The sequence below is a fragment of the Lissotriton vulgaris genome, chromosome 10, assembly GCF_964263255.1.
Source record: "Lissotriton vulgaris chromosome 10, aLisVul1.2, whole genome shotgun sequence".
NCBI classification, from domain to species: domain Eukaryota; kingdom Metazoa; phylum Chordata; class Amphibia; order Caudata; family Salamandridae; genus Lissotriton; species Lissotriton vulgaris.
In genome coordinates this window covers 62,050,049-62,122,137 of record NC_141698.1, presented here as the reverse complement: position 1 = coordinate 62,122,137, position 72,089 = coordinate 62,050,049, and the positions used below count along the sequence as shown (strand labels likewise).

Below are 72,089 nucleotides of genomic sequence, written 5' to 3'. Positions count from 1 at the left end.
GTTCTACAGAATTACACATTTCCTCCATGTAACAGGTTGTGTAGATGGGACACATATGCCTAATTGTGCCCCCTCTCTAAGTGGATTTTTGGATAGGAATAGAAAAAAATCAAAACAGCCTTAATTTAGAAGTGGTCTGTAATGCCGAATGTATTATAACAGATATTTTTGCAAGGTACTCCTCAGACATCTTCAGGCACTAAGTACTTAAAATTTGCTTTGCCAGAAGTGACCTTGGAGGTGGTTTCTTATTGGGCAAGTGTTATGTAATTACTAAATCTTATATGATCTTTAACACACAATAATTTGATTAATAACTTATGTTAGAATTTTTTTTTATCAAACAATTTAGAATATTTTTTTAAAGGTGACAGCGGCTATGCCATCCGTACCCGGCTACTTATACTCTATCTTTACACACGCACTCCAAGACAAAGAAGTACAACACTGCACACAAACACACACGCTTAGGTGCAGATCTACGTTTCCTGGCGCATCCCTGCAAATCAGCAGGGATGCGCCAGGAAAGATGCGTCACTCAAGTTTACCCGTGCGCCACCACAGATGCACTGCATTTACAATGCGGTGAATCATGTCGCAAGGATAAACAGATGCCTGCCGCATCTGCCGGCATAAGGTTGGCGCAGTGCTGGAGTTGCGCTGCGGGCGCGAAGCAACTCCAACACTGTTTCAACCCTGCCTATGTCCAACATGGTGAGTCAAGCCTTACGCCTGCTTCAAGCCGGCGTAAGGTTTTGACGCAGCGGGGTTGGAAGAGTGAAATCTTGTAGATTAGCTGGAACGCCCCGCCCCCCCTGCTCCGGAACGCCCACATGAAACCTGACGCAGGTTTCATGTAGCGCAGGGCTTTACAACATGGCGATGCGTCACTTTGTAAATACCCCGCAGCATGGCGCTCGTTTTACGCCGCCGTTGCATCACAGAAGTGACGCACCAGCAGCACAAAAGTGGCATATGGGGCGTGTAAATCTGCCCCTTAGTTTTTGAGATAACTTTTGGAATTCTGAAGGGAAGGTTCAGATGTCTTCACAAAAGTGGCGGAGCACTTCCATGTACACCAGAGACACCATGTAAAATAATAGCCTGCTGTGTAATGTTGCACAATTTAGCAATTAGCAAAAAAACTTACCATCAGTGGTAATGGATGTACTCAGATGATGATGAAAATCCCCTATCATCACCCCAAGTAACTCGAGTCAGGATGCAGTTCGAACTGCAGAGTGTAATGCACGTGACACAGAAATCACAGACCACTATTTTTAAGGTAAGTTTAATGCTGTAGAAGATAGTTACTTTTTAAATAATACATTATTACAACTTTTGTTCCATGTTGTTTCCTCAGGCTTTCATTTTTTTTAGAAGAAAAGTAAAGATTGTTTACAAAAATATAGAAAGACTGGAAAGCGCAAAATAAAATTTTCTTTTCTCAAAGAACTTACTTAATAAAATACAATTTAAAAAATCTAAACTTAATGTCTCTTTTTTCCTTTGCATCCAGTAGCAGGTTCAGTACTAACTGTTCTGAGTCCCTCAACCTCTTAGCTACTGCTACCACTGCCTTACTACTTCTTGGGCAGAGAAGCAATAGATGTCCTGAAGTGCAGGTACTCTCGGGGTGCAGTTTCACTCTCATCTGCATTTCCTTTTCCTAAAACTCCTCTTACGTCCCTGCTGAGGCCACATCTTGTTGTGTTTCTATGTATGAAAAAAAAGAGATTGGCTTCCTCTAAACTTCACTATCATTATTGTTTTAAATATAACAATTATTAGAACATTGGAATGTTGGTAGCTCCATTGAAAACAATCGAGTGCTCCGGGCTTATAATGGCTGGTATAAGCCTCGAGCTCCAACATTCCAATGTGTCTTTGTTCACAGCTCTGGATGTAACAAAGGCTTCAGGGAGCCTGAGGGGATTTCAATCCCCCGCTCCCTGAAGGCTTTGTTTTATTTGTTAGAACATTCTTCCCTCCAGTGGCAAAATGTTCTAATAACCTTACAGCCCTTCGTAGCAGGGCTATACCGGCAATTAAAGTCCTGCTGCTTTGTTCAAATCCCTTGCCGTCGGCTCGGGCCTTTAACGCTGCAGTGGGCCTTTAATAGCCGATATAGCCCGCTACGGCGGACTATAAGGCTATAGTAATTATTTTCTGAGTGGATTTACAGATGCAGAGAGCGACTTGTTGGGAAACCCGCCATCAAGTGGACCGGTCTTGCAAATGTGAATCAGAGGTGTTACAAGCATGGAGTACTGAGTGAGAAAAGTAATTGGTGAGTTTTTGTGTAGGTCGTTTCGTAGAATATTGTTAAAAACAAGGTAAATTAACTTACAATGCTTGCATTAAACATATATTAAGACTATCATTCCAGAAGCTGTGGGTACCATTATAATAGGGAGAAAAAAACACAAAGGAAATCCTTGACATTTTTTTTGTCGCAATGACTTTACAGTAGTATATAATTTTCATGAGTTTTGATACAGCTGAGGAATCTAACTTACCCCAAAGTCCTTCTCATAACCTCACTCATGACATCACGGGTGACGTAATGGATGATATCACTCATGACGTATCATGTGATATCACCGTTTATATCAAGGACTTTAACGGTGGCATAATATTTCACCATACTTTTCAAGCATGGTCCAAACGCTGCCTGTCCCCCGGCACTCCATACCACCCCGTGCGTTTTATGACCTGAAGAGATGTAATGCTGCACGTCTATTTTAGAAGGCCTCCCACAAATCCCAAAATAAACAAGCATTTACAATGTAATAGGTCTCGCACTGACATTATTTTGAGCTAGTGACATTGTGAATGACATTGTTTTTTGGTTTTGTTTTTCTTTTGTAAAACATAAATAAAATGCATTGTAATTTAAAATGATTTAATTTAACAATGCCAATTGCTCAAAGTCTCGATACTCGCCTGCCAACTCACAGCATTTCTTCATCGAAGCATAAAAAAATTTAATTAAAAAAGTCACCTTAAAGATATTGTGAGCCTGTCAACGCGTGCTCACAAGTCACTATCCCAATATTAGTATTTATTGAACAAGCAATTGTGAAAGCAGTGGGAACTATTAAATAAAACCCACACGGCCATTATATTTCGCACCCTTGAGCCAATTGTTTTTCGCTGTAGTCTGTACCATAAGATTTGGCATGTCAGAAGTTAACCTGAGAAAAACTGACATTTTAAAATGGATTTTCTTTCTGTGTTTCTTCATAAATATTATCGGTCTAATCTATTTTAGTATGGCCGTCGCTTAATAGTACAGAGAAAGATCCTGTAAAGAAGCTTCACCTACTTGAAAATAAAATGTTAACTGAAACTCAGAGACAAAAAACGATAGACATATAAAACAGGTACAAAAATTGTTCTGTCAAAACCATAGCACCTGAAAGCTAACCTCCGATGCTAAAGGCATGAAGAAAACATCTGACGCCAAAGCCCATTCCTATCAAGCCTATTTGTCATAACAACGAAAGCAATTAATTACTGCTTTGAAGGAAGACTCCCTTTAGCTACTGACAGCCTTCGAAACTCTGACTTAACCATTAGTGCTTTTAGCACAAAGGAAATGATAAGATCTCCTTATCATTCATGAGTACATATTTGATTCCATTCACATATTTTAATGATTTCGAGGCAGACTGCAAGGTAGAACGTTCCCTAGTCCTCTCTGTATTACTACTTCTGAAAACAAAACAAGAGAACTAAAGGGGATTTTAAATGTATAAATATAATCACATCCATGGCTATCAGAAAGTTCACATTTATTGCAGATTTCAGTGGAGTGTAATTAGACCAGACCTACCATGTTGATTTTAAAATTTAACCAGCTTGAACGATAGGTATAGAATAAAAGTGGGGTCCTGTTGATCCCTTCTAAATACATAAACGAAAGGACAACATAGCTAAAATGTCTGAAAAGGGATCTCAAAAAAAATTGTAAATATAAATAGGGAAAACGTATTTGATTATAGTGATTTGTTTTGGCAACCAGAGTTTAAATATAGGATGGTATATCAACTGTTGGTTCATCAATCTACAGTATGTGTTATATAGGAGAGCAAGGGTTACAAGGTATAGGAGCCACATGTCCTTCACAGCTCACTGTGCTATATTAAAAGGATTGCAATTTATAAAGTTGCAAATGGCGAAGTTAACCACTTCCTTTAGGCGTCGCTTAAGATTTAATAGTCCTAGAGCATACCTCCAAGTCAGTGCTCATATACCACATCTAATGGGCGAGAACAAATATCAGAAGCTATGCAGCAAAGTCTGGGAGATGGGGTCGCCAAAGGGCTGCAAGGCGAACGTGCCAACCACGATCTGGATTTAGCACACCTTGGGCAGGATGACTGGTTGGAATCAGTTACACTCTTTGGTTATCCCGCTCTATCATCGGGGCAAAGGTGGCCTTCGTATCTCAGAGGCCAGGCTGCCCTCCACCCCGCTGCTAGTGTGGCACCCCACCCTCCCCAATCACCCCTCCCTGGATAAATGCCCCCATCTCATTCACAAGAGAAGAAACACTCCCGGCCGAGGTCATGCGCTGTTGGAACCACGGAAAGGAGAACACAATAGCGCTAGACCCTCTGACAAAAAACACACACACTTGAACATTCAGGGATACACAACAAAACCAAATCTTAGTCATCTGGAGGATCCTCTACAGAAGGAGGCAGCAGATGTTCTTTTAGTCCTAAAAGAATTGCAACTTGATCTGTTAAGTGTAGCTGCCACACATGAGCGGGGTCATTGTCTGGACCCTCTGGTCGCCAGCTGGGATATGATAAAGACACTCACCCCCCTTCAGCTCCCATGGACTGACCATTTCTTGGTCCCTTTCCATTTCTCTTACCAGCTACATAAGTCCACAAGGACTAGGCCCAGCAATGTTATGAGACGTAAATGGAGACAATATTCTCAAGAGGATTTTGTTCGACCCATTCAGAAAGCGAAACCACCGCTAGCCACTGATAGTGACCAGGCCAATAAGGAATTAAATCAGCTTGTAGCTGCCACCTTGGACGAGCTCGCACCCTTGAGTAAGGGCAAAGCCAAGGAGGGTAGACAACGCACCGCCCCTTGGTTCACACAGGAACTCCAGCAAACTAAGTCTAACTGCAAAAAGCTTGAAAGGAGCTGGAGAAGGAACCCTAGCGAACAGGGCAAAAGCAGCTATAGCTTGGCACATAGAAGCTATCAGTATGCAGTACGCAGATCGAAAGCTAAATATTTCCAGGCACGCATTGAGGCAGCCGAGAGCTCCTCACGCGAATTGTTTAAAATCTACAAGGAAATATCTCTGGTTTCCAGCTCAAATGCTCCTGTAAGTGTCTCCACGGAGGAATGCAATAGAGTCGCTAACTTTTTTTCAAACAAAGTTAAAGCAATTTATACCTCCTTCTCTCAACAGCCGGGAAGGGGCATAGACTTCAGAGCTGTTGGATCGCCTATGGCTCCCGACTCTTCTTTGCAAATCTTCGAGATCCCGTCGGCTGATAGCCTAATAAAGATTTGCCGTAGTGTTAAGTCTGGATCCCCCAATGACCCGGCCCTTCCTTGGGTCATTGCGGAGGGTCTAGCTGGACTGGAACCACACATAAGACATGTCTTACAGACCTCTTTCTCCACTCAGCGGGTTCCAGAGGAGTGGAAGAAGGCTATAGTACTCCCAATAAAGAAAAAATCAAATGTAAGCATTGATGTGCTGGAAAACCTCCGACCCATTTCATTACTGCCTTACGTGGCGAAAGTGGCTGAGAAGGTGGTCAATGCTCAACTCACTGAGCACCTGGAGAGAGGGAATCTACTTCGTCCCTCCCAATCAGGATTTAGAGCTGGCTTCTCGACGGAGACAGCTCTCTTACGTGCCACTGAGACTTTAAGAGCAGGAGCGGATGCAGGACACACAATGGCCCTGATCATGCTCGACCTCAGCGCAGCATTCGACACTGTAGCTCATTCCATCTTGCTACAGTGTCTTAGCGAGGCTGGGGTCGCTGGTCCCGCGCTGTACTGGCTGCAGTCGTTCCTCACAGGAAGATGCTTCCAGGTACAACAAGGGGCATGTCGATCGGTAGAGATGCCACTAGACCAGGGAGTGCCTCAGGGCTCAGCTTTGAGCCCCACTCTTTTTAATCTGTACATGGCCTCCCTGGCGAAGGTGGTACAGGCATACGGGGTGGAATTGGTATCTTATGCCGACGACACCCAGCTGCTGATCTCTCTATCGCAGAACACCGTCAATGCCTCCACCAACTTTAAGGCCTGTATGCAGGCGTTAGCTGAGTGGATGGACTCCCACTGCCTAAAGCTCAACGGCTCTAAGACAGAGGTTCTGGAAGTGGGGGGAAAGAGTGACAGCTGGTCGGCTGAGTGGTGGCCTCCATGCCTTGGTCCTACTCCCACACCTTGTGAGGAGGCTAAGAACCTGGGAGTATGGGTTAACCCCACTCTCTCCTGTGAGGGCCATATAAGGCGTCTTGTGGGCAAGTGTTTCGGGGTACTGAAGACCCTAAACAAAACTTTAGACCTGCTACCCCTAGAGGCCAGAAGGACGTTGACGCAGGCGCTGGTGACCTCTCGGTTGGACTATGGAAACATTCTGTTCCTTGGGTCCACCGAGGGTAGCCTTGGTCGCCTGCAAGTCATCCAGAATGCCGCCGCCAGACTGGTGCTAAGGAGACCTAGGAGAGCAAATTCTCAGCAGGCACTGGATGCGCTTCACTGGTTGCCAGTGAAGAAACACGTGCTGTTCAAAAGCCTCCTCTTCTGTCACCGTATTGTCTGGGGCAGGTCGCCCGCCTATCTTAGAGACTTAGTCAGCCGCTACGAACCACCAAGGGCCCTCCGCTCGGAGGGCATTGGGCTGTTGACAGTCCCAAGGGTAAGGAAGGCCAGAATGGGCGGACGATCTTTTTCGCTCCAAGCTGCTCAGCACTGGAACAAACTCCCTCCTGCCCTGAGACTGGAGAGCAGTGAGACGGTGTTTCGGGCTAGGCTCAAAACTCTACTCTATACCTTGTAGGGCTAGGGGTTCTGTAGTGGGTGGTTGTGAGTAGCTCCATTCAGCGCGGGGGCACGCCGTGATGGCGTTACTGTGCGCTTTATAAGCTCTTTATTAATATTATTATTATTATCTATCACATGCACACAAGCCAAGCATTGACTAACACTCAAATATTAGACGCCCCAGAAACACATGATCCACGGCCACGCCGCAAACACCTAAACACCAACATCTCCACACGCAAACGAAGAAAACACACCATCACGTCCCAGAGGCATAAATAATTAAATAGGCGTTGCACCAATCGGCAAGAGCATGCATTGCGTAGGTGCACTTGATTACTGATTATACACCCAATATTAATAAGTAACAAAACAAGAAGTGCAGAATCCCACATAGAACATCTTTCAGCGCGCTGTTCTCATCACACACTGAGGAAAGGGAGAGGAGGGACGAGGAAGGGTTGGGAGCAAAGGCATCACTGTAGCGCTCATGCTTGGAGCAGATTATAGATAAGCATGAAGGGAATGAGAGCATCAGCATTCAAGCGAGAAATGGTGCGGGACCACAAAATGCAAAGAAAAACAAGCAGTCGAGATTTTGCGATGTAAGGCAGAAATGTGGTTATGAGAGACAGTTACTTGGGAACCAGTTGTGCAAACGACTATTGCATCTTTTGAAAGTTAACAATGAATAGAGGGAAGTTTTAACAGATGGTTAATCCGAGCAGTACTGACCTTGCACGGTTTGGAGTAGGTTTACCGCCTCAAGCGGTGGGCTTCTCCTGCATGGCAAATGTAATTTTCAACAGTTGCACTACGCCTAAGGGCAGGATGTGTGAAATCTGTGGGGGCGAAAAAGCCTGAAGTGGAACAAACTAAGCGGGCTCATCAGCTATCGGTGCATAAAATATTTAGGATTTTAATCTGTTGCATCAAATGTACAGATCAAAGACGAAACCACGTTTTTTGTCCTTTGAGAGGTCGGGGGCATTGCGCTCCTCCACGCTAATTAGAAACAGATGGCCTCCTAAACATAAGAGATCAAAGACGAAACCAAGATTGTTTTCCTTTGAGAGGTCGGGGCAGTGCGCTCCTCCACACTAATTAGAAACAGATGGCCCCATAAAGATAAGAATTTGCTTCACGACAGCCGTGAAGCTGATGACCCAGTCCGGATGGGCCGTCCAAAAGGGAGAAAGGGCAGTGGCCAAAAAGCATCCTTTTTAATGGGAACCCAGCGTTTAGCATAAACGCTGACGCAACCCAGTGAAAAGTATGGGCGGGGCTTCCCCTTCTGAAATCTCCTCTCTCACTATATGTCTCGCCGAGCGAGCAGCGCATGCGCTGCAACGCTGGGCAAGACCTAAAAGGAGGTTGGGGGAACTAACATAGATACTGTAGAAGAACCTGGGATGCAAAATCCTAAGAGCTTTACTGCAACAATATAGGAATTGGAAGCCTATATGGAAAGTTGCAGTAAAAATATCAATGTATTATTTTTCAATCCTGGAGGAAAATTAATTAACTTAAAAATTTGCAATTGTGTTATGCTAGATTTCTTTTAAAAAGCACTTATATGCTGGTGTTTTTGGTGCTATCCGTAAAGACCATAATGAAAGAATTAGTGGAACCCCCAAGACGGTCTACAGCTTTATGTAATTTTTCTAAAACAACTTATTTTTACTGATCTTTTTCATATTTATTGAAAAAGACCCAGCTCATTTACTGCACCTTTATTATCCATAGTTTTATGAATGTCGATTGCATGCACAAGCCATTTTTTTAAATAATACATTAACAATTACAGGTAAAATACCAGCTATCAAAAGTAGATTCAGTCATTACATGCACTCGTATCTGCCTGAAAATCAGTAAGATAATTACTTTTAGTTGTTTTCAACAAGTTTCGGCCTACCATTTCTCAGCCTTCATAAGGATTATTAATGTTATCACTCAATGTCCTTCCCAGTGCATCTTTCTTGACAAATATCCTTGAGACCTGCATTGACAGCGTAGCCATTGTGGAAGAAACTATATTGAGTGGCATGGTTATAATCATGAACGACTCACACAGGCTGATGCGTGATGAAGAGCTTTTAGCGACCCAAGTCAGCATTTGATAAATCATCACTTCTTTACTTTCTTAGATAGATCTGGATGTTATTCATGCTTGTTCTACTGGGCAAAGGTCATTCAAAGGTATGCAGGTTTCCAATTTGTATGAAAAGCGTAGCTGAAAATGTGCTTTTGATCAGGGACGGACTGGGAACAACAACCGGCCCTGGCAAAGTGCTCGGCCGGACCCCCCCTCCCCACTCGGGGGGTTAGAGGTGCCGCCGAGCTCTTTGCCGGGGCCGGTTTTCGGCCGTTTTTGTTACAGGGCCGATTTTGCAGCTGTGCTGCAAAAACGACCTTGAAACGAAAACGGCCCCCACCCTTGTGGCGCACCGGGGGATTGCCCGGTGCCCGCTTTGGCCAGTCCTGCCCTGCTTTTGATGTGAAGACCAAGGTTTGGGTGTGATATTGTTTTCTCTTAATACGCCTGACCAAATGTCGGGGAAAGGACCTATGTTTTGGGCGTTTCGGTAATGTTTTGACACAACCTCAAATTAATGCATTTAGAGCCTGCCTGGAACATCCATCATATATCAACAGAACTATTGACCTCAGTATGCCTCTCAACTCTGTGCAACTGCAACAAATGATGGACGGAATGCTGAATGATTCAAACATTCTCCTCCAGTCAAGAGATCTGGGTTGAATCCATCATCGTTCTTTTGCCCACTGTGCCACACCAGTTTGGACCCAGCCATATGCAAATCAGTCGTGACCCTGTGCCTCATGGGAACAGTCCAGACCGACTGCCAAGCCAGGTCCTCCCTGGACCGGAAACAAGCATCCCGGGACCATGTTTTGGGGTAGGTCAGCCTTCATCAGCCAGGCTAGCTGGAATGCAGTGGCACAGTGAGCAAGGGATCCACTGCTGGGCATACCGGTCCCACTTAGGGCGAAAAGTGTAACTGCAACAAATGATGGACGGAATGTTGAATGATTCAAACATTCTCCCCCATTCGAGAGATCTGGGTTAAATCCATCATTCTTTTAACCACTGCGGGACAACACAGCCGTACACCCCAGTTACATATAAAAAAATGCAACCTCTCAACAAATATATGTGGCTTTGCACTACTGGACCACTCACAAGTTTTAGGAGGTCACTTCAATCAATATATAGAAACATTCACAAGTGTAGCATATAGGTGATCTGGGATGCACAGGATGTTCATTTTGGCGGCCAAGCTCTTCGCCAGGGCCAGTTTTGTTTCCCAGTCCGGCCCTGCTGACATAGTATAAATTGTAACACTTGTAGGAGTGTGATGGTTAGTAGCTGTGTTTATACTGTCACTGGCAGCTGGCAGGGGCAATGTGTCGTGCAAGCTGTAGTGACCTTCTGACGAGAGCCTCAGCACTTATTCTTGTACAAATTAAGCACTGAAAGGGTGGAGTCTGTAGAGATTTCCAGGTTGACTAGCTGAGAGCAGTGTTGCCGGAAGAGAATCTGGACTCTGCGATCACCGTCCACACTGGTCTTTAGGGTACTGAGGAGAATCCTGTGTACAGCTGGGAGAAGCTCCTGCCAAGGTGCTGAGTTGAACCACGAATGTGCTTCTTTCCCCGGTCTAGGTGATGTGAAGAGTAGTGCTTTAAATGGGCCAGTAAAGTCCGGTACGGAGTACTGGCACTTTTTTATTTTGGGAGTAAGAGTACTGGCACTTCTCAAGAGAAATGCTATTCTTTTAATTGGAGAGTACCAGCACTTCTCAGAAACAAGCAGGTACTCTGCTACAGAGTACCTGCACTTCTATTTTTCCATTTCAAGCACTGGTGAAGAGCATGGCCGCCATTCTGAAATCTGACATTTCCAGGCTGAACCTTGGAGCATGCTCAAGTTAAGCTCACTTCTTAGTCAATTGAAAGTTCACAGCTTGATTGATTAGTGACATTTATAACAAGCTCAGTGTCATGAGGTCTCTTGACGCTGCTGTTGTTCACCCTTTTAATTCTTTGCTTCCCCAGTATTTGCACATTTCGCCATCTCACTTTCTTAAACAAGCCGAAGAACAACTTTGCAAGTCCCTCACCTACCATTCATCAAAACAGGGTACCAGAGCATCTGTCTGAAAATTGTCAGATATAAGGGGTTTTCCATTCAGGGCATTGCATGTGCCTAGTCAATTAATTATCCGTTGTGTTTATCTGCCTATCTCTAATCAAAATGACTCCAATCTTCGATGGTGTATAATGTAGTCTACCAAGTGTATGACTGAGCATAAAATAATAAAAAGATGTTTAAAAAAAATATGTCTGATATAAATATTGTGTCCTAAATATCACTTTAAAAAATACTGCCCTTTCAGAGTTAATGAAAGAAAATCTACATCCAACTGGACAATATTTTTGTAAGCGATGTTTAGGACACAATATACATGTCACATTATGTTTCTCTATACATCATACAACCCAGCTAGTATACTACTGGAATACAGAGTTTAAAATATTGTACAGCAAAAATGTCATAGACATGTTTTTGACAACCTGTACATCAGGATCCTAAGAAGATACAGGAAAGAAAAAGATTGACTATTTTTAACTCCACATCTAAACACCTTGACAATAGGTGTATTGGCCACATACATAGATAGGTTACGTAGAAGTGGAGTTAGGAATAGTTTACCTATACTTCCCTCTATACGTGCCCTAATGATTGTTTGGTTGTCGCTATTTTTGCTATGTTAATGTAGCACAATATGTATGTCGTTGATAGTCTGGCGTTTAACCATCCAGGCACACCTACAGTAAGAGCACGGGAGCTTTAAACACACACCTACCTTAAGAGGAAGGCAGGCTCATGCACACATTTAAGAAAAGGATGTAGGGTTCAGCAGGTCAGAGACTACCATACAGAGTGACAATGGGAGGTTCAGACACGCCCACAAGAAGATAACAGAAGCTCCATACACAACCACCATAAAAGAATATGAGGTTCAGACACACACAGGAAGAGGATGGAAGGTCCATACACAACCATCATAAGTTAAAAAGAGGTTCGGACATCCACAGGAAGAGGATGGAAGGTCCATACACAACCATCATATGCGAATGGGAAATTTGGACACATCCACAGAAAGAGGGTGGAAGGTCCATATACAACCATCATAAAGGATTGGGAGGTTCTGACACACACAGGAAGAGGATGGAAGGTCCATACACAACCATCATAAGCGAATGGGAGGTTCAGACACATCCACAGAAAGAGGGCGGAAGGTTCGTACACAACCATCATAAGCGGATGGGAGGTTCAGACACCCACAGGAAGAGGATGGAAGGTCCATAAACAACCATCATAAACAAATGGGAGGTTCAGACGCACAGGAAGAGGGTGGAAGGTCTATACACAACCATCGTATGCGAATGGGAAGTTTGGACACCCACAGGAAGAGGATGGAAGGTTCAGACACACCCACAAGAAGAGGATCGGAGGTTCAGACACATCCACAGAAAGAGGACGGAAGGTCCATACACAACCATCATAAACAAATGGGAGGTTCAGACACACACAGGAAGAGGATGGAAGGTCCACACACAACCATCACAAGCGAATAGGAGGTTCGGACACCCACAGGAAGAGGATGGAAGGTTCAGCCACAGTCACAGGAAGTGGGTGGGAGGTTCAGAATAAGATGGGTGAATCAGACACATCCACAGAAAGAGGGTGGGAGGTTCAGACCCATCTATAGGAAGAGGGAATTATGTTCACATAGACTCAGCTTACCAGAATGGGGGGGTTCAGATACACCCACAGGAAGAGGATGGGAGGTGTAGGCACGCCCACAGGGAGAGGGTGGGAGGTTTAGGCACGCCCACAGGGAGAGGATGGAAGGTGTAGGCACGCCCACAGGGAGAGGATGGAAGGTTCATACACACCTCAAAGGAAAGGATGGGGGGGTTCAGGCACGCCTAGAATAGAGGACAGGAGAGTCACACTGACCTACTGAAAGGTGATGGAAAGGTCAGACACCAATAGAGTAAGAGAACACAAACTTCAGACATGCCTGTAGTAAGAGGATAAAGCAGGCATGGCTACATTAAGCGTCAGAAGGGCCTGAAACAACTCCCGGACTAGGATGATGGAAGGTCCAATAAGTCTGTAAAAAGACGATGAAAAGTTCTCAGTTAACAAACCAAAGCACAGCATAACATAGAATCCCATCACAACTGATTGCAGAATGGCATAGCTCTGCATAATGTAACATACCAGGGCATTGGATATCACAGCATAGCATAGAGTTGCATAACATAAAGGGTCATGCTTCCAATAGGAGTTTTATAGGTTCTGCCAGAGCTGTAGTCATTGGCTTATGCAAAGCTTATTTTCCAAAGTAAAGTTTTGCATTGTTCCCTAATATGTGCCTTAGAAAACTCTTCAATGTTTCCTGCCTTACCTTTAGCCGTGCTTGATTTACCTGCGCATTGCTAGATAACTTTCAGTGCATAGTGAGATAATTTTCGCTCTAATCAAACCCAGTCAAGGTGGATAATATGTGCAGACTATTTATCTGGAAGTTTTCCTTTTGTGGACGTTTTCTTTGCACAGTGGTATTGGCAGGAGAAGTTGTCTCTGGCCCTGATTACAATGTACCATTTAATTTCAATGTGGCCTCTAAGGGCAGTTACACGCCCCATTGGAATTCCAAGGTCTTCACTCAGTCAGTGAGATTCGGGGGGTTGTGAATCTGAAATTTGCCCACTAGAAAAGCAGTGGGCCACTGGAGGAATGTGTGAGGTGACCAAGGCTCGGGATGGACAGTTCCCATGAGGACCAGAATCAGTACTGATTTGCATTAGGTGGGCCTTTGGCGCAGATTTAGAGTTTTGTCGGACAGGTACTCTTTTGCAACGGTGATGGAGTACCATGTTCCACAAACGCATGGTCTGTCTGCCCAAATAAGTAACATTTACTGTGTCATTGTCATTGTAAAACTTCCTTTGACAGCCCGACGGAGTAGGAGGCTTCGGAAGTAAGCCATCCGGCTGTCCACCCTATATAGAGTGGATGGTCAAATGCCTTTTTTTTATGGTCCATCACCACCAAGTATATACCATGGGAGAAAACTGGTGTAGGGATCATTAGTCTTTTTTTTATTTTTAATAAACAATCTCTGCTTTGGGAGTTTGTTATTGGCAAAAAAAACTTTGCAAAAGTTTGATGGCCATCCATCATGTTTGACCGAGCCATCTGTTAAACTTTTTCTGCAGAGATAGGAACCACCATGATGAGGGGTTCTGCCATTTTTTAGAGATGTCCTCAGGGCTGGCAGACATCTCTTAATTTGGCGGGTGGAGTAAAGGCAGAAAAGCCCTCCACCAGCCACGGCCGGTAGTAGTCGTACCGGCGGGGCGGTGATGTGGGGAGGGGGAGGGGCAGGGTGGGGGGTAGTAATGTATGGATTACGGACTTTAACAGGTAAGTAAACATAAAAATAAATAAAACTAATTTCGTTGTGCGCACTGCATCACCAAATGCGATGCAGCGTGTGCAACGAAATTCGTTTTATTTATTCTAATGTTTACTTACCTGTTAAAGTCCGTAATCCATGCATTACTACCCCCCACCCTGCCCCTCCCCCTCCCCACGTCACCACCCCGCCGGTACTCCCACCACCGGCCGTGGCTGCCCTCCACCCCGTTTGCTGCCTTTACTCTGTTTGCTAAATCCTAAATGAGGCCCTCCGTCGAGAGTGGTATAGTGGGCAATAGTATAATGGTTTGCAAAACTACCTCGAGGAATTTTAATGGTTAGACTATTTGAAAACATTCGTCCCATCACCATTTGGGGGTTTGATTGAATGAAATGAAATGAAATGAAAAGTAGATTTATAGAGCGCGGTTGCTGCCCGGGGGCGTCCAAGCCGGTTTTTGTCATTGCCGGTAGTATGCAAAGAAACCTGAGCTTGGCCTAGCTTTCCAGGCCTACTACTGCCAATGCTTGTGAACTCTAAAAAGTAGTACATTTGCATCCATTCAATGAGTGCTTTATGCAGTGCTTGAAATGGGAAAATAGAAGTGCAGGTACTCTCCAATTGAAAGTGTAGCATTTCTCTTGAGAAGTGCCGGTACTCCTTCACTCAAAATAAAAAAGTGCCGGTACTCAGTACCGGACAGTACCGGCCCATTTAAAGCACTGCTTTTATGGCAATGGGTGCAGATGTGCTACGTTTTGGTAAACTCGTCACTAAGGGGCACATTTACAAAGAAGGGGTGCAACACAGTGCAGCAAGCAAAGGTGCTGCAATGTGTTGCTTCACCTGAAGGGAGCAGAGCTGAAACATCTCTGCAAAGAAATGGCGCAGTTCTGCTCTCTCCATGCGATGGGGCACTTTGGGCCTGCCTAGCGCCATTCTGCAAGGGTGTATGCATTATGGTCAGAATCGTTTTTGTACAGGAAGGAGCGCCTTCCTGAACAAAAAACTATCCTTTTAGGCGTATTCCTCTTTGTACGCATGCTGCATGCAGCAGACATGCAAAGAGGATGTAGGGAGGAGAAATAAAGATTGTTCGTTTCATTACGCAGCCTCGGGCAGTTGCACAATTTTGGCGCAAACCCATGTTTACAGAGCTTTGTAAATATAGGTTTGCATCAAAATCTATGGGTGGATTTATGGGAATGCCGATGTAGCACCCATGGGACGCCCACTTGACGCAAAACGACGCACCAGCTCAATGCGCTGCATTACTTTTTCTTACAAGGCTACGTAAGGCGCTATTTGCGTGGCTTGGTAAATACTAAAAACGATTTTGCATTAGGCTATATCATAACAGTTACAGAACCCTGATGAAAATCCTTAGTAAATCTGTGTCTGAATATATTTAAGTTCCTGATCCAAAATTGAACACGTTAATACCTCTTAGTGAAAACAGGATGAGAGGAAAAACTGGCATAAACATAACAGACCCGAATCAGAGCCCCAGACTCAACTACCAAGCTAAGAACGTATTTATTTGGGGTTTCGAGCCCAAATATCCCCTCCCCCTGAAGCTATGACCCTGGTCTGAGGATCTGGTAAATTTCACCTTATAATCTCTGGGTAAAACTCCAGAGGACAGTAAGAAATTACTGAGGGAATCATACCGGAATTTGCGATTTCCCGGGTAATTCTTCATTTCTCAGGGGATTTTCAAGGTTCCACCGGTAATCCCTGTTAACTCCGCCTTTCGGGAATTACTGGATTTCTGGGTACCTGAACCATACTCGGGGGGAGGGGGGTTGGAGATTAATGACTCAAAATACATGGACCTCCTAATGAGGTCCTGTTTACTATGAAGAGCATCTTGTGTAGATCGATCTGGTTAGCGTTAAATAAAGACATATGCAGCATTCATTGTTCAAAAAGTAATAATTTTCATGTAAAAGTGGAAAAACGAGACACTTTGCATCCTTGACAACTTTGCACACACATCTGTAGTTAGAGTTTGTAAGATTCTGGAATACCTATATCAAAAGGGAACAAAATCACAGGTTATCCAAAATTCAGAGCATGGTCTAACTTTAAAGCAATTTCGAAGAGGTGTAAACTCTCGCCCAGTCACGTGATGTCTGGGCTCCCGAAGCCTTTCCTGGTTCCTCACACCTGGAACTCTTTGTCAACCATTCTGAAAGGTTTCAACCTTCTGTTCTCTGATGAGGCTAAACTCTGCCCTGTAATATGCTCTTTCTCTGAACATCTGATTTTGACAATAGGTTTATTGTCGATTTTAGAATGCATATATATATATATATATATATATGTGTATGTTAATCTTGCTAGCAGGCTTGCATATCCCTGGCAGCACAATCTTGTGCATGCATCTTTTACTAATTAAAAAAATCTATAAAAGAATAAATAAAGAGTCATGCTGGTGAAAAATCTACAAAGAATTTGGGGAGGAATGCTGCAATAGATGCCAGCAGTGCCGGTGCCAGAACAATCCCAGCCCTGAGAGAGGCAGCAGTGAGATGTGACCTCTAACTCACTGCAGGAATGCCATCCCTGCCCCCTCCTCTTGGCTCGAATCAGGCGAAATCGCTCAACCCTCGGACTCCCTGATAAGGTTCTTCCACTCGCCTCTGATTGGAGGGTTCCCGCCGCCTGTCACAGTTGATGATGAGTTTTTTTTTGGACTTGTTCCAGTCATAACACCTGAAAAGCGCCCTGTGCTCACTGCCCTGCTTCACTTTGCTCCTGGCAGGTGGAGTGGTTGAGTATTCGGACACGCAGTCCAGAGGTAAGGTAGAGAGCCCACCTCAGGTGCGTTGAGCGTTGGCCATCGTCAACTTCAGTTGGGGCAAGGACCGCTCTGGGATCCTAGAAACAACCACTTCTGCAGCGACCCCTTCAGCAGCGACCACTCCTGCGGCAACCACTCCAGGGGCGACCACTCCTGCTGCGACCACTCCAGCAGTAACTTCTGCGACAACACCCACTGCCAAACCAGCCCTCCCAGCAGTGCCACCGGTACAGCACCCACCTTGCAGCAACTGCTCCAGCGATATCCACCAAAGCAGCAAGCACACCTGGCAGCGACCATCCCACGGTGACCACCCAGACACTGACTACCTGGCCAGCCGAAAGAGAGTGAAGAGGGTGAGTCTCATTAAAATAAGGATCACTCACAAGATATTTTTAGGGGGGTGATCCATTCTTTATGGCCCTGAAGTCAATGGAAACTTAGTGGGATAAATGTGTTAGTGTGGCTCACTTGTACTTGTGTATCACCTATCTTCATGGAAGTCACCCTGGTCCCATACAAATTTAGCCTTAATATGGTGTCTTTGTACACTCTCTCTCAAAACATGACTTACTTGGCTGCCCTGAAGCTACACCCTCATGAGTAGTACAGATTGTCTTATTCCCTTGCAGCTAAATCACTAGATGAGAAAATAGTTGCACTTACATGTCTTCTGAATACAACAGCTGTAGATGTGCAGAGTTTCTGTGCCAGTGGTTGTATGTTCGTGGCTCTGAGTGCATGTGACTGTTGTCCTTTGTCTATGTTTAATCAATGTTTTTTATAACGCTTGCCCTAGGGTTGACACCATTGACTCCCATTGGGTGACCACATAGGTTTAAAAGGCGTCCTTCTTTTGTTTAATTTGTTCCCACCGCTCTCGTTCTGTCTGCCTTTAGAGGCTTTCAGGGTGTACAATCGAATCTTAAACTCAGAGCATGCAGCACCGGAAGCAGAGCATACAGCGCTCTCCATCCTGAGGTTTCCCAGGGCGACAAAATACCAAACGAGCAACTAACTCTCCCCCTGTGTAACTTCCAGAAGCTACGTAATAAACAGGGGTTCTGCCCAGATTACCCTCCCATACCTGGGCAAGGAGCATCATAGAGATGAAAAAGTAGAAAAAATGGTACTGAGGAATCAATAAAGCATGGGCTACTTCAAAACAAGATACAATTTATTATCCTGTTTTTTACAGTTATTTCTGTCGTCATTAAATGATATAATTTAAGGAGGACAATGTTATGAGTCATAAGACAAGGTGGCCAAAATATATACAATATACAAAAAGACAAAAGACCTATAATTGCAATATATACTTTATATATACAACAGTGTGTACCCTAAACAAAAAGAAAAAAAGAAGAACACAATCAATTTTCTGTAAATACCCACTCCTCAATTTGAGTGGAGTATCATTCCAGAAGCAGTAACTCCGTGCAACATTGCTTTGGCTCTCTTAGCGCTGTATTTTATTTATTTCACCAAATTCGCCCACACCAAAAAAGAATGCACAAAAATTGTAAAAAGCAGAAGAAAAATGCATCAAAACAAGGGATCAGCCAGACAATTAAAATAGCCCCCACTTGAACCACACTTCTAATCACACTGAGCATTATAAAGTGAGCTAACACCGACCCTCCTAGATAGAGTTCCTTTCACGCTTTCATCATCCTTCCATCCTTTCACCCTTCTATTTACTCTTGCATTTACCTCTCTATCTCCATCCATATATACCTACATCCATTCACTCATCCACCTACCAATACAATCATGTAGCCATCTATCCATCCATCCATCCATCCATTCACCCATCCATCCTTTCACTCTCCCCATCTATTCATTTGTAATGCTTCCATGCCTTCACCCTTTCATCTATCAATCCTTTCACTCTTCCATCCATCCTGTCATCTTCCATGCATTCAATCTTTGGTACTCCTTTCACACTTTCGTCCCATCTTCCTCTCTTTCTTTCTTATTTCTTTTCACACTTCCTTCCTTCCACCCTTCTTTTTTCCTCTTCCCTGTCCTTATTCTATCTACACATCTTTTGTCTTTCATCCATACTTTATTCGTTTTTTTATCTTTCTCCTGTTAACTTTTTCTATTTGCCTCGTCTTTTTGTTCTCACATTGTCATAATTTCTCTTTCCCCTCTTCCTTTGCTGGGTAGGTTACAGTGCTTGATTTGTAAAAATAATATATGCAGAGCCCTCATCAGTAGACCACTGCAGCTTGAACCACACATTGTCCCTCCCATGCTGCCAATGATAGTAAAAACACAAACACTGACCATCACACTCCTACAAGTGTGACAATTCTGACTATTCCAGGCCCCCAAAGATATAAGAATGGGTTGAGCATCAGGAAAGTGTCATTTTCAATGTATATTGCATTGATGAACAAACGTTGTTATCCTCATCTCTAAATTAGTCAGGTAGCACCACGATGTGGTAACCTGCCAAAAGCGCAAGAGTTGACAGTTAAGTGCCGGTGTTGGGCACCAGAACCACCGCCTCAAATAAAGCACTGGTAGGTTAGCTCACCTCCCATGCCCCAGTCCTGGTACTCGCAGCAGTTTTATGTACGAGCATTTGACTGCAGACAGAATAGCCATATCAGTAGCCAAATGAAGTTTTAGTACGACCCAGCTCACCACCCCATGGGGCCTATGAGAAGCCCCCGCTTAAGATGCTTAAATTGGCAGTTCTCTATGCCATTGCATCACAATAGGGAGAGGAAAAAAATACAAAGCTAAGCTTTTTCTGGGGGAATTCGGCCAGAAAAAGAAGTTTCTGCAGCAGCGATTTCCCATAAAACCTCATAGGGGGTCATTAGGATGGCGGGCGGACCTAGTCCGCCCGCCATCCTATCTGTGATTGGGATCGCCCGCCATAAGGGCGGGGGTCCTGTGGGGGGCATTAGGATGCGCCCGCCACTGTGGCGGGCGCATCCTGAATTTTTAGCATTGTGGCGGGCGTTGCTCTCAGCACTGCCCGCCACAATGCTAAATAATGCACGTATACATTTGCATACACAAAGCGGCAGGCACCGCGCGGTGCCTGCCACTTTGTTTATGCAAATGCAGGGGGGTACCACAGGTACCCCCGTGTGCAACCCCCACCTCTCCTTCACTCTGGGGGCCCACAAGGGGCCCCCAAAGTGAAGACTGCATGCCTCGATGCCTCCACGGAAAGGCATCTAAAGAAGCCCATGTTAATATGGATGGCGGTGTCTGATAGACACCGCCACCATATTAAACCTTTTCCGCCCCGGTCGCAAGGCAACTGGGCGGAAAAGCGGCAGACGGTCTTTCCGTCCGCCGCGGTCCCCCCGCCATCCTAATATGGCAAGGGGTCATTTAGGTGAGGATGGCGGGCGGATTGCCCCCTGCCAGTGGCTACCGCCAGCCTGGCGGGGGCAATCCATGCGCCATCCTAATGACCCCCTTAGTGTTACTATTTGCCATTCGGCAAAGACTTGCAAAGTTCACAACTTCAGAAAGTTCTGAACTTCGAACAACGTGGTGGACAGAATTTTAATTTCACACAACTTCCCCCATGATAGCATAAGGCTTCTCCCACGAAACCCTCCTTGCCTTGTAAGAGAGATCCTTATGAAGAGAAAGAAACCAAGTCCTACAAAAAACCCTATCTAACAGCAGGACCAGGAGAAGATTACCATGGGGTTCACCTTATATGTTCCACTCTCCTTTCAATGATGGGGATACCCCCAACATCTTTCTCTTTCTTTTTATCCGCCACATTGCTCAGTATGTCTTTTTTTTTGCCACCCTCACTATCTTTGTGGTTATGAATTGCTGGTATTTTTTTACAATAGTTGGTTTATTGGCCATGGGGTATGGATTCTGACATAATACCTTCCAACCCCAGCTGGAGACATTCCTGTTCAAGAAGCAGTGTCGTCCCTCAGACCCTGTGCTTCTCCTTCACCCCAAAATCATATCTGCGATGTAGCCCATCTGTTGTTAGTTTCCTATTTGTTCTTTTATGCCCTATACCTATTTCTCTATGTTGTTGCACGCTTTCTAAAACCCTCCCTCCAAGTATCCTTATAACACTTAGAAAAGATAATTCTGAAGAAATTCACTTGTACTGCATTAAAAAAGAACTTAAGTGAGGTGCAGCGTGTCCTGAAATATGAGGCAAACCTTGCTGCAGCATCACAATGCCAAGCCCTCGACATGTTTCGGCCACTTTGCACTTCTGCAGGAGGAGCAAATATTGTAAAACACAAACTTTCTGAAAAAATATCAATATGTCTTCTACAATAACAAGGCTAGCGCTACTTGTACTAGTACCAATAGCACTAGTGGTTGTGCTACTCCAAAAATGACCACCACTACTTTAGCTACGGTATTGCTACACATAGTAGCATTACTGGTTAGAAAGGTTATGCCTACCTTCCTATAATATCTGTGTAAATTGTTTTTTATGATTGTGTTTCTGACCCTACAGTACTCCAAAAAGGCATAAAAAATCACCAATGTTTTGAATTTGGTGCCACCCTGCACCTAGAGTGTGCTAAGTAGGAAGACTGGACAGTGCTAGAAATCAAAAATAGGGTAGAATAGAACATTGTGAAAAGTGGGCAAGCCTGGGTAATCTAAGACAGGGTTGGGTGAAGGTGTGGGGTAGGTTATGTGTTTGGCGTGTGTGTTGGGGGGGGGCGTTATAAGAAAAATAATGCAAATGAAGATGAAAGCATTTCGCCACAGCTGTCACCAACCATAAACCCTGTTTTACATTTTTCCTGGCTGTGATGAGCAAACACAACTGTTTCGCACTAAAATGTCGGGAAGAATAAAGCATCAACAAACCTCGAGTTTCATAAAGTTGCAAGGAAACCAGTATTAAAGTTACCGTGAGATGAAGCGTCACAACCATGTTCACTGCCACGCTGTATCTGGGGTGAAATATTGCCAGGGAATAAACATTGAAAATGCAGCAAGCTCTGAGGGCCACAGTAGCCACCATTAGGATCTACGCGAAACTTCCTTCGCGTAATAGAAACTTCGCACCGGTAGAATGTGGGAGGTGTGAGCGTGGAAGGCAGCGTTGTTCAAAGTCAGTCCTGGAGGGCCGTATCCATGCCATATTTTTAACATATCTCCATTCAGATAAGTGTAGTTTCCTTAAAATCTGGCATGGATCCGGCCCCCCAGGAATTACTTTGGAGAACCCTGGTCCAAGGCATGGCTGTCCCGGGTGGTCTCACCAAGCCACTGTGGGTGACCACAGATGGAGGACAGGGGGGTGGGTGTCTGTATGATGGATAGTCAGGTGGACAACAACTGGGTGGATGAGTGAATCGTTGTTTAGAGTAATGGAAGGATGTACGGACAAATGAATGGATGTAGAGATGAATGAAGGGTCCGGTATGCATGGCTGAATGGATTGGTGAATAGAGTGAAGAATTTACTGGCGTAGCTCCTCTCGGCGGCTGATGCGCCTTGAGGCTCTTTCTGGCTTTGCGGAGTGGACTCGGAGACTTTAAACTCAGCTTTGGTGTCTTCCATAGGATCGAAGCGTGGTCGGCTCCGTCTCAGCTGCAGGCACCGGGATATTTCATTATGCATGGCCCTTCCCTAGGCAATGGGACATGTTAGGAAAAAAAAAAATATTCCGAGGTGCTACATTTAGACTCAGTTCTCGCCCGGAAGAAGGATGGTTTGGGCATAGCACCCACCTTGTCTGCACCGTCTCCTGGGTACATGGCTGAGCTTTAGTGCCCACTGCCCACGTCAATAACTTCTCCATGTATGGCCTGGGGTGAATGTGAGGTCACGGGCTCGCAGCCCTGAAGAAGAAATGGCGCAATCCTGCGGTTTAGTATTTACATGATTGATTATATGACTCGGAAATCCGTATTATAATCTGGTTTCCTCGCTCTGCCAGGCTGTGTGACCCTGGGAAGTCCCGTCATCGCCCCGCGCTTCGGTTCTCTCCCTTTCAACAAATTGAGAGGTAGTTCTTCCTAGCGGCGGGACCCCAGAAGCTGCTAACAGCCTGGACGCTACGGGTGCCACGGGTTGGAACGTGGAACGAACAGACCTGTTTTTGAGCTCAACCCCGCCTCAGAAGAGCGTGAGCCCTGTGATGTTCGGCACACGATCACACGTGTGACCGCCCGCCTCTGCTTCTCTGCCGTGTATCAATGTCCCGATGACTCCTCCCCGGGTGCTGAATACTTACTGTAAATGGCTGCAGAGAGGTCCGGAGTGCCACAGCCAGCCCCCCCCCCCCCCCCCCCCCTACCCCTTCCTCCAAAGCGCCGTACCTGGTCCCCGTGCCTGCTGACAGCTGCTCGGTTCCCGGCTCGATACCCCGGGGCACCTCGCCAAGTGTGGCACGGGTGAGCCCAGCTCGGCTTGTGCAATGATGCCCGGCGGGGTCGAAATCCGACCCGACTTCAAAGGGAGCGACCGTGACCGCGGCGGGCTGTACAAGATACGGTATCACTGGGGGCGGGGGCGGGGGCTGGGTGCGAGATTGAGAGGATACTATACGGAGAGAGAGCGGGGAGGCGGGGGCGCGAGCTCGACGATCCGCGCGGACGCCCTAGCCAAGATTAGACACTCACAGAACGCGCAGGTGCCCAAGATCACACGGCCGTCTCCTGGGCAGTTTTAAAAGTTGGTTAAAACGTGTAGATTCTGCGGGCTGCCAGTATAACTGGTCTCTGCCCCCTGGGAGTCTCAGTTTGAATAACTCATATTTTGATTTCAGTGACTTTCTGGCGCTCTGGGCCACTGTTGCAGGGTTAATCTATTCGAACAAGAATTCCATCAATTACACACCCCAGCGGGATTTAAAGAGCAGTGTTAGCTTGCATTATCAGATTATGCCAATGAGTTAATGTGGTTCCCGTGGGCAGCTGGGCCAGGCTCGCGCGGCTGTGGCGAGACCGCTCTGTGAACTGATAACCTTGAACGCGAGGTAGACCGGTGGTTGAGCGCCTGCTGCAGAGATCTGAGTGCAATCTGCACATTAAGGGTATGGTCCCCCCAAAAACCCATCGCTGCCTGTCATCCTTCCGAAGTTTAAATGGGCACTAGTCCTTTCTTACGCAAGTGCGACCAGATAAGCGCTATGTAGTATTTCAGGTCTGGGAATGAAGGGCTACATTTATCAACATCTCGAAACAGGCGAAAAGTCACCAAAAGTGAAGCACATTAGTGCAAAATGTGACTTTGAGCACCAGGGACAGCTCAGGGGTCGACCCCCCCCCCCCCCCCTCCCCCAGCGCCTTGAGACCCTTGCGGGTGAGTAGTCACGCTTAACATACGCCTGGTTGATTGATTGAAGATCTGCTCTGTCTCTGTAAGACCCGTAGGGAACCTGTAGAATCCATGCGATCTGAGAAGTGAGCAAATCTTAGCACTGCTGTCTAAGACAAGAGCCTGTAGAATCTGTGAGCTCCGAGGGAGAGCTTTGATGCCTCAGGCCAGACCTGTAACATCTGTGTGCCCTGAGGGACAGCTCTGCTGTCTAAGACAAGAGCCTGTAAGATGTGTGTTCCTTGAGGTGGGCTTCCTGTCTGAACCTATAACACCAACGTTCCCTTCGACACATAACCCGCCTGTTCTAAGCCTCGAAACTCTCTGTGTCCCTAGCGTTTACAAGGAGCGAATTTTTTAGCCACGTCATCTCGTTGCCCCATGAGCACCGTCCGCCCTTTTAATTTAATAAACGGGCCTCTCTTGTGTAACAGGCCTGGCACCATCTCCCGGATTCCTGGCGCTGCGGCAGTGTGAAATACAGATCATTTCCAGTTCATTGTGGACTTGCATGTGGAATACTTAAGACATAAAATAGCCTTTTACAGACAGACACATTGCACAACTTGGGCCAGAGAATGAAATCACTTCTGCGGCTTCGTTGCAGGTCTGAAGCTACCAGGGATATATACTAGGCTACAGCATAAGCTAAATTACTGTTCTTTCTGTACATGTAATTAGTCATACTATTTCTAACATATCTCATCCGAGTGGCTGTGTGGCTGTCTTTATCAGTGTGTGAGTGGATGTCTGAATGACTGTGTGAGTGAGAGTGGGTGTGTGAGTAGCTATATGGGTGAGTTAGGGGCTGTGTGAGTGGCTGTACTGGAGAGTGAGTGGCTGCATAGGTGTGTGAGTGGCTATGGTGACTGAGTGGCTGTATGGGTGAGGGAGTGGAGCATAATGAGGGCATATAAATCCTGCATCGGCGGCAAAAGGTAGCAGTCACACCCTGAACTGTCTTTTCTTGCCGTAGCGTCCAGGTGCTTTATTCCAAATTAGATAATGCTCCAGATGTAACCGGGCGGCCGCATTTCCTCACACCATAAAAGTAATATGAAGGCTTAGGTACTGCAGCACAACTCTCTGCCAAAACCGGCCTATCGGACATAGCAGGCACTGGCAAAACCAACAGGTCTCGCTATTGGAGAAGTGTGGCTCACTGGTTAGAGCGGCAGACCCTGAAGCAGAGATCAGGCCCGGGACCAGGGTTCAATTCTCAACGGGGCAGGGTCTTGGGCTTAATGTCCGCAGACTCGATTATTCTCTCGCCTCGGGCCTACTCTAATCATGGGTCCCACGCTGCAACTCTGGGCAATAGCTTGCTTAATCTCCACAACGGCCCCATCAACGCTGGGTTGCCTGGCTTCACCTTGGGGGTGCCCAGGAGGGGCATCTCACAGGGAGAATCAGGAAGGGTTCCACAGCGTTATACAGCGCGGGAACGCCCCGTTGCTGGGGAAGCTGTGCGCTTTACAAGTATACTACATTTACATTTACATTGGCTCTTATTGACTTTGCCAATTATTTTTAGCCATGCTGCACAGCATCGAAGATAAACTTAAAACGAGAGGTGCTATGATGCTGCGGTCTCACCATTTATAGGTGCGCCTGACGCATTAGAGCCCCTACAAAATAATATGAACTTCTTTTTGTATTCAAGGGCTATTGGGGGGGAAGGAACATGGAGGGCAGAGGTGGGCAAGAGACTCAATGGGCATGAGAGAGCAATATGGTTGCCGGGGGGGGGCAAATGGCAGGTAGAGAAGCATGGAGCGGGCAGGAAAGAAGCACAAGGGCAAGAAAGCAAGGTGGCGTTTGGAAGAAGCTTATGATGGCAAGGCATCATGGAGGGGGTGGCAATAAACACAAGGTGAGAGAGTGAAGCAGGGCGCTCTGGGGAGGGGGGTCAGGAGGAGTACATGAGGAAGCGAGCTGGAAAGTACGTGCATTCAGGGCTAGACTGGCCGTATCGGGCACCAGACATTTTCCCAGTGGTGGATTGGAGGGGTAGGAGCTGGTCTTGTGGCTGGGTGGCCGGTTTTGTCACTGGGGGCCGGTTTTGCAGCAGTGCTTCGATATCGCCCCCTATAACAAAAGCGGGAGCAGTGCATCTTACTAGAATCCCCACCCCCCCATCCCCTTCCAGGGCCGGTCGAGCAGCAATCTGACAGGGTGGTTGCTGTTCCCAGTCCGGCCCTGCATGCGGTTAAGACAAAAGAAAAAAGTTGGTCCCTAAAAGTCAGCAGCAGAAGGACACAAGTAAGGGGCAGACACCTTATGGACAAGGATAGACATCCAATAAGATGCAAGCTTACGAGAGTGACCGGAAAGCCAATCAGTGGTAAGCAATAGGTAGGCTGCAAGCCCATGTATGTTCTTGGTAAGGCCACACTATGTCTTGCAACAGAAGGCCCATGTGCTGCCTATTAGGCTGAACCTAAAAATGGCCCATGGGACAAAATAAATGACCCCCACAGTGGACTCGTGGTGCTAGATTGCCTGGCAGGCCTGTCAAAGCCCCAATTTATGACAGGCCAACATAAAAGTTTAAGTGCACTGAACGGTGCTTGGAAATCCATGAGAGAAGGGAGCAGAACTAAGGAAATGATAGAATTAAGTATGAAGGGAACACAATAGGACAAGGACAAGAGATAAGGGCTTTGGTATAATATGGAGATTTCAAATTAAAAGGAAGCAGAGTAGAGAAGAACAAAACTTCAAATGTATTTTCCAACTTTCTTCTGTAAACGCATTTTATTTTATTTATTTATTTTTGCAATTTATACAGCGCGAACAAATGCCCGTAGGCGTCTCGGCGCTAGATACTGTACGTGAAGTTCCCAGAGATTAAGTCGGCTGCTATTCTTGACCAAACAGCCAGGTCTTTATTTTTCTACGAAATTGCATCAAGGATGGGCTTTCTCTGATGGCTACTGGCAGAGAAATCCACAGTCTGGGAGCAGCCACCAAGAAGCGTCTATCGCCCCAAGTGACTGTTTTGGTTCGTGGTATCACCAAAAGATTTTGGTTGTTGGATCGGAGCGATCTTGTGGATGAGTGGAACCTAAGGTGGGATTTAAGAAAATGCGGGCCATAGTTGTGCAGTGCTTTGTATACTATGCAGAGTGTTTTGAATTTTATCCTATTCCGGATCTTGAGCCAGTGGAGGTTCCTTATAGTCTCAGAAATTGGCATAAACTTCGGTGTTCCAGATAGGAGAGGGGCTGCAGTGTTCTGGATCGTCTGCATTTTATTAGTCACTCTGGCTTGGGTATTAATAAATAGGCCATTGCAGTAGACAAGGGAGGACAACACTAGGGAGCTTACCAGTGTCTTACCTGCTGCAATTGGTAGGAACGGCATGATTTTCTTAATCAGCCTGAGTTTATGGTGGGCAGTGGCTGCTATTTTGTTTGCGTGGGCCATAAAGTTCAGGTTCTCGTCAAAAGTCACACCAAGATTTCTGACAGTAGTGACTGGTTTAGGGGGGGCTCCATACGTGGCGGGCCACCAGGTAGTCGACCAGCTAGGTGAAAGACTTCCGAAAATGACCACCTCAGTTTTTTCGGAGTTTAGTTTTAGGCAGTTGGAGGCCATCCACTCTCCAATCGCCCGCATGCCTTGAAAATTTTCTGCTACCTTTTCTCCATCCCCATTAATGGCCAGCACAAACTGTGTGTCATCAGCGTATGAGGTAAGGCTCATCCCATGGGCCTTGATGACAGAGGCCAGGTCCGACACATAGATATTAAATAGTGTCCTTCTTTCTTCCTGTTCAGAGTGTTTTCTTACTCGGTAAAGACAGAGAAGTAGAAAAATAATAGCAGCATTTAGTAAAGCAGGTGGAATGGTTTGTCTTGTTCCTCATACAGTGGTATTTACTTTGGATTGAGGTGGTTCTTGTTTTTTTCCTCATTATTTTCATCTATATCCTTCTTGCTTCTCCAGGGGACGCCTGATGTCGGACGCAGAGTTTGGCCGCATGTCCATCAAAGATGGCGACTCGGACCACAAGCCGATCTCCAGATGGTCGCACTGGTTCGAGGCGTATGTGCAGCCATGCATTGCCGAGGTCATCGGCACCACCATGTTCCTCTTCATCGGCATCATGGCGGTGGCGAGCAACACCGACGGCACTGGCAGGCTCCAGCCCGCCCTGGCACACGGCCTGGCCTTGGGGCTAAGCATCGCAGTCCTTGGGGGCATCAGGTAGGCAGCAGTTCTGTTACAGTAATTCCAGAGGGGGTGTTTGGGGTATTACACCCCACTAAAAAATGCATTCTGCAGCAAGTAGTATGGTAAAAGTGCTTTCAGTTGGGTAATGTGCAGTGTCTGTCAGATTTTTTACATGCCCAGGCTGACAAACAGGGCCGGACTTGCTACCGGGCGTTTTGGCATGCTGCCGAACTGGGGGCAGATTTCGTTGATGGGGACCTGCATGTGCTGAAAGAAATTCGTTTTGCTTTGTTTATTTCAAAGCACACACAGGTCTCCATCAACGAAATTAGCCCCACTGCAATTACATCAGCCCCTAGCTCGGCAGCATGCCAAAACGCCCGCTAGCCAGTCCGGTTCTGCTGACAAAAACACACACACTCTCTCGTCTATGTTTAAAAAGCCTTAAAAAATGTTGATTTGTTTGAAAAGTATTATGTTTTAACCCGTTTACTGCGGCCCCGATTTTCCCGCAGTGCTGCACTTCTGCAAAACGGGCGGGGCCGCTTCGGCCATTGGCCGACGGCAGCACTGGGGAGGTAGTGCTGCCGTCGGCCAATGGCCGACGGCAGCAGTGAAGGGGTTAAGTACCCCTAACAATCAGCACTCTTTCTTTCCATTACCCCTTGAGCCCCCTCATGTCCCTCTTCTCACATAATGTTTTAACAAGATATCCCAGCATGACTGTTAGGAAATACTCTTGTCCTTCTCCAATGATCACAGTGCACATGCTGATGCGACAAACATAAATCTAGTCGACTTTCTATGTTTGTAGTGCAAAGTCGCATAATTATTCTTGTGCTGTCATTTCTTTTTTTTTTAGGTCTGTCCTTTGAGACAGATTTAAATGCCTATTGTTTTTTTTTTAAAATCAAACATACTATACATGTACAGAGTGGCCTTTGGTCAGCAGGCTTCACCTACTGCAAACCACATTTTGCTCCTGCCCACTGCATCATACAGAGTTTGGTATTAAGTCAGCTAACATTACCCATTGGCTTCCTTCAGTTTGAAAGACTGCACAAAGCCTTTGCACTTAGTTCATATCCGCCTAAATAGTTCCTTTCTCTTTAGTGATAAAACTAGTTCAAAAAGCACAATTCATTTTTTTTTAAATAACTGCTATTCATTTCAACTGCAGTTTGGGTGCCTAGATTAATGGTGGTTTATTGTCCCTTCCTTTTTAAAGTTGATGTTATAAAGTGTCTAAATGACTTTGTAACATGTAGCTGATTATTAATAAGATTAAAACATTCAAAAACATTATTAGTGAAAATTAAGTTTTTTTTAAATGTCAAATTCTTGTAAGCATATGTCAGCCACATTTAGGTGAAAGGATGTTTTTTCTTTTTGTGGCGTTTTCTTGCAATATATATATAAGTGTTACAGGCACATTGTAGTTGGTAAATAGATTTTTTTTAAACCTTAGAAATTCACTGAAAAAAGCAAAGGTTACAGGGACATTATAGTTAGGCTCAGATTTCACTCATACAAAACCAGTGAAATACAGCAGTTAGTTACGTGAGCTAAATATAACTTAAGTCCACGCAATGCGCTGATTAAGACCTCACATATTATATCACTCATGACATGGTCATTGACATCACTTATCATTACTGATGACATCTCAAATGGCATCACTAATGACATCATTGATGACATCTCAAGTGACATCACTGATGACATCATCCCATGAGTGTAAGTGTTTCATAATCGTTTCTGAGACTTTACGATATATACTAAGCTACAGCATGAGCTAAATTACTATTCTTTCTGTGCATGGAATTTTCTATACTATTTCTAACATATCTCATCTGAGTGGCTGTGTGACTGTCTTTATCAGTGTGTGAGTGGATGTCTGAATGGCTGTATGAGTGAGAGTGGGTGTGTGAGTAGCTATATGGTTGTGGTGCTAGTGGGTATATGAGTAGGTGTATGGTGAGTGAGTGGCTGTGTGAGTGGCTGTATTGGAGAGTGAGTGGCTGCATAGGTGTGTGAGTGGCTATGGTTGACTGAGTGGCTGTATGGTGAGGGAGAGGGTGTGTGAGTGGCTGTAAGGGTGAGTGGGGAGCTGTTTGAGTATGTTTATATGTAATTGAGTGGGTGAGAGTGGCTTTATTTGAGAGTGAATGCCTGTGTGAGTGGTTGTAAGGCTGAGTGAGTGGTTGTATGGATGTGTGATTGGGGATGTAAGTGATTATGTGGGCATGTGAGTGATTGTATGGGTGAGCCAGTGGCTGTGTCAGTGGCTGTATGGGTGAGTGGATGTGTGAATGACTGGATTGGTGAGTGAGCGGCAGTGTGAGTGACTTTAGGAGTGAGTGTGTGGGTGTTTGAGTACCTGTATGGGTAAGTGGATGTGTGAGTGGCTATAAGGATATATGAGTGGGTGTGTAAGTGTCTATGTGACTGGATGTGTGAGTGGCTGTATTGGTGAGTGAGTGGGGCATGAGTGGGTATATGGGTGTGTGAGTGGTTGTATGGATGTGTGAATGGGTATGTAAGTGATTCTGTGGGTGGTTGTATGGGTGACTGAGTGGCTGTGCCAGTGGCTGTATTGAAAGTGAGTGGGCATGTGAGCACCTGTATGGGCAAGTGAGCGGCTATACAGATGTATGAGTGGATGTGTAAATGACTGTATGACTGGATGTGTGAGTGGCTTTATGGGTGAGTTAGTGGGTGTGTGAGAGGCTGTATGAATGAGTGGATGTATGAGTGGCCCTATGGTTAGTGGTTGTGTGAGTACTGGTATGGGACTGTGAGGGTCTGTGTGAGTAGTTCTGTTGATGATGTCATCAGTGATGTCATTTGAGATGTCATCATTGATGTCACTGATCATCCCATGAGTGATATAATGTGATATGTGAAGTCAAAGCAGTGGATTGCGAGGGCATAAGTTATAGTTAGCTCAGATAACTATAACTGCTGAATTTCAATAATCTTGTAGAAGTGAAGTCTGAGCCTAACTATAACGTCCATATAACCTTTGTTTTTTTGACTGAATATATGTGTATATATGTTCGTTGCAAATTGAACTAAATTGAAAATATTCTATTTTATGTGCAATATAAATTATGCTGCTAAAAGTTTAAAGCCATGCTGGCAAAGTTACCAATTTTTCTGTGCACATGTAAAACACCCTACACTTTAAAAAGTCCGTTTTCTATGTTTGCCTATTAGAACACGTGGTGTTATCATAGAAGAAAAAAATGAGTGTGTGCTCTATTTAAAGTGACACTAACTGCATTTCCGTTATGTGATCAAGGGCAGTCCCTGCCCGAAACGCGTCATGCCTACCTGAACTGCTGAAAAAATGGATAATAAAAGTTCGCTGTGACACTCTGTAAGCCGTGTGGTGGTCCGTTACTTCTGTGGTTTCAACTGGGAACAGAAATTGATCCATATCCAATGCGAAAGTTTCTGGTTGCTTTCGCCTTTACGGACCCCGCCTCGACCGTTGGAAGCCGCCTTCAACCCGAAAACCTCTGCTGCTCCGGAAGGAAACCTACAGGCTGGCCGAACCCCTTGTGAGCTACGATAGAGTGAAAGTCGGTACTCGAGGACGCCGACGCTTGAGTCGGAGGACCCGCGAAGGCTCGACCTCGCCACCGGTGAGTAATCTGAGAAAAGCATACACAAGACGGGGCTACGACTTAACGTAATTCAGCGAGTTTTTCCATTTTTATATAAAACGCCGAGTTGCACATACACGTGCAGGCTATTATTACTGCAGTCAACAATAATTTAAGGACACTGGCATTATGTTGAGTAACGCAGTACGGGAGAGAGAGCAGGAAGCCGATGCGCTCTTCGACAATGTGGCTAGAAATAAAAGTAAAAATGCGCAGAAGAACACGCAGAAAAACAATACCGAAGACACGAATAAAGATGCCAATTTGTTGTTGAAAAATTTGGAGAAAAAAATGCGAGCAGAGCTAACTAAATGGTGGGAGAGCAAATCCCTGACCAAGTACGTGGAAGTCAACCGGGTCCCTCGGGGTCTGCGCATACTGTTAGCTCCCAGTTTCGAGCACCCTAATCCAGCAATGCTACTCGAGTGGGGGGAAAGTAACTTACAGCAATCAATGAATCTTATAAGGATTTTAATTAAGTATGCTGACATAGATCGGTTAGCCCTCGCTAAAGAAATTGAGGAAATGGAACATGATTTAAGTAAAATGGAAAACCAGGACTGGATTTCTAAAAAAATGAATGAAATTAAAGAACGCTTGAAAAAGTATGAATAAAAAATAAAAAATAGAAAAGTACATAAATTTGCCAGAGACCTGGAGGACTATGAAAGAGGCCAGATCTACACTTTTGCAAAAAAGTACGAAAATATCCACAAAATGAAAGGAAAAGTGTCTATTAAACCAAATATCTTGGAAGCCAAACAGACTGCAGCAACTGGGGACTTACCAGAATTAGACACAATATCCCTCACAAGTGAATCTAGTTTAAGCTCAGTGGGTTCAAGCAGCATGGAACCCATAGATACCATTCCGGGCTTAGGCGAAGAGGTGGATTTTTTAGTGCAGGACCGTTTGAAAACCCTGAGACCGAGAAAGGAAAGGATGCAAGCCGACGAAGGCGGAACACCATCAGAAAAACCGCCCCGGAGAAAACGCAAAAGGCAAGCCAAAAAAGAGGCAAAACTACTGGCGGAAAAAGAAGCAATGAATGACAACACCGTAGTTAACCACTATAACCCTGACAAAAGCTGAGGAACAATTGCTTTCTTTGGGTTTAAACTTCTGTCCTAACACTAACTTTGACTATGCTTCTACGCGTGTAGATTTATTTCTTTTCATCAGGAAATTAAAACTCAAAAAATTTCATGCCCTTAAAAATCTAGGAGAAAATAAGCAAAACAAGCAGGAAGCCTCTAACTCCTCTGGCTTGTTAGTCGGAGAAATACCAGCGTTATGGGCATTACATGGCTTGAACAATGAAGATGAGTTGAATTCCCAAGCACCAACACAAGCAAAAGTAAGAGAACTGAATTTACTACAAAAGGGTGCAGGGGAAAGCCCTTTCAAACCTAAGTCCACCTTCATTCCATTAATGCCAAAGGACGCAATCGACGTCTTTCATGACCGCGTCGTGGAGGAAATAAAAGAACTAAACTGTTCCATTAATCACAATAAAAATGTTACCCTCAATCAACGACAAGTTGCTCTAAACAAATTAACAGATAAGCTAGCCAAGGATGCTTCTGTCATCATCAAAAAATCTGATAAAGGGGGCAATGTGGTCCTGTGGCCTAAACAACGATATGATTTAGAAGCCAAGAGACAATTGAATAACAATGAGTGTTATGAATTAACAATGTGGAGTAAATACAATAAAGCGAAGGACAATTTAAAGAAAGAACTATCCAAATGGAAATCTGAGGGGCTGTTATCGAATGATGAGCATAAGTTTCTATTCAACACCCACCCAAGGTTACCCTTCCTGTATTTACTACCAAAAATTCATAAGAACACTACTCCGGTTCCTGGACGCCCTATAATCTCGGCGATAGGAAGTATGACGGAAAATGTGGGCTCATACATTGACTTCTATTTACAGGACCTGGTAAGAACTATGCCCTCTTATCTAAAGGACACTGGTGATTTTTTACGGCACCTCAGTAACATAACTTGGTCAAAGGAATGGATTTTATTAACTCTAGATATAGAGTCTCTCTATACTAGTATACGTCACGAATGTGGTTTACGTGGTGTTGAACACTTCCTAAATACACGTCCTGCTGAATATGCTATGCACAACAAAATGTTAATTTCCCTCATCTCATGGTGCTTAAATAACAATTACTTTTCGTTTGAAAAGGAACTGTATAGACAGAAGCAAGGGGTGGCCATGGGGGCCTGCTTTTCTCCAAGCTACGCATGCTTGCATGTGGGGTTTTGGGAAAAGCAGGTCCTCATGAAGGAACACAAGACTATGTTTGAAAACAATGTTATTTCATGGCTTCGTTATATAGACGATGTTTTTGTTATTTGGAAGGGCAGTATGCAAAGTGCACTGGAGTTTGTTGAACTTTTAAATACTAATGAGTTTAATCTACACTTTACTTCAAACATAAGTGACACTATGCTAGAGTTTTTGGATGTCCAAATACAGATAACAGATGAGACACTGACTACCACAGCATATAGAAAACCATCTGCTGGAAATGCAATATTACACACATCTAGTGCTCATCCGCGCCACTTAATAGCCAGCATACCCTACAGTGAACTGTTGCGTCTTAAACGCATTTGCAGCACGCCGGAACAATTTAATATCTGCAGTCAGTTAAGTTCGGAACGCATGCGAGCTGAGGGTATAGCGAGGACATTCTTGACAAAGCCATGAATAAAACTAATGAGAAACCAAGATCCACCCTGTTACCAAGCACCATTGAGTTAGATGCTGGCACAGCAGAGGAAAACAGTTCCCCAAGATTGATCACCACTTACAGTAGACAGGAACGCAAAATACGTAACATCATGAATAAGAATTGGCCCATAGTCCTTACAGACCCTATTCTGAAAACCACGTTATTAGAACATCCTAGCGTGACATTCAGAAAATCAAAAAACATGGGGAATCTCTTATCCAAAGAGATCTCCACTGGGTCTACTAGTATAAAAACTTGGATGCCCTCCAGTAACGGATTTCGTAAATGTGCTACCTGTAGGGCATGTAACTTTGGAGCCAACACTGCCACCTATAACACCCCGTTCAAAACTAAAGCACAATCTATCAGGGGTAAATATGACTGCCGCACTGAGTACGCTATATACGTTCTCACGTGCACTTGCGGCTTACGTTATGTTGGCAGCACAAAAAATCCTGTATATATACGTATCCTGCAACACATTCGGGCTATCATCCATAGTGACCCGGCTTACCCGGTAGCCAGACATTTTAAAGTAAGCCACAATAAAGACGTGAATTGTCTTACTTACTTTGTAATTGATCAGGCACCGGCACCCAAGCGAGGTGGGGACAGGGACAAGGCTCTAAGGCAGTTAGAGACAAGATACATTCTTAACCTTGATTCTAAGCATCCTAACGGCCTTAACGATAGGGAGGACATGCATACCTTCCTGTAATTTGAACTACTGTATCCTGTCCAATACCCCATCCACTGATTCGGTTAGACATGTCACGTGGGTCCATTCTATCGCCAGCAATCCGTATGACTACAGCAGATGACTTAATGACTATCTGACTAATGTCCCTGAGCGACCTTTATTGAACCTGTGATTTTATATCTCTCTCCAGTATCACTAGTTTTTAAACCTCTCACATTGCTTTGGTTGCACCTATTTCACTCAGCACTTTATAATTGGAATTTTGCTTTTAATACATCTGGTCGTCCATTTCTTCTAGAAAGAACCAGTGGCTTAAGGGTAGTGGCACTATCCTTCTTGTATTAGTTCAGCATTAGCACTTTATAAACAGTATGTTTTTATGTAGCAACGTAACATTAAAGTGTGACATTTCTATGAGACAGTGTGAAAAATTAACTCACAAATCAGCTACATTACTAGTATAGCCATTTGTTTGGTGAATCGCCATTTGCACAATCATTTTAAACATAATATTTATTTATGTAAATCTCAATTGACCTTTTATTTATTTAAGGTCTTTTTTACTATTTTAACATATTTATATGTTATTTATTGGTTGCAATTGTACTATAAATTGAATTACTATGTATAGATATATCTTTTGTAGTTGTATTGTGTGGTTTTTAAGTATTATGCTGCTAGTCTAAGTTTGCACAAGTCAAAACGCATTCAAGCGGTCATATGTTCGTTGCAAATTGAACTAAATTGAAAATATTCTATTTTATGTGCAATATAAATTATGCTGCTAAAAGTTTAAAGCCATGCTGGCAAAGTTACCAATTTTTCTGTGCACATGTAAAACACCCTACACTTTAAAAAGTCCGTTTTCTATGTTTGACTATTAGAACACGTGGTGTTATCATAGAAGAAAAAAATGAGTGTGTGCTCTATTTAAAGTGACACTAACTGCATTTCCGTTATGTGATCAAGGGCAGTCCCTGCCCGAAACGCGTCATGCCTACCTGAACTGCTGAAAAAATGGATAATAAAAGTTCGCTGTGACACTCTGCAAGCCGTGTGGTGGACCGTTACTTCTGTGGTTTCAACTGGGAACAGAAATTGATCCATATGTGTATGTATATATATATCTCAACTCCACGCTACCCAAGTGCCTCGTCGCACAAACAGGAACAGGGACTCCAAAGACGCTGGTGTCAGATTTTATTTTATTTTATAATATAAGAGTGGAACGGTGCATGCCTCAGATGCGTTTCGGACATGGGGCTGTGTATTACAAAACAAAGATAATGAACGGAATGCGGAACAGTTTATATTATTCACTCCAGTACAGTTTGGGACTAAATCCATCGATTTTCTGGTTGCCACACCATTCCAGCCATTTGCAAATCAGCCTTGACCCTGCTCCTCATGAGAACAGTCCTTCCCAAACTGCCAGGCCAGGTCGGGAAACAAGCATCCTGGGACCAGTTTCGGGACCACCCCTCAGCAGAAAAGCTAGCTTGAATAAAGTGGCGTAGTGAGCACAGGACCCACGTCTGGCCATACCCTTGCCACTCAGGGAGAAAATTACAAAATAAAGATGATGAATGGAATGCTGAATAGTGTTAAACATTTACCCTCAGTCCATTCTAGGTCTCAATATATCGTTTTTTCATTTGCCACGCCATTCCAGTTTGGACCTAGCCTTATGCAAATCATTCTTGATGCACATCCTCTTTGTTTTGCTATGTATTTTGTTTGTTGCTGGTTTGTTTGCCTTCATTGTTTCACATTAAGTCTCATGTTTTTCAGTGGCGGCCATTTTAACCCGGCAGTGTCACTGGGAGCCACAATCATGGGCGGACTGAATATTTTCATGCTGATACCCTACTGGATCTCGCAGCTGTGTGGAGGGTTGATAGCAGCAGGATTGGCCAAGGTGAGTCACAAATATTTTCCATAATTGCCAGATTACTCAGATTGTGGAAGGCAAATTTTAAAAACCTTATTGGGTTGAATTATCTTGAATAAATGAACAAACTATATGCTGCCTGCTCAGCTCTGAGTTCTGTGCTTCTAGTCCCAAACCCACCGTGGTTCACCTCACTTTCTTCTGCTTCTGTGTTACACTACTAGGGTTCCCTTGGAGCCCACTTACTTGCCCTTGAGGTTCCTTATATTTTGCAAGTAAGGGTTTTTACAAAGAGTCAAGGGAATGGGACCCAGCATGTCAAAGACGCGAAGGTTACTTGAAAGACAGCTTGGTTCAGAAAGTTGGATCATTACCCAATATTTTATTTTATTTGGAGGGTTGTAATCCCGATCTGCATGTAAGAGTGACTATCATTACCATCTGGTATCACTAGATAAGCTGCTTCTTGGTCTGTGCTGGCCTGGTTTTTAACCAAGTTGTCTCTGCTGCAGGCCATGACCCCAGAAGACCAGTTCAACAATGTCAGCGGAGCTGCCTTCACCACCATCCAATTCGATGAGCAGATAGGCCCTGCTATTGGTGCTGAAATCATCATGACGTTCTATTTGGTGCTCGCGGTCTGCATGGGAGCCATCAATGAGAAGACCAAGACCCCCCTGGCTCCGTTCGCCATCGGCTTCACCGTTACTGTCGGTGTCTTAGCTGGGTAAGACGACTAGAACGACTTTCAGGGTTTTATAACGATTTACCTTGTTTATTTAAGCCGTCAACAGAAAATGCTCTTTTTAAGGACTAGGGGTTTCCTGGCCTGGTGTGGAAAGACAATTCAATGCACACCCTGTACGCAAAGCCAAGTCCTGGAGACCTCTTACACTGGAAAACAAGCACACTTAGACAAAATGTTAAATGTTAAATGTTGTATACTTGTAAAGCGCACAGCTGCCCCAGCAAAGGGGCGTCCCGGCGCTGTATACCGCTGGGGAACCCATCCTGGCTTTCCCTGTGAGATGGTCCCTCCTGGGCTGCTCCAAGGTGAAGACAAGCATCCCCGTCGCTGATGGGGCCATTAGTAGAGATTAAGCAAGCTATTGCCCAGAGTTGCTGAGTGGGACCCATGGTTGGAGTAGGCACCGAGGCGAGAATTATCGAGTCCGCTGACCATGGGCCAAGACCCTGCCGCGTCGGGAATCGAACCCTGGTCCCGGGCCGACCTCTGCTTCCGGGTCTGCCGCCTCTAACCAGTGAGCCACACCACTCTACAAGGCAGTCAAAACATCTGGTTATACCTTTCTTAGACTAGATCCAGATATTGCTGTGGGCCCAAACTATGTCCAGGTTAGTTGAAATGTGTTTACAGCTTTCTCTACAGCAGGTGACTATTCTGGATATCTTAGGTGGTATCCCTCTAAAGATATACTGTGAGGCTCTTGAGAAGCAGGCCTCCTCAGCCATGATAGATCAGTAAGGCCTTTGTGCTCACAACCTTCTATTATATTAATGGTCCATATTAAAGCCTTCTCATCACTTTGACTTGCGTGCTCCAAGCAGAGCTGAACATGTACTACTCCCACTGGGGCAGAAGGGCGCTGATGTGTCGGTCTTGGTCATTTCTCTCTTTTTAGTTCATGAAGGTGGGAGTTTAGATTCAGAAAAGTTGTCTTAAAGTTCATACACAGATGAAATCTCGTATTTGAATGATAATCAGGGCTCCCAGTAAGACTAAAGACAGGGACCTCAGAAAGAATTTTACCAAATATTTGCTTGCTCAAAAGGTACTGAAGGCTCATATCAGGGCATTCTTTCCTCTTTGTTACTCATTGATGGTCCTGCAGTACTGCTTAGGACAGCTCCCCATATTGACCCAAGGAGATTTTTTTGATCACTTTTTCTTAAAACAGCCCTTTGATTGTGTGATGGGTTCTCACCATCCTCATGAGCTGTTGGTTGTGTTTCTCTTGTTGGCTTGTTCTCGAGCGGCCACTGACCCTGTGCCTCTCCTTCCCTTGCAGCGGAGACGTCTCAGGGGCCTGTATGAATCCTGCACGCGCCTTCGGGCCCGCCGTGGTGGCCGACTACTGGGACTACCACTGGGTGTACTGGGTGGGCCCCATGGTGGCTGGAGTCCTGGTCGGGACCATAATACGGTAAGGCCCTTGGGGCATAACATGCAGATGCTGAGAACCTGGCCGTCTGTGTTGCAGTATAACCCAGGGTAACGCTGAACATAAGGGCACAGCACAGTCCAGTAATTTCAAGGTGTGATTGTGCATTCAGAACATTAAAGTGTGGCATGGTAGTGTTACTACTGTGAGTCTTTCAAACTGCAGTGCTCTCCCAATATTAATGCAATGATCTGACATTTCTCAATACTGTTGTTCCATAGTAATGCCGTGAGTCTGGCACCTAATGGTGCAGTGCTTCTGGAGTTATGTTTTGGATCTAGCACTGCATAGTGCAGTATTCCAACAGTAATGCTGAAGGTGTCCTGCTCTATAGTGCAGTACACATGAAGTAATGCTGGGGATCTAGTACCTTGCATTGCAGTATTCCCAAAGTAATGTTGGCAGCCTAGCATTGTATAGTGAAGTATTCCCACAGTAACACTGGAGATCTTCCAATCTATAGTGCAACATTCCCAAAGTAATGCTGGGGATCTACTACTCTGAAGAGCAGTATTCCCAAAGTAATGTTGAGAGCCTAGCAGTGCACAGTGCAGTATTCACATAGTAATGCAATATCTCTACACACTCAATAGTGCAGTATTCCCAAAGTAATGTTGTCAGCCTAGCCCTGTATAGTGCAGTATTCCACTCTGTAGTAGTGTAGTGGAGTATTCCCTAAGTAATGTTGTGATCCTAGCATTGTATAGTGAAGTATTCCCACAATAACATTGGAGATCTTCCACTCTATAGTGCAATATTACCAAAGTAATGCTGGGGATCTACTACTCTGTAGTGCAGTATTCCCAAAGTAATGTTGTGAGCCTAGCATTGCACAGTGCAGTATTCACATAGTAACCCAATATCTCTACACACTCAATAGTGCAGTATTCCTGAAGTAATGGTGAAGATCTACCAACCTGCAGTGCAGTATTCCCCAAGTAATGCTGGTAATCTAGCACTGTATAGTGCAGTATTCCCGAAGTAATGCTAGCGATCTATCACTCTGTAGTGCAGTATTCCCAAAGTAATGCTGTATATCTACTAATCTATAGTGCAGTATTCCCAAAGTAATGTTGTGAGCCTAGCATTTTATGGTGCAGATGTTGGAGGGAAAAGTCCCCTCCTCGGTAATGTACGTGCAGCCCTGCCCTGAGTGCCAGCTGTATTGATGTCTGGATCCGTAATGCTGATTTTTGTTGTCATAGGTAAACATGAATCATGTTTATGCACCATGACATAGGCCCGTCTCACGGATTGTGTTCTATTGGACCTGGAGGGGAGCCTAAAGCAATACCCTCATAGTGGTGGGAAGGGTTTTGCCTTCACCGGGAGTTAAGCAGCATGGGCGTGGTGGTGACAGCATACCATGTAGTGATCAGGTCCTTCTTACCCTGTGCCACTGGAATGAGGCCTTCGGGCTGCTGTAGGCTTAACTCTCCCCTTGGCCTTCATTGGTTTGGAGTGAAATGCTGCGTTGGGTGTGTGTGTGCTTGTGAATTGTACAATATACTGGATAATGCAGTACTGTGCAGTGTGTACACGTTAAATGCATGTGCTGGGTGTATGTGCACCTGTGAGTGGTATAAAACATGAAGGATGTAGTGCTGTGCATGTTAAATGCATGTACTGGGTGTTATTGTGCATACGAGTGGTGCAGTACACAACGGATACAGTGCTGTGCAGTGCATGTATATTAAATACATGTGCTTGGGTGTATGTGTGCTTGTGAGTGGTACAGTACATGAAGGATACAGTGCTGTGCAGTGCGGTGTAGGTATATGAAATGCATGTGCTGCGTGTATGTGTGTCTGTGGATGGTACAGTACATAGCAGACTATGGGTTCCATTGGGAGACCCAGGTCTGTCTGGTGAAACATGGAGTGGAGGCAAAGAGATTCCCCTGGAGAGATTTGTGTATTGCATCATCCCTGTAAGCTGGGTGAGACACCCACTGGGGAGGGGAGGATCGGGCATGCACTGTACACTTTAAAGGGTGCTTTTTGATTCCGAGAGAGTCTAAAAGCAAGGGGCCTAGAGTAGACACATCTCAGGAAGGTGATGGGGCTGATAAGAAAATCTTAAAGGCTGGGAGCCTGGGCTAACCTTTTGGCACACACATCACTGTCACTGACATTCAGGCGTGAACTCTAGTCACTTCCATGGCCTATCATGTGGGTATCAGCTTTGGAGTTGCTCCTGCTGTGACAGACTGCTTTCAAGAGGAAGAGATGGAAGAGGAGTGGGTACTTCAAAAGGAAGAACCGCCCCCCCCCCCCCTAATGTAAACTTCACAGACTCAGACTCTAAATCACATTTGATTTCTGGAACGGGACTATAAGAAGGGGAGCTTCAGGCCCCAAAACGGTCATCTGCCAAGCAGCCAGACGGGTTGTGTGCGGAGGAGGAGCTCTGGCGAGTTTCCCCTCTATACCGCAGTATTGCTAATGTAATGCTGGGGATCTGCTGAACCGTAGTGCAGCATTTCTACAGCAACGATGGGGATATGGCTCTCCTTAGTGCAGCATTCAGTAAAATAATGCTGTGGACCAAGTGCATTACAGTGCGCTATCCCTGCACTCATGTTTTGGGTGCAGCACCCCCTTGTTCAGTATTCCATAAATAATGCTATGCTCTAGCATGCTTTATGGCTGTATTCCTACAAGAAAGCTGTGGCGCTAAGTCAGTATTCTTGTGTGAAAGCTGTGGGTAGGGCACATTTTGGTGCACTAACCCCCTTTGAATGGTGTGCAGCCGATGCACTATACTGACAAATTGCAGTGAGGGTGGGGTGGGGAGAAAGATGGAGTGGAAGAGAGAGACCAGATGAGAGAGAAAGATGGATGGACTGAGAGGGAGAGAGAAAAGAGAGAGCTGGATGGAGAGAGTGAGAGCAGGGCTACATTTTTCTTGCGCTTCACGTTTCGTGTCAGGCCTTGAAGCACTGTGTTCATGAGGTTTGATGTGTAGGGTGCTATGGGTGAGTGGTGATATGTTACGGAAGTGTAAAATATGTCAATCTAGGTTGCCTTTGCTGATCATTTGGGTGATTTCTCCAATGTATTACCCTGCATCCATTCCTTAGCTTTCGAACTAAAATTCGGATTTGCTTTACCACTTATTTATTCATTCGTAAAATTTGTGGTTTCGTTTTTGTTAGCTCAATTTGGATATACATGTATTAAATTTGCACACTATTTAGTATAATATAATGAATGTCATAAATGCTAATAAAAAAATAGTTAAAAAAATAAATCTATAAATAGTTTGGCTATAAACTCCCCCAAATGTAGGGAAGATTATCACCTAAAAATACATTATTGACGGCTAATCCTGAACTCTTGTCCTATGCAGGCTCCTCATTGGCGACCAAAAAACGCGCCTGTTCTTGAAGGGAACATAAATGGCACCCGAAGAGGAGTCCACGCGCCCCAAATAATGGACTTTGCATAGCAGCGTGGCTGCTGCGGACAAGACCCGTCCATAAGTATGGAGACTCGAGCCAGCAGGAAACTCCTCCAAGCCCCCTGGAGGGCTGTGATATCCCATAATCCACTGCCATTCGGCGGGCACCTGACGTCATCACTACAGGACTCTGGGAAGGAACACCACCCCCTCGTGGCGAGGTTAGAACATCCACAAGGCTGCAAAGTGAACCTACCGGCAAAATGGCGCCCAAACACAACAAACAGCATTTTCTCGCCCCGTCCTCTCACGAGAGGCCCTTTGGTCATGTTCCTTTTAACTAGTTTTCAGGTCAGGTCAAACACAATGACCTTTGACTAGAATGGGGGAAGTAGGTGTTATCATACAGGTGCAAATATAGGCGAGGATGAAGAGGAGAGCAGACGTAGAATGGCGGGAGGAATGGTTGTGGAAGAAAGAAAGGAAGGAAAAGTAGGGAGGGGGAGGAAAGAAGAAAGGCTTGAATCAGCGTTGGATTGGTAACGGGGGCATCCGGGCAACGCCCGAAGGGCCGGGATCCAAGTTCCATCTGAGGGCTGCTTGTGAGCTGCCTGGGGGCCGATTTGGGCGGTGTTTTCGTTGTTCGACTATACCGCCAGCGGCCCAGTGGGTGTCTGAGTGGCCTTTCAGGAGGGAGATGGGCACTCATTACCTCCCGTATAGCAGCAACAGGTAGAGGTGTCACCCCTTTTCTTTCGCTGGGCCTCCCATTAATGTAGGCTTACTGAGTGGGGCAGGGAGCCTGAGCAGAAGTGGCCTCACTTGTTTTCAGGTGTGTTTCACTAGTGTAAACTGATGGGTGCATTCTTTTACCCCCCTTTTTATGTAAAATTACGCTGAAAGCAGTGATTTGAGGGAAGGCATTATGCAAATGTGGGCCGATTTTTTTATACGTGCCCAGGCCGATTTTTAATCCCAATCCAACCCTGGCTTGAATGAATCAATCTTTTAAGAAGAGAAATCAGGGAGGGAAGGGGAAGAAAGGTGAATGGAAGAATTGACCGAATAAGGAAGGGAGGAACGCAAGGGACAGGGAAAAGGGAGGGAGTGATGGAAGGAGGGGGAAGCAAGTGACAATGAAAGGGGGTTGGTGACTGAATAAAAGGAGGGAATGGAAGAAGGAAGGAAAGTGGGATGGAGGGAAGAGGTATGGATTGAGGGAAGCAGAAAGTAAAAGGAAAGAGGCGGTGAAGATAGGTATTTACGAGAAGACTTTCTTCACAGAGGAGGATAAAATGTTGAAATAATGCATTAAGAGATCAGAGGAAGTAATGGGGAGGGAAGAGATAGGGAGAGGGAAGACATGGAACAAAGGTACAGCAGCCCGTTCAATCTAAAAACAAACCTGTCAGCCTTTAAAGAACACCTGTTGGCTCGAGCCCGTGGCCAGAATTGCTTAATTTCACATAACCTCCCCTTCTGTGGCTAAATATAGGTATTACTGGATACAACAAATGACAAACACCTGCACCAGCCAAAAAAGAATTGATGTAAAATATATAAATAATTGTAAATATATAAATACAAAATTTTTACAGAAATAAATATTGTTACAAAAATAACCATTGTTTATTATTTTGGGTGGGTGAATGCCCACTCAGTTTAGGCCGGGGTGGATGGATGAGTGAAGAGTGGTGACTCGGTCGCTTTGTATAATCACAAGTGTTATTTAACCTCTCTGGCCGAATCCACATCAGCCCTGCCGACCCAATGGAGTAAATTGAGTATGAACGTATTTGCAGGGAACCATGTTGAAATCAGCAGTCGCCCTATCATGGGCTTTGCCACTTAAAACAGCTAAAAACAACGATATTGGCCAAAAAGACTCAGCACATGTGTACTGATAAGAGGTTTGATGAGAGTGAACGTTTTTGGACATCTTAAACACGAAAATAATTGGCAAAGCCAATAGGTCTCGCCTACAAAAGAGCTATTGGCTTCGGCAACTTTTTTTGTTCATGTACACCAGCATGGCTGCGATTCAGCATGGCTGGTGGCATAAATGAGAGTGATGTGGAGTGTTGTAAAGTGGAGTGTCGTAGATTAGAGCGGAATGTTATGGAGTGGCGTAGACAGTTGTGGAGTGGAGGCGAGTAGAGTTGCATAGAGTAGAGTTGTGTGGCATGGAATGGCGTAGAGTGTGGTGGAGTGTCGTTTAAGGTGTAGAGGGTTGTAGAGTTGAGTGGCATAGAGTGGAGTAGCATAGAGTCTGTTAGAGTGTCATAAATTGGAAGAGAGTGTTGTAGGAGAAGTGTGGCTCACTGGTTAGAGCAGGCAGACCCTGAAGCAGAGGTCAGACCCGGGACCAGGGTTCAATTCCCGACGCGGCAGGGTCTTGAGCTCAAATGTCCATGGACTCGATAATTCTCGCTTCGGTGCCTGACCTAATCATGGGTTCACACTCTGCAACTCTGGGCATTAAGCTTGCTTAATCTCCACAACGGCCCCCTGCGGCGGGATGCCTGGCTTTCACCTTGGGGATGCCCTGTAGGGGCTATCTCACAGGGAAAAGCCAGGACGGGTTCCCAAGGCAAGCGCGGAGATACCCCTTCGGGGGTCGATTCAGGCGCTATATAAGAAATATAAATAAATAAATAAATATGTAGAGTGGCATAGAGTCTTGTAGAGTGGCATAGAGAGTCGTGGAGTGGCATAGAGCAGAGTCGAGCAGAGAGTATTGCATAGAGTGGAGTCGAGTGTTTTAGAGTGGAGTGGCGTAGAGCGAAGTAGATTACTGTTGAGTGGAGTGGCATAGGGTGGAGTGGTGTAGTAGAGTGGAGTGGCATACAATGGAGTAGAGTGGTGTTATAGGGTTGCGTATAATTTAATGGAGTAGAGTGTCATAGAGTATAGTGTAGTGTTGAGAGTGTGGTGTCTTAGAGTGTAGTAGAGTAGCCTAAAATGAAGTGGCATAAAGTACAGCGGTGCAGAGTAGACTGGGATTGTGCATTGGTTTTGAGTAAAGTGGAGTAGAGTGCAGTGACGTAGAGTGGTGTAAAGTACAGTGGTGCAGAGTGGAATAGAGTGGCATAGAGTGCAGTGACGTAAAATGCAATGGTGTAGAGTGATGTAGCGTGTAGTGATGTAGAGTGCCGTTGCGTAGAGTGCAGTGGTGCAGAGTAGTTTGTGTAGAGTGCAGTGGCAAAGAGTGCATTGGTTTTATGTAAAGTTGCATAGAATGCACTGGTGTAGAGCTCAGTGGTTAAGAGTAGAGTGGCGTAGAGCGCAGTGGAGTAAAGTAGAGTGGCATAGAGTGGCACAGCATAGATTGCTGTGGCATAGAGTGGAGTGGCACAGAGTGGAGTAAAGTGCAGTGGAATAGAGTATGGTGGCGTAGAGTAGATTGTTTCAGAGTAGATTGAAGTGGTGTAGAGTGGAGTGGCGCAGGGAAAAGTGGAGTGGTTCAGGGTAGAGTACAGTGGCATAGAGTAGGGGCGTAGACTGCACTCCCATAGAGCAGAGTGACACAGAGTAGAGTGCATTGACTTAGAGTGCAGTGTTATGGAGTGCAGTGTTGCAGATTAGAGTGGCATAGAGTGAAGTTGGGCAGACCAGAGTGGAGTGGCGTAGACTGGAGTGGTGTAGAGTGCCGTGGCGAAAAGTGCAGTGATGCATAGTAGAGTAAGGTAGAGTGCACTGACAAACAGAAGAGTGGTTTAGAGTAGAGAGGCATAGAGTGAAGGGGCATAGACTGTCGTGCAAGAGTGCAGTGCTCCACAATAGATTATAGTGACGTAGAGTGGACCGGCGTAGAGTACAGTGGTGTAGAGTGGTTTGGCATAGAGTGCAGTGGGATAGAATACACCAGTGCACTCTGCACAACTACAGAGTGTATCCAAGTAGAGTGTAGTAGAGTGGTGCAGAGTAGAGTGCAGTGGCTAACAGTAGAGTGGTGTGGAGTATAATGGCACAGAGTAGAGTGGCATAGAGTTCAGTGGCAGAGAGTGCAGAGTTGCAGAGTAGAGTGTTGTAGAGTAGAGTGGTGTAAAGAGAATTGGTGCATAATTACAGTAGCGTACAGTAGAGTAGTGCAGAGTAAAGTGGCGTAAAGAGCTGTGGCATAGAATATAGTGGTGCAGAGTAGTATAGAGTGGCGTAGAGTTCAGTAATGTAGCGTGACGTAGCATACAGTGGCATAGAATGCACCGGTATAGAGTAGAGTGTTGCAGAGTTGGGTATAGTGGCCTACAGTGCAGTGGTGCCATAGAATAGAGTGGCGTCGAGTTCAGTAATGTAGAGTGCAATGGTGTAGCATACAGTGGCGTAGAATGCACTGGTATAGAGTAGACTGTTGCAGAGTTGAGTATAGTGGCCTACAGTGCAGTGGTGCCATAGAATAGAGTGTCATAGAGTTCAGTGGTGTAGAGTAGAGTGGTGCAGAGTAGAGTGGAGGGGCGAAGAGTAGATTGCATTGGAGTAGAGTGGAGTAGTGTAGAGTGGACTAGCACAGAGGGCAATAGAGTGGTCTAGAGTGCCGTGGTGTAAAATATATAGTTTCAGAGTAGAGTGAAATGGCATACAATGCAGTGACAGAGTAGAGTGTCATAGAGTTCAATTTAGAGTGCAGTGGTGAGGAGTAGATTAGAGTGGATTGGCATAGAGTGCTGTCACGTAGCGTGGAGCGATGCAGAGTAGAGTGTCATAGAGTGTAGTGGTGTACAATGCATTGGCATGGAGTGTAGTAGAGTTACGTAGAGCATAGCACAGTGGAATCGATTGCAGTGGTGCAGAGTAGAGTTATGTAGAGTTCAGTGGTGGAGAGTGCATTTATGCAGTGTTGTGTTGAGTGATGTAGAGTGAAGTGGTGTAGAGTGAAGTGGTGCAGAATAGAGTGCAGTGGTACAGGGTAGAGTGCAGTAGCGTAGACTGGGGTGATGCAGAGTAGAGTACCGTAGAGTGTAGTATCGTAGAGTGATTGGCATAGACTGGTATAGAGTTGAGTGGTGCAGTTGCCTCGAGAGGCATAGAGTGCAGTGATTTTGAGTGAAGTGGTGTAGAGTGCATTTGCATACAGTGCAGTGATTAGACTAGAATGCAGTGGCATAGCATAGAGTGGTGCAGAGTAGAACAGTGTGGTGCAGAGTGAAGGGATGCAGTGTAGATTACAGTGGCGTAGAGTGCAGCGGTGTAGAGTACAGTGGAGTGGCACAGAGTGGATTGGCGCTAAGTGCAGTGGTGTAGAGTAGATTGTTTCAGAGTAGAGTGAAGTGGCACAGAGTGGAGTGGTGAACAGTATAGTGGCATTGTGCAGGGTAGAGTGCAGCAGCATAGAGTGCAGTGGGGTAGAGTAATGTGGCGTAGAATGCAGTGGTGCAGAAAGGATTAGAGTGGCATAGAGTGGGTCGGCATGTACTGCACTGGCGAAGAGTGGAGTGGTACAGAGTCAAGTGTACTGGTGTAGAGTGCTGTCACATAGAGTGCAGTGGTAAAGCAGAGAGGCATAGAGTGAAGTGGCATAGAGTGGAGGGATACAGCGTAAATTGCAGTGGTGTGGAGTGGTGTAGAATAGTGTCAAGTGGGGTAAAGTGGAGTATTCATGGTGTGGTAACCCACTGCTGTTCCACACAACACATCTTCAATTAAAAAGACCATTACATTTGCACAGACATACAGTTTTACTGCTAAAAGCATACAGCGCACAAACGATGAGTGGCAGTGTCATAACCTAATGTATTGATTCGTTTTGATCATATTAAAATATTTGTTTCCAACACATTTAAGAATTACCAAAAACTTGCTTAGTTTGTGCTTTTCAACTTTGTTTTTAAAATACATTTTATTGAGTTTTGGTATAACAGAAGTTCTTATGCTGTCATCACCTTAGGTTACAAGGCATACATTGCATAGATATCGGTTGTTAAATTACATTCAGCATTTCCTAATAACCCAGTTAAAGTCTTGATATCATCACATTTGATATGCTCATTCAAAATCCCCCCAACATCCCCAAACTCCCTCCCCTCTCCCACACTGCAGGCCATCGCAAGCCTTGAATTCAAGTGTTTGTAATTTTTCCCTACTAAACATTAGTGGCCAGTTTAGTTTTCATGTTTAAACCTCCTTGTCATGTTTTGTCCAGTTCGCTGTGCTTATTCTATGGGTCATTCCCCCCGGGTCCCAGCTCTGGGTCAAGGCCGGGGCCCTGTCTCTGGGGGCTGCCCTGTCTAGATCCCGCCACTGGGGTTGTATTGCGGTATTCTTGACCATTGCGTTTCATCTTCTCCACCAGTGTCTCCCATGCTTGGGCCCTCTCTATTCTGCCTATGCCTCATCTCACATTCCTCACCAGGACCCTGCTCTCGCAGCCCACCCATTTCTCCAGCTCTCGCTTCCACCTAATGATGCTAGAGCCATCTGGTGCCTTCCACCTACTGGTGATTTCCCGCTTGGATAATATGAAAGCCAGGTCCTGAAACCTGACGATGACTTTGGTCTTGGCCATGTGCGGGAAAATGTTGAGCAAGCCGTGTGTGGGAGTACATGGTACTATTCTATCAGTGATTCGGGCCGCCTCCTGCCAGTAATGAGCCAAAGCTCGGAAGTTCCACATCTTGTGGATGAAATTCACTCCAACGTCCTTGCATCTAGGCATTCCGCATCTTCCCTGTGAAAGTATTGATTTATTCGTTCCAGGGTAATGTATGCTTGATGTAATGTGTAAAAACTTATGAGCCTGAATCGTGTGCTTCTAGACAACTTTGATGCCCTTTGCAATATGTTTTCCCTTCTCCAATCGCCCTGTACAAGCAAATGACTGCCTTTATAACCCCTCCGGCTATCCCAATATATTCACATATGGCATGTTGTGGTGGTTTGATTGTATCCATCTACCAGTGCCATCTCATCCCCTGCGGGATGTCCAAATCAGTACTGAATTCCTCGAATTGGAGAAGTTCTCCATCTCTGTAGAGATCCCCTATCCTTGTCGCCCCTGCCTGTACCCAGTCGTCTATGCCTCCCCATTGTCCCCCGTTTGGCAGCGCCCTGGTCACCATCAGCAGCAGTTCCGGTGAGTATGGGTGTTTCATCTGGGTCTTCTGGAGGCACTTGTTCCAGCACCTCTGTATCACTCTATGCTCATTGGTGTGTATGTGTTGTGGCTTTGCGGTCCTCATTAGTGTTCGGAGCAGTTCATCCCTCCCCGGGGTAAAGGGGGGCATCCCCCCTCTCTGGTGTGAACCTCCCCACTACCCATTGAGTGAGTCTCTGCAGTTGCCCTGCCAAGTAGTATGCTTCAAATTCTGGGATCACCAGCCCTAGCTTCCTTTGAAGGCCGCTGTAATGTGGCTAGGGCCACTCGTCGCCTCCTAGTTCCCCAATAGTTTGTGCTTTTCTAAATCTGATATATTGCATTGAGACCCTGTTTTTTTTAATGCACAGCAAATGTGACAAGACAAGAACAGGATTTAAAGGCCTGTTTATAGAATTGAACATTGTTGTAAGGATACAGTAAATAAGACTAGGCTCATGGAAGAGACAAACTGAAGCTGGACAGCCTATAACAAATAAAGTCAGCAAATAGAAAGCAAGCAAATGTGATTTGCAAACCGCACAGCCAATGGTAAACAATGGGCGCAATGCATTCCCATGGAAGCTTTCTGAATGTCTCCAAATGTGGTTAGCAAACCAGACAACTGTGCTGTCTGATAGGCATCAACCTAAAAAGGAGTGTAATAAGAAACTCTGGATTATGTTATAGAGGTTGAATTAGTGATACTAATTTACTAATTAAGGACATCGGGCCCGATTCACAGAACTAACTTAAGACAAAACCCTAAACTTACTACTTTTGGTATTCACAGAAGTTAGGATTTTGTCTTAAGTTTGTCTTAAGACAGATTTAAGACAGACTTAAGTTAGGATTTTGTCTTAAGTCTGTCTTAAGACCAAATCCTAACTTCTGTGAATATCAAAATGGTAGTTAGTTTAGGATTTTGTCTTAAGTTGGTTCTGTGAATCGGGCCCATCATTTTTATCAAGAATTCATTTGACTAAATAAGTAATTACTGAGTCAATTATGCTGATGTGATGCTCAAGTGTTATAAAGTGCCTAGTGACGGTGGCTCCTAAACTATGTTGTGTGTGTATAGATCAGAATATTAATGGTTAACTCGCAATAAATAGAGCAACCATTTTTTGTTTACAGAAAAAAAAAACAATCTAAGCCCTAAGCCGCCTGGTATTTCAGAGTATGAAAATGTCATTTGTAGCAGGCACAAATGTTTAGATTACATGGGGTAATCCCCAGTATGCCTAGTCATTGCTCCATTACTTTCAAAGTTATTCTGTCGCCTACCTACAGAAATGTAGAGCCCAGGCTTCCCCTAAGGAAGTCCTTCTGCTATGTTCACCTCTTCCTGTTTAATTAAGGCTCCTGGTTTTCCGTTTTTAGGGATTTTTACAGATAAATACAGACAGAAAACAATGTGTTTTCTGTCTGCATTTATTTTTAAAAGTGAATAAATACAGAAATTGTGCTTTTTTGAAGTGACTCTCTGTGCTGTCATTCATGAATTATTGGCTAGCAGCTGAGCAGATGGACAGCATGGGAAATTGAAAAACAGGATGAAATTTCTTTAAATAATGGCATATGTCAGCATACATTTATGGTATAATGCTAGTATTTACCAGTGGATTTATTTTTGTGTAATATTTGGCAGCTTAAATAGCTAAAACACGACAGACATCAAAGTAAGAGTGCACATCTATCAGTTAAATAGATATGGAAATGTACAACTTCATTTATATGCAAAACATAAAATAAATATGGATAAATACAAATAAAATGGCCCCAAAAACAAAATGGATAAATACAGACGGAAATGGCCAAAAAATAAATACCATAAAACCGGGCGCCCTATGTTCAATTAAAGTTGCTACAACCTCGCATGATTTAACCAACACTAAAGGAATCTACAGAGTGATGCAGTTCCGAGAGATAGGTAGGATGTGGTGCCAGGTGAACAAATATTTTAAAATGCCTATTTCTGTAAGCAAGATGGAATGATCAACCTATTTCTAAATCGAACCTTCACGATAAACGTGATCTACCAACCCCTAGGTCAAACTAAGACCTTCGTTGAAAAATGCATGGAATTCCTCACATCCCGATTAATCAGTTCAGCCAACATTATCTTCCTTGGGGAGTTCAGACTTCACTGGGGCACCGAGGGCAACAAACCTATGGACACCTTTCCCTCCTTTCTCAAAGATAATGACCTCCGACAGCACTGCCAGAAATCCACTCACTGCAAATGCTCCACCTTGGATCTCATAGTTTCTAGAATGCCCCACCTCCTGACTAGTGAACTCATCCTGGTGGACTGGTCTGACTACCTACAGATCTCCTTCACAGTGTCCTTCACCATCAATAAAACCTCTGGTCAACCTAAGAAGGAAAGAATTTGCTTCAACATCAGAGCCATGGCCAACATGGCACTCCCGAACCTTGCCCCAATAGCACCTAACTTGACATCAACAAGGCCATAGACAAATTCAACTTCTGCCTGGAATCTCTGATCAAAGTATTTGCTCCCCTCCAGAGCAAATGTAGCTGACCCAAACCATCTCTTCCTTGGTGCTCAAAAGACATGTACAAAGAAAGGAAGCTTCTCAGAAAGCTTGAGAAAGAGTTGAGACTGTTACTCTCCCTACTCAGTTTGACTAAACCAGGATCTGCAAGGAAAAACTACAAAGAACATGAGGTTTCTCAAATCAGATCGCTCCTCGCCACTTCCCAAAATAGATCTAAACTACTATTTGAGATAATCAATTAGGCTAACAACTCTTCTCCCACATCTGCACCTAAGCCCTGAGTTGCCCTATGCAATGAGTTTGTCGAGTTCTTCAACTCAAAAGTCAGTGATATAAACATCTCACTTTCAACCACATGTGTGATTGAAGTTGAGGAGAAACATCCCTGCAAGGCACTGTGACCATGGTCCTCTTTCTCCCCATTCTCAGAGTCTGACTTAATGCTGACCATTTACAAGATGAAACCCCCAAACCATATTGACAAGACCAGTCAGGACTCCATTAGGAAGTCTATTGCCAAACAACTACTCCACACCGGGCTACCATGGTCTACTCCTCCCTTTAAAAGGGTTTGTTCCCAGACCGTCTAAAAGTAGGCCAAATCTCTTCTCTTCTAACATAAAATCAACACTCTATACATCCTAGTCTCACAAAACTCATGCGTTCTTGCTCTCGTTAACCTTGTCTCTGAGAGAATGGGATGTGAAGGGGGAGCCCTCAGGTGGTTCTCCTCCCATCTAACCAAGTTCTCCCAAAAAGTTAAAATTAGAGCTCAGTCTCGATGCCAGCCAGCCTGAGGCAAGGTGCCCCACAAGGATCAATCATCTCTCCAAACCTTTTCATCCTCCACGTTGAACCCCTCTGGAAGTCAGGAATCCTCTTCCACCTGTACACCCTGATACCCAAATCAACATAGAGGTCTTGCCCCAGATGATATCACCCTTCTATTGAGCACCCTGACAAAAATTCAATTCTGGATGTCCAACCACCACCTCAAACTAAATCCGGCAAAAACTGAATTTCTTCTGCTAGCCCCAAGGAAAGCCAATCTGTTAGTTCAAAACTGGCTGGCTATCTTCCTTGCCCCGGGGTCACTTGGGTTCACCTTCAAATGCCATCTCAACCTCCAAAGCCATATCACAGCCGTGGTCAAGAGCACCCAGTTCCAGCTAAGTCTGCTATTGGGAATCAGGCAACTTATCCCAAAACAGGATCTAACAGTTGTTCAGGCACTGGTTCTCTCAAGACTGGACTACGGGATCGCCTCCTCCCAGGCGGCCTCAAACTTCATATAGGCCAGCTCAGAGCAGTCCTACATGAAGAAGCGTGCTTTGTTATCGAATACCAGAAATTCAACCAAATAATTCCCATTCTGTCTACCCTCCAGTGACCTCCTATAGAGGAGACAGCACAATTCAAAACTGCATGGGCTACTCACAAAGTGCTGCAATCATCTTTGCCCTCCTACCTAACGGAGAAATTGGACATTTCAGATACCAACCAGAGGTCTAGAAATGCATGATCCTTTCTTCTTATGCCTCCCACCTTTAATCAAGAGCGATAGATGAGCCAATCATTCTATCGAAGAGCCACAAAAATTTGGAACTTCCTTCCTCTGTCCCTCGACATGACCACTTGTTATGTCGCCTTCAGAAAGGTGGTAAATCTCTTCTGTTTGATAGGCACTTGGGTTAATTCCTCCCGTCCTCACTCGCTCCTCAAATTTACACTATAAAGTGTCTGAGGTTGTCTATGGTTGATTATTTTGTCTTGGTCCCGTTGTAAAGAGTTCTGACGCCCATGAGCCGTGTTCGCACTATTGGAAATTGCAAATAAATTGATCTTTTGGCTGAAAGTTAGTTTTGGCCATTGTGGAAAAGGAGCCAGAGCCATTACAGTCCCTTTTCTATTGTGCTCACCAATGTGCGAGCCCATACACTGGACTAAGGTTTCATGGCATGTACCTTAAACATATGTTAATGGGATCATCACCAAAAGAGTCTCAGTGTGACTGGACTCTAACTTACCCATGCAGCACCAACTGTGGCACCATTTACCGCCCAATCAATACCCTGCCTGTACTTCTGTTATGAATGTGCCATCTACTGCTTCTGTCACTCACACCCTACTATTACATGCTGGAAATTTTTCTGTTATTTCCTAACACTGATTAACCCGTTGCCTGCTTATGACGGAACCACACCTTCATGAGCCAAGGGCAGCGTGTGCTCATGACGGCGTGATTCCGTCATGCGGCTGCCGCTTCTCCCACGTGGCATTAATTCCCCGCCTGTGCAGGCAAATTAATGAGCGGGCGGGGCCTTGATAGAACCACGCCGTCATGAGCACATGCCACCCGTGACTTAAGACGGCGTGGTTCCGTCACGAGCACAGCTCACCCCCCACCCCCCCCTGCGCCGCAGCAAAATTCGCACCGCGGCAAAGGGGTCAAATGACAACAAACTTTTGGAAATTCATTATGGCCTCCAGGTTCGTGTTAGCAGCACATCTGCCTTCTATCATGCACCTTCAGGTAGCTGCGGTGTGACTGGTGGATTTGTAATATTATGAAACCAGAAGCACACACACATACCCTTTCATTTATGTAGCTACAAGTTTACTAGGAGTGGGAAGAAATTGTGCACTGCTTCAGCACATGAGGTACTTGCTTTGAACGTGTCAAGGATTATTGCACTGCTTCTGCGTATGCGGTAGCTCCTCTGTGTGTGAGGGAAGCTTGCACTGCTACTGCATGCCTTATACCTGCTCTGTGTGTGTGAGTACATTTGCACCGCTGCTGCCTGCGCAATACGTGTTCTGTGTGTGTGAGGAAGCTTGCAGTGCTGCTGCCTGAGCTATACCTGCTGTAAGTGTGTGAAGGAAGCTTGCACCACTGCTGCCTGTGCTATACCTGCTGTGAGTGTGTGAAGGAAGCTTGCACCACTGCTGCCTGTGCTATACCTGCTGTGAGTGTGTGAAGGAAGCTTGCACCACTGCTGCCTATGCTATACCTGCTGTGAGTGTGTGAAGGAAGCTTGCAGTGCTGCTGCCTGAGCTATACCTGTTGTGAGTGTGTGAAGGAAGGTTGCACCACTGCTGCCTGTGCTATACCTGCTGTGGGTGTGTGAAGGAAGCTTGTACCACTGCTGCCTGTGCTATACCTGCTGTGAGTGTGTGAAGGAAGCTTGCACCACTGCTGCCTGTGCTATCTACTGTGTGTGCAAGGGAAAGTTGCACCACTGCTGCTTGTGTTTTATCTGCTCTGTGTGAGTGAGGAAGCTTTCGCCACTGCTGCTGGTGCTATCCCTGCTATGTGTGTGAGGGAAGCTTGCACCATTATTGCCTGGTGTGTGTGTGTGTGTTAGTGAAACTTGCATGCTGCTTTGTTATGCCTGCTATGTGTGTGTTTTTGAGGGAAGCTTGCATGCTGCTACCTGTGCTATACATGCTTTGTGCATGTGTGTGAGGGAAGCTTGCATGCTGCTGCCTGTGTTATACCTGTTGTGTAAGAGTGAGGTAATCTTGCATGCTGCTTCCTGTGCTGTACCTGTTCTCTCTGTGTGTGTTGGGGATTGGCAGTGTGTGTGTGTAAGGGAAGCTTGCATGCTGCTGGCCACCAAACACATGCTCTGTGTGTGTATGTGAGGGAAGCTTGCACTGCTGCTGCCTGTGCTACACCTATTCTGTGTGTGTGAGGGAAGCTTGCATGCTGCTGCCTGTGCTATACCTGCTCAGTGTGTGTGAGGGAAGCTTGAATGCTGCTGTCTGTGCTATACCTGCTCTGTGTGTGTGAGTGAAGCTTGCATGCTGCTGCCTGTGCTATACCTGCTCTGTGTGTGTGAGGGAAGATTGCACAGCTGCTGTCTGTGCTATACCTGCCCTGTGTGTGGGGAACGCTTGCATACTGGTGTCTGTGATATACCTGCCCTGTGTGCGAGGAAAGCTTGCACACTGGTGTCTGTGCTATACCTGCTTTGTGTGTGTGAGGGAAGATTGCACAGCTGCTGTCTGTGCTATACCTGCCCTGTGTGTGAGGAAAGCTTGCATACTGGTATCTGTGCTATACCTGCTCTGTGTGTGAGGGGGAAGTTTTCACGCTGCTGCCTGTGCTACACCTATTCTGTGTGTGTGTGTGTGAGTGAGCTTGCATGCTGCTACCTGTGCTATTCCTGCTCTGTGTGTGAGGGAAGATTGCACAGCTGCTGTATGTGCTATACCTGCCCTGTGTGTGAGGAACCCTTGCATACTGGTGTCTGTGCTATACCTGCTTTGTGTGTGTGAGGGAAGATTGCACAGCTGCTGTCTGTGCTATACCTGCCCTGTGTGTGAGGAAAGCTTGCATACTGGTATCTGTGCTATACCTGCTCTGTGTGTGAGGGGGAAGTTTTCACGCTGCTGCCTGTGCTACACCTATTCTGTGTGTGTGTGTGAGTGAGCTTGCATGCTGCTACCTGTGCTATTCCTGCTCTGTGTGTGAGGGGAGATTGCACATCTGCTGTCTGTGCTTAACCTGCTCTGTGAGTGTGAGGGAAGCTTGCATGCTGCTGCCTGTGCTATACCTGCCCTGTGCTTGTGAGTGAAGCTTGCATGCTGCTGCCTGTGCTATACCTGCTCTGTGTGTGTGAGTGAAGCTTGCATGCTGCTGCCTGTGCTATACCTGCTCTGTGTGTGTGAGGGAAGATTGCACAGCTGCTGTCTGTGCTATACCTGCCCTGTGTGTGAGGAACGCTAGCATACTGGTGTCTGTGCTATACCTGCCCTGTTTGTGAGGAACGCTTGCATACTGGTGTCTGTGCTATACCTGCTCTGTGTGTGTGAGGGAAGATTGCATAATGGTGTCCGTGGTATACCTGCCCTGTGTGTGAGGAACGCTTGCATACTGGTGTCTGTGCTATACCTGCCCTGTGTGTGATGAAAGCTTGCATACTGGTGTCTGTGCTATACCTGCTTTGTGTGTGTGAGGGAAGATTGCACAGCTGCTGTCTGTGCTATACCTGCCCTGTGTGTGAGGAAAGCTTGCATACTGGTGTCTGTGCTATGCCTGCTCTGTGTGTGAGGGGGAAGTTTTCACGCTGCTGCCTGTGCTACATCTATTCTGTGTGTGTGTGTGTGTGTGAGTGAGCTTGCATGCTGCTACCTGTGCTATTCCTGCTCTGTGTGTGAGGGAAATTGCACAGCTGCTGTCTGTGCTATACCTGCTTTGTGTGTGAGAAAAGCTTGCATACTGGTGTCTGTGCTACAGCTGCTCTGTGTGTGTGAGGGAAGATTGCACAGCTGCTGTCTGTGCTATACCTGCCCTGTGTGTGAGGAAAGCTTGCATACTGGTGTCTGTGCTATACCTGCTTTGTGTGTGTGAGGGAAGATTGCACAGCTGCTGTCTGTGCTATACCTGCCCTGTGTGTGAGGAAAGCTTGCATACTGGTATCTGTGCTATATCTGCTCTGTGTGTGAGGGGGAAGTTTTCACGCTGCTGCCTGTGCTACACCTATTCTGTGTGTGCTTGTGTGTGTGTGAGTGAGCTTGCATGCTGCTACCTGTGCTATTCCTGCTCTGTGTGTGAGGGAAGATTGCACAGCTGCTGTCTGTGCTATACCTGCTTTGTGTGTGAGGAAAGCTTGCATACTGGTGTCTGTGCTACAGCTGCTCTGCTTGTGTGAGGGAAGATTGCACAGCTGCTGTCTGTGCTATACCTGCCCTGTGTGTGAAGAAAGCGTGCATACTGGTGTCTGTGCTATACCTGCTCTGTGTGTGAGGGGGAAGTTTTCACACTGCTGCCTGTGCTACACCTTTTCTGTGTGTGTGTGAGGAAAGCTTGCATGCTGCTGCCTGTGCTATACCTGCTCTGTGTGTGTGAGGGAAGATTGCACAGTTGCTGTCTGTGCTATACCTGCCCTGTGTGTGAGGAAAGCTTGCATACTGGTGTCTGTGCTATACCTGCTTTGTGTGTGTGAGGGAAGATTGCACAGCTGCTGTCTGTGCTATACCTGCCCTGTGTGTGAGGAAAGCTTGCATACTGGTATCTGTGCTATACCTGCTCTGTGTGTGAGGGGGAAGTTTTCACGCTGCTGCCTGTGCTACACCTATTCTGTGTGTGCTTGTGTGTGTGTGAGTGAGCTTGCATGCTGCTACCTGTGCTATTCCTGCTCTGTGTGTGAGGGAAGATTGCACAGCTGCTGTCTGTGCTATACCTGCTTTGTGTGTGAGGAAAGCTTGCATACTGGTGTCTGTGCTACAGCTGCTCTGCTTGTGTGAGGGAAGATTGCACAGCTGCTGTCTGTGCTATACCTGCCCTGTGTGTGAAGAAAGCGTGCATACTGGTGTCTGTGCTATACCTGCTCTGTGTGTGAGGGGGAAGTTTTCACACTGCTGCCTGTGCTACACCTTTTCTGTGTGTGTGTGAGGAAAGCTTGCATGCTGCTGCCTGTGCTATACCTGCTCTGTGTGTGTGAGGGAAGATTGCACAGCTGCTGTCTGTGCTATACCTGCCCTGTGTGTGAGGAAAGCTTGCACACTGGTGTCTGTGCTATACCTGCTCTGTGTGTGAGGGGGAAGTTTTCACGTTGCTGCCTGTGCTACACCTATTCTGTGTGTATGTGAGGGAAGCTTGAATGCTGCTGTCTGTGCTATACCTGCCCTGTGTGTGAGGGAAGCTTGCATGCTGCTGCCTGTGCTATACCTGCTCTGTCTGTGTGAAGGAAGCTTGCAGGTTGCTGTCTTTCATATACCTGCTCTGTGTGTGTGTGAGAGAAGCTTGCACGTGCTGCCTGTGCTTTACCCGGTGTGTGTGTTTGTGATACTTGCATGGTGCTGTGTTATACCTGCTCTGTGTGTGTGTGTGTGAGGGAAGCTTGCATGCTGCTGCCTGTGCTGCACCTAATCTCTGTGTGTGTGAGGGGAGCTTGCATGCTGTTGCCTGTGCTATACCTGCTCTGTGTGTGTGAGGGGAGCTTGCAGGTTGCTGTCTTTCATATACCTGCTCTGTGTGTGTGTGTGATAGAAGCTTGCATGTGCTGCCTGTGCTATACCCCGGTGTGTGTGTTTGTGATACTTGCATGGTGCTGTGTTATACCTGCTGTATGTATGTGTGAGGGAAGCTTGCATGCTGCTGCCTGTGCCGCACCTATTCTGTGTGTGTGCGTGAGGGAAGCTTGCATGCTGCTGCCTGTGTTATTCCTGCTCTGTGTGTGTGAGGGAAGCTTGCATGCTGCTGTCTGTGCTATACCAGCTCTGTGTGTGAGGGAAGCTTTCACGCTACTGTACTAGAGTGAAATCTGCACCGCTGCTGCTCTTCCGCTACTCATGCTAATCTTGAAGCTTGGCAAAGGTTCTTCAAATTGCATTTGCCGGAATGACTTGCTTTGTCAATGCTAGCTTCAGTTCTGAATCAATTCAGCCTTCTTAAGCCAACTTCCTCTGTAGATCATTTGGTGTATGACAAATGAAATGCGTGTCTCTACCAGCACTGCAGAAGTTAATCAGCTGTGTATCCTCGCCATGAAAGACAACCATACAGTCTTACAAGCTAGTGCCAATGCTGTAACTGGTCTGTGTGTGTGGAGCAATGTGGTCCCTGTTACTGCCCGCACTGTATGAGTGAGGCTTGCACTGCTGCTGCCCCTGCTGTACCTGGTCTCTGTGTGTGGAGGAATGTGGTCCCTGTTACTGCCCATACTGTATGAGTGAGGCTTGCAATGCTGCTGCAGCTGCTGTACCTGGCCTCTGTGTGTGGAGGAATGTGGTCCCTGTTACTGCCCATACTGTATGAGTGAGGCTTGCACTGCTGCTGCCCCTGCTGTACCTGGCCTCTGTGTGTGGAGGAATGTGATCCCTGTTACTGCCCATACTGTATGAGTGAAGCTTGCACAGCTGCTGCCCCTGCTGTACCTGGCCTCTGTGTGTGGAGGAATGTGGTCCCTGTTACTGCCCATACTGAATGAGTGAGGCTTGCACTGCTGCTGCAGCTGCTGTACCTGGTCTCTGTGTGTGGAGGAGTGTGGTCCCTGTTACTGCCCATACTGTATGAGTGAGGCTTGCACTGCTGCTGCAGCTGCTGTACCTGGCCTCTGTGTGTGGAGGAATGTGGTCCCTGTTACTGCCCATACTGTATGAGTGAGGCTTGCACTGCTGCTGCAGCTGCTGTACCTGGTCTCTGTGTGTGGAGGAATGTGGTCCCTGTTACTGCCCATACTGTATGAGTGAGGCTTGCACTGCTGCTGCAGCTGCTGTACCTGGTCTCTGTGTGTGGAGGAATGTGGTCCCTGTTACTGCCCATACTGTATGAGTGAGGCTTGCACTGCTGCTGCAGCTGCTGTACCTGGCCTCTGTGTGTGGAGGAATGTGGTCCCTGTTACTGCCCATACTGTATGAGTGAGGCTTGCACTGCTGCTGCAGCTGCTGTACCTGGCCTCTGTGTGTGGAGGAATGTGGTCCCTGTTACTGCCCATACTGTAAGAGGGAGTCTTGCACTGCTGCTGCCCCTGCTGTACCTGGCCTCTGTGTGTGGAGGAATGTGATCCCTGTTACTGCCCATACTGTAAGAGGGAGTCTTGCACTGCTGCTGCCCCTGCTGTACCTGGCCTCTGTGTGTGGAGGAATGTGATCCCTGTTACTGCCCATACTGTATGAGTGAAGCTTGCACAGCTGCTGCCCCTGCTGTACCTGGCCTCTGTGTGTGGAGGAATGTGGTCCCTGTTACTGCCCATACTGTATGAGTGAAGCTTGCACTGCTGCTACCCCCCTCTGTATCTGGTCTGTGTGAGGGAAGATGGGCCCTGTTACTGCTCATACTGTACGAGTGAAGCTTGTGTGCTGCTGCCCCTCCTGCTTCTGCTGCACCCAATCTGTTTGTGTGTGAAGGAAGCTGGCATCCTGTTACTGCTCATACTGTATGAGTGCACTGCTGCTGCTTTCCCTGTACCCAGACAGCCTCACAAATGTAGAGTACTGTGACGGGGAGGACTCGGGCCGCCTGGCTTACCTGTCTCACCTCTCTTTGACCAGCATACAGGGGCCTGGAGAGGAGCTGACGAACAGGAAGACACGGATACGGACGATATCGGAGGACCCTGTTTCTTTAATTGGGCGGAGCTGGACAACGATATCGTCACCGGACACGCCCCCTCGGCTCAGGTAAATGCCGACCAGGAACACTCACAGGTGTGTTATGCACTCGGAGGAGACGGAGGAGAGAGCGACGGCGAGCGAAGTGGAGGAGAGGACGAGCGGAGATCGAGAACGGAGAGGGAGAGGCGTGAGCTGAGGAGAGAAGGAGAAGAGGAACAGCGGAGGCAGGAGACGGAGACAGGAGAGGAGACGAGAGACCATCGGAGGCAGGAGACGGAGACAGTAGAGGAGACGAGAGACCATCGGAGGCAGGAGACGGAGACAGGAGAGGAGACGAGAGACCATCGGAGGCAGGAGACGGGAGAGGAGACCGAGACGAGAGCGGCGGAGAGAGGACGACGGGGAAAGCCAGGAGGCCAACAGGAAGGCTCTTCGCCCAGCCACACTTCATCGAGGGAAGTGTGGCTACCAGAGGTACGGTCACGGCTTGCGGGCTGGGCGGGCTTTAAGTGGGCGAAACCCCCATAGAGATATCACACTCACACCCTAAGCACTACCCCCTCCCTCACTACCCAGCACCCTAGAGCCGAGACGGAGAGTTGTGCACGTGTGATTCCTCACTCCTTTTCCCCTGTGCTATCGGTCTGACCAGTAGCCTAAAACGCTGTTATCTTTTCTTCCTACACGGACGAGACGGCGCGACACCATGGAGGAGAAGGATCGGACCCCCAGTCCCAGAAGACACCGGGACGAAAGGAAAACAGCATCTGAGAAACGCCTACAAAGACTCACGGAAGAGGCAGAGACAGCACTTCCTTACTATCGAAAAACCCTACACCGTAAACGCACTTTCAAGTCAATAAAGCCGGCGTTACCCAGATTACCGGTGTCTGTTAGTCTCTTTGAGGGGATAGTATCCCCGCCCACACCCACGCCCCCGCCCACACCTACGGTCATCGATCAGGGCGACCCCGAGGCGCCACAAGTACTGATGGGGATGATTGTGCCCTGGATGGGAATGGCGCTCACTTTTACCAGTTTATATACTCCCATCCCATAACGGCCATACTGAGGTGCCGAGATCGGAAGCCACCACGACGCGGCCACACACAGAGCATTTCTAACGGCCAAAATATGCAGTCCAATATGGACGTACAGACACAACACTGATTCGTGTGTGTCGGATACACTTTGGACTTTCCCAGCCACATAAGGCTGGGACGGAATTATAACCAGCCAGAAAGCTCGACACACTTTCCAGTAGACATAAAGACCTGAGGAAGTCGCGGGTCCCTTGTCCTGACCGACGAAACGTGCTGGCTGGAGCTACAACAAGAAAACATTAAATCTGCTTATATGAGCCATGCTTGTTTTCTTGATATAAGTTCTTAACTTAAAACACTAGCTGTATGTGTGCCTGGGCTTGATATGAGCCTCACAAATGTATGTTATGTCATGTTATATTGAGATTTCTAAAGCACATAGCTGCCCCAAAACGGGGCTTCCAAGAGCTAATTACTAGTGCGACGAAAACATCTTAAGACAAGCCAAAGCACCACATAAGACAGAGAACAGTCGGGTCTTTAGCTGCTTTGGAAGCTCAAATGATTTCGAATCTTTCTTAACTGAGGCTTCAGAGTATTCCATAAGGCCGGATCCAGAGCTCGAAGCGCGGTCTCCCATTCGGGTTCTTTGAATGCGAGGTACAATGGCCCGACCCGAGTCTGAGAGCGCAAGGCTCCGGTGGGCAGAAATGGTGGCATCAGGGCAGCCAAGCAAGGGGCACGTGCTTGTTAAGAATTTTGTGGGAAATGCACAGGGCTTTGAATTGCGTACTCAGGGCTCGAGTCGGGGTACCACGCGGGTGGACGGCGTCCCCCCACTTATTACAGCTGGACTTCACTCTTTGGCCTCTCTGGGACGAGGAGCTCGGCACCTTTCGTGATGTCACTTCCTGTTGTGACGTCACTTCGGGTGACAGCGTCCCCCCACTTCTTTTTTTACGACTTGTGCCCTGCGTACGCTTCTCATTGGTCAGCCCGTGGAGTTTACAGAGGAGCCACGAGACAGAGCAAAATTAGGAGAGAGAGAAAAGTAGTCTGGCAGCAGCTTTCTGGACACTCTGTAACCCATTTATAACAGATCTTTTGGTGAGAAAAGAAAGTATGTTACAGCAGTCCAGGTGCAAAATGATAAGTGACTGAATAACACTTACCTGCATTCTGTAGGTCCTGTGCCTCTGTGATCAATTTTAATGAATGGTGCACTCACTGTAAATGGTTTGCCTTGAATTGCATGTAATTATGCATTATAGCCTAATTTCAGAAACACAACAAGCGTAACATAAAATTCCCGAAATGACTTTTTCATTGAAAATTTGCAAACGAACTTCTAAAACTATTCAATCACATACACTCAAATATATTCGTTTCTAAAAAATATTACATAGCACTTTCATCAATTTACAAACTATATTTCAAAATAAAAAAATCTAATGAAAATATTAATAATGTCATAAAAGAACTTTACATTAAAAAATGTAATAAAAATAGACAATATATCAGATGTAATTTAGCAGAAAATCTAATATATATCAACAAATGTAAAATAATCTCCCCACCGTTTTCTCCTAACAACCCAACAACCCACTCCTAAACATAATTACCTATACATTCATGATAAACATTATTAAAATATCTATTAAAATAAATTGGTACATTTGTAAATATGTCAAGAAAAATAAACAAAACTTTAACACAAAAATTCACATACAACTAAAATAATCATACATATAAACATATAAATTAAATTATAACAATATATTATTAACAGGGATATTAAATACAACATAAAAAATGACATTATTACCTTCAATATTTCTGTTGATGATATTGTTGTCATCACAATATTCTTCACATGATACTTTTGTAGCAATATATTTTTTATTCGATATTTTGTCCAAATACCCAGAAACTTATGCGAGGCTGCATTTTACTCTAAAATATAACACTAAGGGCCAGATGTAGGAGCCCTAATACCGGTCGGTAACGGCCGAATTCAGCCGTTACCGACCGGTATTAGGGTTTCCAGATGTAGGGGGCCTATATTTTACCGATTCTGTAAAGTTACCGAATCGGTAAATTTACCGAATCGGTAAAATACCGATTCGGTATGTTTACCGAATCGGAAAAACCACATGTAGGTGGCACTCCTAAGAGTGCCACAGGCCCTTAAAAATCGGTATTTTACCACCCAATCCTATTGGGTGGTAAAATACCGAATTCAGGTGTGCATGCACATCTGTGCATGCACACCTGTGCAATGTGACACACAGACATGCCCTTAGGGCATGTCTGTGTGCCACATTGCACACAAGTCCAGAATTGGGGTGCTAGAGGGTGTCAAAGTGACACCCCCTGCACCCTTGCAGGATTCGGTATTTACCAATTCTGTAAATACCAAATCTGTATTTCACATTGATTCCTATGGGCTTCAAGGCCCATAGGAATCAATGGGAAATACAGATTCGGTATTTACAGAATCGGTAAATACCGACTCTTACAGATTCGGTAATTTTTTACCTACATCTGCCTCCTTCCAATTTACCGACTTTTAAATACCGATTCGGTATGACTCGGTATTTAAAAGTCGGTAAATCGGATTTACCTACATCTGGCCCTAAATTACAGATTTAGATTTTGCTTGATTACACATAATTTTGCATTCATGGTCAAATTTATCACAAATGCATGGGAACTAAAGAACACAAGCAATTGTTGTTTTAGGTGCTTTTGTGTCTATTTGCTATTTTTAGTGTAAAACGTGTCCTCACATCAAAAATTGATGCAAGGATGCATTTTGCACTACAATGTAGCACTAAATGACAGATTAAGATATTGCATAATTGCATGCAATTTTGCGTAATCTTACCAAATTTGTCAAAATTAAACGAAAGCAAATTTCTATTCCCTGACTAACTTTCAGTCTTCTCTGAAGTCTTTGTTAAGAAGGGTACCTCACGGTTCGACTCTGATCCCAACCCTTTGTAATTTGTATGCCTCCCCATAGCAGATTTGATTCAATTATCTGGACTGGTTATTTTCCTATGCAAACGATACGCAAATTATTCTTATGATAGGCGGCGATGTCTATCAATCTCAGCAAAACGTTACCGTCAGTATTGAACAAGTGACCCTCTGGATGAAAACCAACTCTGGATTTGAACACTGATAAAACTGAGGTCCTCATTTTTGGTAACCTCTCACTGGACGCCCGAGTGGTGCCTGATACCTGTGGAGTGCTCCCCACACTTGCCCATCATTCAAGAAATCTTGGGGTAATTTTGGACCACAAACTCTCTTTTGAGAATTATATAAACACCTTATTTTCTGCTTGTTTCCACCTTATGAGCAGTAATAGAACATTCTGAGGTTCCGTGAATTCTGAACCTGGGTCATGAAGGTCGTGGTTCTGTTACGATTTTGGAAACAGCGAACCGTAAACAGTGAGCTCAGCAAGTATGAGTGTTTTCATTTCCTCAATTCTTACCATACCTGCCATCCAGTTCTAGGAAATACTTGGTACAAACACTAGTTATGTCCAGATTAGATTACTGCAACTATCTGTTTTGGGTCTTCCTTTAGATATGTTTCTGCTTTGCACTTCTGGGTCCATTAGCAGCTTGTAGGAGCACCACTTTAGTCATTCAGTCTTCATAGCACAACAATTGCAAGTATTGAAACGAAACGCAACAGCCTACATTGTCTACGACCCCACAACAACCTTTCATGACAACAAATGATAAAGTCATTGAGAATGGCTCTTTGAGTGCCTGAAGCAGCAAAACGCTCACAGACATCACTCTAGTCTAAGGCCTGATTTAGATTTCAGCTGACAGGTTACTCCATCACAACGGTGACAAATGTCCCGTCTGCGGAAATATGAATTCCGTAATATCCTATGGGATTAATATTTTGGCGGACATGATATCCATCACCTTTGTGACAGAGTAACCCGTTCGCCGAAATCTAAATCATGCTCAAAGACACTCATTCATGCAAACCCCCGTCTGGCCAGCGCCATTACATATTTACTCTGCTTGCGTATGCACCGCACACAAACCACTTATAATAGTTACACAGACCCTCAACTCGAGGATTCTTGATGAGGAACACATTCAATTTTTGAAACCTACCACAAACAATTAAATGGCTAGCCAATAAAGCATATGAACACAAACATACACGTACATACACACAAAACACATGCTGCCTCGATCCCTCACACACACAAACACAGACTTTTGCTCGCCTCTCTCTCCATGTTGAGAGAGTGTGTAAAGGATCCATATGTGCATCTGCAACATACACACAGGTAAGTCATCAACCTACCATGACGTGCAACAAATAACTCCAATCCCTTTACACTGTGTATCATTCTGTACTATAGTCTTAAGGCCCGCTCCAGCATTAAAGGCTTGACCCGAAGGTGAGGGCCTTTAACAAGGGAGCGGACCTATAATGGCCGGTATAGCCCAACAAGGAGGGCTCTAAGGCTATTAGAACATTCTGCCCCTAGATAGCAAAATATTCTAAATTTGTAAAACAAAGGCCTTACCGAGCCCAAGGGGGTTGAAATCACCTCGGGCTCCATGATGCCTTGGTTCACAGCTGTTGCTATGAACAAACATTGGAATATTGATGCTCCGGTCTTCTACCGGCCATTAGAAGCCCAGAGCACTCCATTGTTTTCAATGGAGCGCTTAACATTCTAATAATCTAATAAGCGAAAAAACTAGATAGGTTCGGTCGTTTTCACAACAACATAAATTTCTTACTGTTGGCAAAAACTAGATTGAACACGCAAGCACTACAAAGTCCTTTTACAATTTACAGAGTCAGCAAGGCTGAAAAAAGAATGAAAATATTTTCCTCCCTCCTGCAGCAATTACCAGGAGTTATGTACCTTTATACTACTTGCCCCCAAGTTCATCAGGAAGCAATGAGAAAATCAATTCCGTCAGCAAAGCCGGCAGAAAAGTACAATTGACTTGCACACCCTCCTCTTTCTGCCCCAACATGTACAGTGCAGAACTTACTCCCCCAGCGACTCACACCCCCAACTGTGGTAAACACATTTCAATACTGCAACCAGGACAAGAACTGGCAAAGCTAATAACCCTTGCCATTAAAAGGCATTAAACAAGCTTTTGATTTTGACACTGTTCAGCGGTGATGCTGCACAGCATCGCCAAAAACAAAACTCCAGCGTTGCCGGCCGCAGCATGATGACGTATGCAGACACATGATTCACCAAACATGATGCGGCCGCCATTTTGTCCCTTTTCCTTCACTTCTAATTTACAGGTCCAAAATGTGAGAAACACAATTTGGAGAGTTAAATTAAAAAGTAAAATCTATGCAAAAGTGGTTTATAGGAAAAGGGGCAGCTGCCGGGCGCTCACTCAAAAAAAAAAAGAATACAGAAAGGGCAGGAGAGCAAGGCAGGAGAAAGTGGTCAGGCCATCAACTCAGCAAGCAGCGGTGGCTGTTAGGGAATGGTGGCAGGGGCGGGGTGGGGAGTAGAAAATAAAAAAATAAACCAATATTTTAAAAAACATACCTGCTGGTCATGCCACCAGCCGCCTCCTCTCTGCAGACTCTCCTCATTGCAGGGGAAGCACCCAGGCTCCCTAAGCCAATCACAATGTGGCAATGCAGCAATGTGATTGGTTCCCCTAAGTTCCCCTAAGCCAATTAAAATGCTGCATTTCAGCATTGTGATTGGTCTGAGCGCAGTGGTTTGGTGTTCAGACGGGGACAGGGAGACTGTGCATGTTCCCCAATAGGCTGCGTAATGCAGCCTGATGGGTAACATGCACAGTGCGCATGAATGTTTGGCCAGCTAAGACGGCCGGTCAAACATTCATGCGCACTTTGACCTGGTGGGTAACATGCACAGTGCGCATGAATGTTTGTCCGGCTAAGACGGCCGGTCAAACATTCATGCGCACTTTGAGTGGACACCACTTCTCCCCGGCCCTTGCTCTGCCTAGCCCCGCCCCGCACCTTCGAACAGAATAAGAAAATGATGATAACAGGTTTTGTTATTATAACTTTCTTTTTCCTCTGCACTGCCTTAAAGCAGTGGGGCGATGCTCCTCCGCTTTGGTGGAGGAGTCGCCCTTGTCAACAAGCAGCAGGTAGCAACAACATAGAGTGGGTAACACAACACTATGAAGGGAGGGGCAGCGGAAAGGGTTGGAGTAAAGGGTAGCAATGTGCTGACCTAAAGTCCACTCAAACTATTGTAATTGTACACAGTAGGTCTTACAATAACAGGCAAGGCGTAAAAAGATTCCTACAGACCCGTAAAAACTATAGGTTTATCTAAGAGGTAGGTATCCCTTTGGCCCGAAATATTCAGCTAAAATTAAATACATTTTGCAAGCCAATACAAGCGACATCAGACTCAGGCATTCAATGCAAAATTCTACTGCTAACTTTGGATAAGCAAGGTTACTTTATGGTATTTTAAATAACTCCCTTTTTTAAATCGAGAGTAATCTGAATTCAATTCATATTTGAAAACAAAAGATTTCTAATCTAATTAGCTGTTTGCGCCTATTCCCAAATGACTTCCTGTTATGGCTCACTTCCGCCACAGAGACTAGCTGCTGGCCAGAAAGTCAACAGTGTTCTTTGAGTTCATGTCAAGTCTCAAAAAGACAAGGAGACGCCCTTTCAGCGGCAAACTTCATCAGCCTCTTAATTCTACGAGGCTTGTGGGATTATCATGTCCAAATGGTGAATACGATGTATAATTTATTTAGTTCTGGTTACTTAAACTAGCCTATAACAACCAATTTCTTATTTAGTTCTTTATGCTTAACAAACTATTGCATATTATTGAAAAATGTCCATACCTTTTTTCATGAACATACTGCCTCAAACTATGAAAGATTTATGAGTCCGTTTTTCTTCATTAGGAAAGCCTAATTATTGTATTTGATGTTATAATCATCTAGCTAAATTCCAAGACAAAGCATTGACGCCAGTCTGTTAAATTTGTTTATTTTTAATATGTCAAATGTTATTGATTTTAGTGTAAAGTGAACATTAACAATCACATACACAGCGATCAAGTTTAAATATCGCATGAAGTGTGGAGTCATACCCCACCCCATAGAGATCCCACAATTTGCCCCAGACCTTGAGATGCTTGTGCGGGCATCCTCTCGCCTTGTAAATAGGCTCTTCCATTTTGGCACACCAGTCCATACCCTTGTGCCATAATACCATCTTGGGAGGGGGGGGGGGAGAAACTCAGTTCCACAAGTGGGTGGTGGGTTTTATAAAGAGAGATCTATGCTTCCCCAAAAGGCAGTGCTTAATTTGAGCCGGAGCTTTCTGGTGCTGACCACCAGCACTTAATTGGTTTCCTAATCGTCAACACCACACTTAGGGCAGTCTGCCACAAGGTGGCGCTGCTCATGTAATTTAGAGATGAGCAGTATAACAGTTGTTTAGGAAAACAATATACATAAAAAAACTACTAATACCTGCTGCCCCAGCCATTCCTTTAGGTTTAGAGACCTGGAATAATCTGAACTGTCGCATTTACATGCACGAGAGATGGTTAGTAGTTGTATTGGCAACGATGACAGGGGCGATGCTTGGTGCAAGCTGCAGTGGGATTCTGGTAAGAGCCCTGGCACTTAATATTATACAAATTAAGCACTGCCAAAAGGCACAACATGGTTAATACGGGTAACAGCGTTTACAACGCAACTTTTACCACGCAGTACCGTTACCACACAACTTTTACAATGCAAGTCCTTACAACGACTTGCGCTGGGGGCGCTGTAGGATAGGGAATAGTTTTATTTACTATCCAAAACCTTCCCTACTATCTACGGGGACTGGAGTTGGAATAGTAAATGAAACTATTCACTATTAAGCATGGGCGGAAAATCCGTTCCGCTCGCGGATTTTGCGGATTTTCGGGAAATTCGCAATCCGCGAGATTCGCGAATCTCCCGCAAAATCCGCAAATCCGCGAGCAGCGGATTTTGCTCGCACTGCTCGCACTGTTCGCGTGAGTTCGCGCCCCGCGAATAAGTGCAAAATTGCAGAAATACGATCTTAGCAAAACTGAAAGTAACTACTTACCAGGTTCAAAAGTTCAGGCTCATCATTAGTAGCCATTTCCTGTAGTGCTTCCTGAGGGGCCCCTCCAGAGTTCAGTTGCCAGTTGAAACTATTATGTGACCCTGCTCTGAACCTCAGAATAGTTACACATATGCCACAAAGGTCCTGAATTACAGCTAAGGGAGACAAGCAGGAGCCAGGCTGGAAGTTAAAATCCATTAATCAGCCCCTAATTCATTATTGTCAGTTGGGGCATGGCAGGTGTTGTAACTAATTTTGCAACAATGAAAGCACTTAGCAAGTGCAAAAGATCACTAATCAGGGCGCACTAAGGAAGCAGGTGCCAGCTAAAAAAATATTCTGTGACACATTAATCAGCCCCAAATTAATTCAGGTCACTTGAGGCAGGGAAGGTGTGCTTTGCTTTGCCGAAAATAATGTACACTGGACAACCAGAGGGTGTGGTGATGAAACAGAGGGTGGCATGGGTGGGCCAGAGGGTGGCATGAGTAGTCAGAGAGTGGCAGTGGTGACAGAGAGTGGCAGTGATGAAGAAGAGTGTCCCAAACAGGCTGGACACGTAGAAACAACAAGTTCGCAAAACTTGCGACCCGACAGGTAAGTTCGCAAATTGCGAAATTGTAAAAACCCTCGCGAACTGGCAGAAACACGGGTGAACACAAAAAAAAAAAAATCCGCACATTCGCGGGAATTCGCGGATTTTGCGGATTGCGAATCCGCAAATCCGCAAAATTCGCGAACGCGAGATCCGCAAAATTCGCCCATGCTTATTCACTATCCAGCGCCCCCCAACGCAAGTCGTTGTAACGACTTG

At 45.5% G+C, this 72,089-nt stretch overlaps 1 protein-coding gene across 1 annotated transcript; it reads left to right on the top strand.

Moving 5' to 3' along the window:
- The first annotated feature begins 17,312 nt into the window (after nt 1-17,312).
- AQP8 (aquaporin 8) lies at nt 17,313-45,070 on the top strand. Its single transcript, XM_086940463.1, has 6 exons — nt 17,313-17,726; nt 28,621-28,881; nt 37,764-37,890; nt 38,376-38,590; nt 39,894-40,028; nt 43,398-45,070. The coding sequence occupies exons 2-6, from the start codon at nt 28,631-28,633 to the stop codon at nt 43,444-43,446; spliced, it is 777 nt and encodes a 258-aa protein (XP_086796589.1). The 5' UTR covers nt 17,313-17,726; nt 28,621-28,630; the 3' UTR covers nt 43,447-45,070.
- The last annotated feature ends 27,019 nt before the right edge of the window (nt 45,071-72,089 follow it).

Excerpts from the sequence above, each read along its gene's own strand:
- AQP8 (XM_086940463.1), top strand. The coding sequence starts at position 28,631 with ATGTCGGACGCAGAGTTTGGCCGCATGTCCATCAAAGATGGCGACTCG. Across the intron at positions 28,882-37,763 it reads GCAGTCCTTGGGGGCATCAG|TGGCGGCCATTTTAACCCGG; the intron begins GTAGGCAGCAGT and ends CATGTTTTTCAG. Across the intron at positions 40,029-43,397 it reads CTGGTCGGGACCATAATACG|GCTCCTCATTGGCGACCAAA; the intron begins GTAAGGCCCTTG and ends TGTCCTATGCAG.